General features: G+C 39.9%; 3 protein-coding genes across 7 annotated transcripts; 1 reads left to right on the plus strand and 2 right to left on the minus strand.

Moving 5' to 3' along the window:
* Positions 1-1,120: 1,120 nt before the first annotated feature.
* On the minus strand, positions 1,121-12,298 carry LOC144704725 (PROTEIN TARGETING TO STARCH (PTST)). Of its 2 annotated transcripts, none has more exons than XM_078577248.1 (9): positions 12,176-12,298; positions 10,711-10,747; positions 10,176-10,428; positions 9,378-9,467; positions 8,787-8,855; positions 5,595-5,700; positions 5,428-5,516; positions 3,554-3,666; positions 1,121-1,427 (listed from the first exon to the last, which is right to left on the minus strand). In XM_078577248.1, exons 2-9 carry the CDS (start codon positions 10,740-10,742, stop codon positions 1,325-1,327), a joined length of 855 nt encoding a protein of 284 aa, XP_078433374.1. In that variant the 5' UTR covers positions 10,743-10,747; positions 12,176-12,298; the 3' UTR covers positions 1,121-1,324. The 2 variants fall into 2 exon arrangements, with proteins under 2 accessions (XP_078433374.1, XP_078433373.1); XM_078577247.1 differs by having other exon boundaries at positions 10,711-10,754; positions 12,176-12,290.
* A 3,705-nt stretch (positions 12,299-16,003) lies between these two features.
* Positions 16,004-28,590, plus strand: LOC144704226 (protein EXPORTIN 1A-like). Of its 2 annotated transcripts, none has more exons than XM_078576561.1 (32): positions 16,004-16,373; positions 16,781-16,897; positions 17,597-17,689; positions 17,816-17,887; positions 18,369-18,476; positions 19,206-19,288; positions 19,419-19,557; positions 19,668-19,736; positions 19,826-19,903; positions 20,038-20,100; positions 20,220-20,264; positions 20,414-20,521; positions 20,608-20,706; positions 21,294-21,497; positions 22,141-22,200; positions 22,343-22,453; positions 22,602-22,699; positions 22,774-22,882; positions 22,962-23,027; positions 23,363-23,461; positions 23,550-23,630; positions 23,731-23,820; positions 24,296-24,381; positions 24,467-24,547; positions 24,773-24,955; positions 25,596-25,662; positions 25,762-25,872; positions 25,989-26,096; positions 26,504-26,641; positions 26,729-26,866; positions 26,948-27,052; positions 28,046-28,590. In XM_078576561.1, the coding sequence occupies exons 1-32, from the start codon at positions 16,275-16,277 to the stop codon at positions 28,166-28,168; spliced, it is 3,231 nt and encodes a 1,076-aa protein (XP_078432687.1). In that variant the 5' UTR covers positions 16,004-16,274; the 3' UTR covers positions 28,169-28,590. The 2 variants fall into 2 exon arrangements, with proteins under 2 accessions (XP_078432687.1, XP_078432688.1); XM_078576562.1 differs by having other exon boundaries at positions 21,336-21,497.
* Positions 28,591-29,276: 686 nt separating this feature from the next.
* LOC144704396 (uncharacterized) lies at positions 29,277-34,864 on the minus strand. 3 transcript variants are annotated; one of them, XM_078576813.1, is made up of 5 exons: positions 34,713-34,864; positions 33,286-33,589; positions 30,180-31,794; positions 30,037-30,090; positions 29,277-29,646 (listed from the first exon to the last, which is right to left on the minus strand). In XM_078576813.1, exons 2-4 carry the CDS (start codon positions 33,474-33,476, stop codon positions 30,061-30,063), a joined length of 1,836 nt encoding a protein of 611 aa, XP_078432939.1. In that variant the 5' UTR covers positions 33,477-33,589; positions 34,713-34,864; the 3' UTR covers positions 29,277-29,646; positions 30,037-30,060. The 3 variants fall into 3 exon arrangements, with proteins under 3 accessions (XP_078432939.1, XP_078432937.1, XP_078432938.1); XM_078576811.1 differs by having other exon boundaries at positions 30,180-31,797; XM_078576812.1 differs by having other exon boundaries at positions 30,180-31,797; positions 33,286-33,586; positions 34,713-34,845.
* Between the last annotated feature and the right edge of the window lie 37,225 nt (positions 34,865-72,089).

A 72,089-nucleotide genomic window follows, 5' to 3' on the forward strand; every position in this document is an offset into this window, starting at 1 on the left:
AGTGTTTCGTCTCCATGGATTTGATACTTACTCGTATGCTCGTAAGGAAAACTATAAATTTTATTCCATAAACCAACAGCCCTAAATGATATTTCCAACCCTAATTTCTGGTCAATCAATTCACAAATTTAAAAACCTATTTTATATTACTTTTCACTGCCTTGATATTTATTTTGTAGAGAGCAAAACTTATCAAACGACTTTCAATCTTGATATTAATCACATTGCTATATACTTTTTCCATCCAGTAATTTAAGTCATGTCATTCAAATGCAAATTTAATAATCAACAACATAGATGTGCATAATATTACGACTATTATTCATTGATGAAAGCATATTATAAATATTTTAAGGACATCTAAGTATTAATATAGAACCACACTATCTACTACAAGTGGGATGATGATGATCGATCTTGCATTACCTGTGTGGAGACACTAACTGGGTATAATTGTTGAAAATGGTTAAATACTATTTGGTTTAACATGCTTGCTTGCATACTTCCTTCAGCTAAAGTTTTATTAACACGACTTATGACTAAAGTACATATTAAAATAGAATGATCTATTTATTTTATTTATCATGGCTCAAGTTCACTATTTTCGAGAAAATTTGTTTGTTTGCATTCCATTGGTAAAAATACAAAATTTATCAATACATTGGTTAAGGAACTTTTCAAATTATATCTAAATTTCTATAAGATGGAATCATTTGAACTCAGCAAAATAAAATTAGTCCATGATTAGTGAAGGAAACTACACCAAATCATGAACTATTTTATTTAAAGTACATGTCCAATATAAATAGTGCATTCTAATGTAAATGAAACACAATGATTAAAACATGGAAAAAGACTCGTAATATTTTTTTCACATGTTAAGATGTTTCATTAAACATAGCTTTAAACTTTACTTCAAGTTTTTAATGTTTTCAGGGGGAGAACCACAATGATTGAAATATGGAAAATGACTTGTATCACTCTTTTACATGCAACATGAATCATCAAACATATTAGTAAACTTAACTCAACTTTGTAATATCTTCAAGGGTGGATCCTTATTAGATCTCCCTAATATACATGTATATTTCAAAGGATAAATAAATCGGAAAGTGGGAAATTTAAAGAATCAAAACAATAAATCACTTCTGAAAAGACCAGTAATGGACCCCAAACTTCATGAATCTAAGGTTTTCCTTTATCGATAAATACAGGTTGAAGTTAAACATTAGATAGATGACCAATTATAGCAAATGATATAAAAGAGAGGCTAATTACGGAGCAGGAATTTATGTGATACCTTGTAGAGAAGAGTTGGAGTCCACTATTCAACTGTTAAAATGTTGTTCTTCATTTCACCTTCACCAACTATTGGAAGCTCTGGCGACAGCTGCCATACTCCGTCGACCAGGAATTTAACCTCGTACCTGAAATTTAGACATGCGGGCCTAAATGGGGAGTGGGGGAGAGAGAGAGAGAAGAGAGAGGGAGGGGGAGAGAGAAAAGATAGAGAGGGAGAGGAGAGAAAGAGGATAACAGAGTGAGAGAAGAAGAGAGAAAGAGACAGAGGAAGAGAGAGAAGAGAGAGAGAAAGGAAGAAAGAGAGGGAGAGCAAGAGAGAGAAGAGAGAGGAAGAAAGAGTGGGAGAGCAAGAGAGAGAAGAGAGGGAGGAGAGCAAGAGAGAGAGGAAGAAAGAGTGGGAGAGCAAGAGAGAGAGGAAGAAAGAGAGGAAGAGAGAGAGAGAGAGAAAAGAGGGAGGAGAGCAAGAAATAGAACAGAGAGAGGGAGAGCAAGAGAGAGAAGAGAGAGAGAAGAGATAAGAGAGGAAGAGAGAGAGATATAGAAGAGAGAGAGAGCAAGAGGGAGAAGAAAGAGAAGACAGAGAGAAGGGAGAGAGAGAGAGAGCAAGAGAAAGAGAAGACAGAGAGAAGGGAGAGAGGGAGAGCAAGAGAAAGAGAGACAGAGAGAAGGGAGAGAGGGAGAGCAAGAGAAAGAGAGACAGAGAGAAGGAAGAGAGGGAGAGCAAGAGAGAGAGAGACAGAGGAGATAGAGAGAAGAGAGAGGAAGAGAAAGAGAGACAGAGAGAAGGGAGAGAGGGAGAGCAAGAGAAAGAGAGACAGAGGAGATAGAGAGAAGAGAGAGGAAGAATAAAGAGAGAGATAGAGGAGATAGAGAGGAGAGAGGAAGAATAAAGAGAGAGATAGAGGAGATAGAGAGGAGAGAGAGGAAGAATAAAGAGAGATAGAGATAGGGAGGAGAGAGAGAAGAATAAAGAGAGAGAGGAAACATAAAGAGAGAGAAAGATAGAGGAGATAGAGAGAGAAGAGAGGGGGAGAATAGAGAGAGAAAGGAGAAAAGGAAGAGAAAGAAAAGAGAGAGAGGGGGGGAGAGAGAGAAGAGAGAGAGGAAGCCAGTGAGAGAGGGAGAACGACAAGGGAGGGGAAGCAAGCAAGAGAGGGAGAAAGAGAAGAGAACGAAAACAGAGAGAGAGGAAGCGAGTGAGAGAGGGAGAAAGAGAAGAGAGTGGAAGAGACGCGAGGGAGAGAGAAAAAAAGAGATACATGATAGAGAGGAAGTGGGAGAGAGAAGAGAAGAGAGAGAAAAAGAGAGAGAGATAGCGAGAGACGAGAGGGAGAGAGAAGAAAGAGATATACGATAGAGAGGAAGAGGGAGAGAGAAGAGAAGAGAGAGAGAGAGAGAGAGAGAGATAGCGAGAGACGCGAGGGAGAGAGAAGAAAGAGATACATGATAGAGAGGTAGAGGGAGAGAGAAGAGAATAGAGAGAGAAAGAGAGAGAGATAGTGAGAGACGCGAGGGAGAGAGAAGAAAGAGATACATGATAGAGAGGAAGAGGGAGAGAGAGAGAGAGAGAGAGAGAGAGAGAGAGAGAGAAAGAGAGAGAGATAGTGAGAGACGCGAGGGAGAGAGAAGAAAGAGATACATGATAGAAAGGAAGAGGGAGAGAGAAAGAGAGAGAGAGAGATAGCGAGAGACGCGAGGGAGAGAGAAGAAAGAGATACATGATAGAGAGGTAGAGGGAGAGAGAAGAGAAGAGAGAGAGAACGAGAGAGATAGTGAGAGGACGCGAGGGAGAGAGAAGAAAGAGATACATGATAGAGAGGAAGAGGGAGAGAGAAGAAAGAGATACAGGTGAGAGAGGAAGAGATGGAAGGGAGAGAAAAGAGAGACATAGAGAGAGAGCTGTAAGGGGAGAAGAGAGAGCTAGAGATAGATAGAGACGGAGGGAGAGAGAATAGGGCGGGAGGAAGAGACAGGAGGGAGAGAGAAGAGGGAGATAGGAAGAGACGGGAGAGAGAGAGATGAAGAAACCATAAGGGGGAGAAAACAAGCGACAGAAGAGAGATAAAAAATAGAGAGAGAGGGGAGAGAGATGGAAGGGAGATAGAGAAGATAGATATTGAGGGAGGAAGAGAGAGAGAGAAGAGAGAGATAGAGATAGAGAGGGAGGGAGAGAGAAAATAGATATAGAGGTAGATATAGAGGGAGGAAGAGAGAGAAGAGAAAAAAAAAGGAAAAAAATAGGAGAATTGACCTGCCAGGTCTCAACCGCAAATCAGTTGAGAACTTGACGAAGGCACCGGTGAATTCCTGTGACATCTCTTCTCCTTGGCTCCATCCATCAAATGATCCCATCACCTTCACACTCTAAAACCAAAAATAAAATCATCAATGCTCAAATATCAGTCCTTCCTACCATTAGAGTCCAGTTAAGATATCCAATTCTCGAAAATCAATGGGTTATTTATAAATACCCCCTCGTAAGGTCATTAGAGGGATTTTTTGATGAATGATCATTTTGTGAGTGCAAGAACTCCCAACTCGGAAGTTCTTGAGGGTTTGTTCACCTATTGCTCGCTTTTTTTTCTCGTTCTTTTTTATCTCCCTCATCCTATTTCTTAATTTCGTTAGATCTCCACGGGTTCGTAAGCACCTACAAGCAGAAAACTCATGATATCTTCCATCTATAAAGTCTTGATGATGATCCACTTTCACTCCACTCATAATTGAGGTGGCCGATAATAAAACTTTTGTTTTAAAAAAAAAAATCAAATTGAGCTTGAAGGCAAGATTTGTTTTTTTAATTTTTCCTTTCCGACTATACCAAGGGTCATTTCATAACTGGCAAGAAGACTGATCAGGGTTTCAGACGATATATACTTTATCAGCCTTCTCGGATAAATCTAAGTGACCGAAGTAGCTAAACAAGAAATTCATCAAAACTTCCTCCACAGTGTAAAACTAGGAGACTAATCCAAATAACATTTTTTGTTCTCCATGCTTGATTTATGAGCTGGACCTGGAAAACAGAGATCATTCAAAGGTCCTCTTCAACGGAATGGTATATTCAATGCGATCATAATCCGGATGAGTTGATCAATCGGCTCGGCCAATCTGATCAGCGATTCAGGTGCGATGAGCACATGGGGCGAGTTTTCGCGCGGATTATGAAGTCAATGAAAATGAAAACCAAGCTACTTTTTTAGGCATGGAAACCGGATAAACATTGATCTGTCTTTGTTCTACATCCGGATCAAGGCCATTTGATCGATCAAATTTTTTGGTCTAATTTTCCTCGGCTTGATCCTTCTGAACCTCTGAGCGATAGGACAGAGACTTAGAAGGAGAGGGAGAGAGGAAGATAATGCAACTTCAATTAACTTGACTTCTGTCAGCTCTCTTAAGGAAGGTCCTGATAAAAAATTCTCAAGAATTCATCAAAGAATGAAGAGTAGTGCCAAACATGAATACTGGGGAAGCTCACGTGGATTTGAATAAAAAAGAGAGCACAGGAAGGGCGGCTAAAGATAATGGACCAGCCCTCAAGAAAGAGTCTCTCTCTCTATCCCTCTCTCCATCTGATTGATCCTAAAATCAAAGGTCATGTTCCTCGTTACATCAAGTTAAGGATATATTTCATTAAGATCCCAGTCAGGATCTTATCATTTACATTCTAAGGTATTTGCTCTTGAAATAATGTGGACCTGAGTTCTTGATAGGAGTTCTTCAAGAATTGGTTCCAGTTCTATCGTGGAACAACATATAAGGGATGACAATGTAGGGATAGAAAGGGAGAAAGATATAAGAGAGATAGGTCTAAGCCGGATCGCCACAATGAACATGCAAAAAGGGGAATGTCAAAAATGCTCCTCATGATCACAAATGACAAAAATACCCTTCAAGAAGGGCTGGGGGTCGTATCAGTAAATAACCAAAATATTTCTACTGGGTTGAACCGACGAAGATACCCTTGGGGAGGCTAAGGATCGTGTGATGGAGAAACTGTGAAACATGATCCATGTCTAAGATCATGAAAAAAGAAAATCAGATGTTATGCCTGATTCCATCCAAGTTCCACTTTGAAATCTACCCATACGAAGAGCATTTGGATGCAAGGAGGGATTTTACCTCTGCCATACCGACCCAGTAAAGGGTGATATCTCGGAGCTTGACAGCGTCAACGCCCTTCTTCTGTTCCTTGACTTTTTCATGAACGGCTAGAAAAAAATTCCTCGCATAGTAATCAGGATTTTTTATTTTAACAAATAATATCTTGTTAAAATGCATGAACGTACCTTGAAGCCTGGAGACAAGATGAGATTGGACATATTTCCCATTAATCTTCCGAGAACTGGGTGGGGCGCCATAACTTGCCACCTCTTCTGCCAACTCCACCAATGCCTGCGTTAGAAAGATGAGTTTTAATATGAGAGGAAAAACTAACTTAATTGACCGCAAGGAGTGTGGAACTCCATAGGTAGCAGGACATAGATCTGAAAAAAAGGAGAGGGGGAAGAGGTGCAAGAGAGGAGTCCACTGGCCGAAAAAGCAAAACAGATTCAATAAAGCTAAGGAATTCCTACCCTTGTGTAGCATTTTAAAACATAGATGCTAACCAGGTACGGGGATCTAATCACTGAAAGCCTTGGTCGGTGAGAATTGAGAGTACGTAGGTGAGCCAAACCAGTCAATGAAAATAGGTTATCCGATTAATGGGTTGGTGACTGTTTGGTGATTGCATTACTGATGAGAGATTGGGCCCTTGATCGTCATGCCCTTTCAAGAACAGACTATCTGATCACCAAGTTGATAGGGTGGCATGTCTACAGATTGCAGTCACATCAATCTGATCAATCAATTTTCTTGATCTTGGAACATGCAATCAAGATTTGATTGATTAGATTGAATCCCCATTACACTTCATGTGGATTCATTTTCGTGGAAAAAACATGAATCTCCAAGAACCCAAGTTGTGGTGCATCAATTCTCAATCTAATATCTGGAACAAATGAAATTGGAGTGTTTACATTAGAGGGAGAGAGGGTGGGGATATGTTTCAAATGCCCGCTCATTAATGACCATCCACCTAAAGTCATCCTTCTTTGAGTGCTGCATGAGAGGCCATGCAATTGCGGAGTAATTAGCAACAAATTAGGCCAAGAAACCCTTGCAGTTGGCACATAACGGGGAGTGTGGGCCGACCACAATGTCTACTATTTTCCCTTTATCCGTCACCACCCATTCACTAGAGCTATTCCAGCTGACCTTGTAGGAGCATACACATTATGGTCATCCAAGGTTTGAAACACATCGTAAAGATGCTGCACATGGAAAACACGGGTCGCAACCGTATACCAGGATGCCTCAAAGAACACCAGCACGAATTTCCTCACGACGGGTTGAAATAACTGGTTCATCAATGCGTGAAACCTGGCTGGTACATTCCGGAGACCAAATGACAAAACTAAGAACTGATAGTGGCCTTGTGAGTTTGGTCCGGTGTCTTGGGTATATCATCTGCATGCATCTGAACTGGTGATAACCCCACTCAAGATCCAACTTGGAGAAGACTGTTGTGCCATTAAGCTCTTCCAACAGCTCATCAGCCACTGAAATGGGGAAGTTGTCCAGGACAAAGATGCGGCTGAGCGCCTGGTAGTCTACACAACAGTGTCAGGTGCCATCTTCCTTGGGCACGACCAAGGCTGAACTTGAGTACAGACTGGTCGAATGGCCCTGTGGGGTGTCAAAGGCCCAGGGTTACCGCAACTGTCCACATAAATGGACGGCATCTGTTTAGATATCAACTGGGAAATGCCTGAGACGTAGTGGAATTCTGCGTAAGCTTGCCAGGTTCCCCACTGACTTTGCTCCTACAGAGATGAGGAAGACGAGGTTGGTTCGCCCTAGAGAATATGGGGAACTTAGTCCACCCTGAAATTGAGCATCAATAGCCACTGGACTCCAAGGATTACCTCGAAGCCAATTTGATCCAATTGTAGAAAGTCCTGAATGATAGGGACGCCAAGCACAGTTAACTGCAAGTCACAAAACAGTCTATGTCCCTGAAGGACATGGCTGTTGCCAAGGGTGATGTCATAGGGAGTAACAACAACCAGCTGAATGCCCAAGTCAATAAGTTGACCTCTGCAGATAAAGTTGAGTCGCAACCCTGCCACCGAGGATGGAAATAAGTCGTCCTCAGAGCAGGCCTATCATCTTCAATGTGACTTGAGTTGTGAGGCCCAACAGCGTGACCTGAGCAGTCACCTGAGGCTCGTCTTTCGCGGTTGGAGATAATTCCTCATTAGACAACAGGTTGTAATCGGCATCGCCCTAAACAAAATAAAGTTGTCGCTCACGTTTATAGCTATGGCCCATGGTAAATTTCTCATCACAGTGATAGCAGAGACCCTTCACTTTTGCAGCCATCATTCATCTTTTGTCAGGCCCATGTAGGTGAGTTCCTACTTCCAAACCTGACCCAGCAAAGGTTGGACCATAGTGGCAGTAGCCGGAGAGCATATGAGCTGTGGTTGTCTTGTTCCTTGATCCCGTAGGGACTGGGCTGCGACGATCTTGGTTTGGAACCCGTGCAAAACCTGTGACAGCTAGTGTTCTGCTTCCAATGCATGTTTTTGAAGCATGTCCAAGGATTGAGGCCAGTAGCGCTAGCCTTCGGCTCAGATATCCAGCTGCAAGGCTGAGAGAAATGCCTTCATGAGAATAACTGGTGGTATAGCAAAGGCATATCCCCCTAGCTGCTTGAATACTGGGATGAACTCCTCCACCATTCCCCATTGCTGTAGTTTGAATAAGTATTTGTAAGCTTCCTTTGTCGAGTAACCGAAATGCTTGGACATTTGCCTCCGAAAATCGTCCCAATCGAAAAACCCGAAGTGATCATCCCGATAACAGAACCAGTCCTGCGCCTTTCCTTTGAAATGCAAGGCCACTAATAGCAGTTGCTCAAGCCTCTTTTCACAGGAAGATGTGAAAGAGAAAAAGGACCATGCGGGAGCCCTTTGGCCGATCAGTTGTAGTGCTGCACATGATCAGCAGGTTCCTCTTCAATGGGGTCGCCGAAAGAAGATCAAGAAATGAGGAACATTAGGGCTAGAGGTGGATGGAGGAGGGAGAGGTAGTGAGATTGTGAGAGAGGGAGCTTACAAAGGTTCTTGCCAGCCTTCTTCCCTGAGGTATTTCACCTTTTCATGGCTCACAGCACACTGTGAGTCATGTTTCTGGATAGGTCGGGCTTGGGTTGGATCCCTTTTGGGCTGAAAATATAGGGGTTTGTTTGGGTCCTTTTTCTTCTCGTAAGACCGGATTGGGGTCTTAACATATCCCTACCTTTAATGGTTTAAGGTCAACTTCCGTAAAACATCTGTTTTCGTATTAAATAGTTCAGGCCCCAATTCACTCCAAAAAATTCCCTGGATATATATATAATTTAGATACTCCCTTCTTCTAACAGTAGTGCATACCTGAATCTCAAGTTCTAGTGATGCAAGTTCGCTTCTGATGTTCACCAGGTCATCATCCCTCGCGATTAACTGCAAATAAAATACAGGAATGACACTCAGATATTCTTTTCCATCAATATATGGGCACTATAGTTACAATGAGACATGTTTAAAAAAAGAAAACAGTAAAGTGTAGCAGAAATTAAAAGCTTACTTCGGTGACATATTCATGAATGTTGCATTTTATTAAATATGTCATTGACACCCCAAATTTTTACAAGGACATTAATAGACAATTTCCCCAACAACAAAATATGTGAAAAAATGAAGCAGTAGGAACTGAAAAGCTGTCCAAATACATAACAACCAGGTTTCATCAAGATTTTTATGTGGTTTGAAGTCGATATACGTGAAATGCTGAGGAGAAAATACTTGATCAACAAGAAGCAACTGAAGTTCATCAAAATACAGAACTGCCGACAAGATATAATACTTTCTCTATAAAGCAATAGACCATTTGAGTCGTAGGAGTTAAGAAGAATACAAAAGACGCTCGTCATACTGGGTCTTCCAAAAACATAAAGGTTCGTACGGGAGTTGATCCTTCAAAACCTGTCTTTTAAGGAATCTGCTGTGCTGATTTGCCTCAGAAAGTTTCCGTGCTAGTCGTCTTCTTTGCGAGTCTATGAACAACTCCTTCAGCTGATTAGTAAAATTAAAGATATTTCAATGCCAGGTTGAGGCACAGCAGTAGTACACCATTAAGCGCGGTGGTGAAAATTAAGTGGAAAAGAGGGTAATATGTTACTTTTAGAGTGAGACTAAATAGATCAAAAACCCAATTAATCCTTATGGCACTTTTAGCTGAGTGAATTTAAAAATCAAAAAAAGGAATAGAAATTTCTGATCGGTGAAATGTGGTAAGCACAATTGCCACCAGCACAGATGATGCCATCATGCCCTCTAGGGTTTGGCAACTGCCAACGTCGTCATCAACATCAACGTCATGGACTCTTGTTGACGCTGGCGATGACAATGACATTAATGGTTTTCATGGCCTTTGATGATGACGATGAGGCACCTGAATCGTGGATGAGTTCAGGGTGCCAGATAGACAGATGCAGGAGTCAACCAGCGTTTTCATGTTGACAACGACATTGACATTGGCATTGACAATGACAATGAGAGGCTTCCCTGGATGGTTGGGCTCTACAATGACATCGACATCGTCATCAAGAAATCGTCAACCAGTTGTCAACGTTCCAAATCATGGGACAAGTAAATTGACTCTCATTCCACACCAAATCCACAATGTTCCACATCAAAATCCTTGGGATGTGCTGAACTCAAATGTGCGTTCAGAGGTTGAAGAGGCATATAACAAATCATGGGAAAAGTAAATTGTATGACCTGTTCACTTTGAGGAAGCGAATCTTCAGTTGACTCTTGGGGCTCCCATAACGGGGCCTCCTCATCTAAGCTGACTTGTGCAGCCAAAGATCTCCGATAAGGATTTCTTAAGTTGTATTTGCATGCGGACTTCTTCGACCCTGAAAGTGCACTGCTTCTTGACACAGGAAGAGAGGTGAACGGCAGAAGCGCTGAGCTTGTGGATGCCATATTCGAAGTGCATTTAAAAGCAGATTCCCTTTTAATGCGGCACCTATAAAAAAAATCAAAGTAATAAACTTGATAGCAGAGACAATTAAAGTAAAAGAAAGAGACTCATGCTCACTACTTACTACAGAGGTGAACTCAGGATGTAATTAAAGACCAAATTTTGAGTCAAAATGATATGAGCAAGTGCATTATAGAAATAAAAACATGATATCTCCAAGAATTAAACGGGAAGAATAAATGAGCATGCGTCTTTGTTAAATGTTTCTCTAATTTTGTAAGGATCAATAGAACTTCATAATCATAGCAATGCTGCAACAAACTTTACCTAATAGACCCTGAAATTGTAGAGCACTCCATGTCCACTGTTCACTAGATCAGCAATAAAATTAGCAGACATCAGAAATTTATGGACTTTGCCATGGGAGAAATGTGAAAGTTGGACAGAAAAATGAAAATACTCAGGACGCATGGCTAAAGAGCACTTGAGTGACAAACTCAGACGGAAGTCAAATACACAAAACCAAGTCCTCTAGACGCAATTATTTCTGGAATCCTTTATTGGAAGCTCATACGCCAACAGAGCTTACGTCACAAATAATAACAAGCACGAACATGATTAAATAATTTTAGAACTCGTACTTTGTCCCACTTTCCATTAAAACGGGATGTCCATTGAGCCAGGTCGCTGATATAAAGAACAACAGTGAAATTGATAATGGCATTAAAACCCTGAATGTAATAGAGAGTCGTGGAAGAATTCATTTGGAAGATTTCCCTTTCTTGGAAGACAATAATACGAGAGCAGTATTCAGCTACTTAGATGTGAAGTACCGTATCCAGAGTTCTTGATCTCTCTCTCTCTCTTCTCCTACTTCCATTATACGTATATCTCCCCATAATTCTCTTGACTTGATAGATCTCCTTCAGGGATTCTATCCATCAGAAACAAAACCAGTTTTCCATAACTCGGCCATAATTAGAATTAGCTCTACGATTTTTTACACCCAATATCCTTCAAAAATTAGGGTAAGATGTCCTCTCAGAAAAATAAGCAGTTTTTGCAGGAAAATCGAGCATGTTCTATCTTTTCCAGAAGATAAAACGTGATACTTGATGTACGAGACTCGCAATTTTTTTTGTTTAATTGGTCATATAGTTAAACGTCAAAGTTCGGAATAACTGCTATTGGGTCTTCCCTCTGTTGAAGAACCCTCTGAAAAGAACTAGAACCCCTTTTGCTGCTCTAGAATTATTAATTCGGCAGGAGACGGAGAAAGGATGATGATTCGAAAATGCACTATCAGCACGGCAAAATTTCTACAGAAATTCCACCGACGAATTTAGAAATCCGGGATTCCGGAAGAAAATCGAGGTGATCGATACGATTCGTCTTCGTTAGAATTACCTGAAAAATCACAGTCAGCAAGACATTTATTAAGATTCGTCAATTGCACCATGAAAAACAATTCAGAGCTCCGGAATTCATGAAGTCCACCGACGTGATCCCTAGGGCTCATCTACCCCAGAATTCTCAAACATGAGCAACATAATCAGGGAGTCATTTCTCAAGAAATCTTCTCACAAGTATAAAAATGTTTATTGAACCACGGAAAACAACTTAGAAAACAAGAATTCTTGAAATTGAGCATCGCGCGTCATCTCGAGTATTCGTCTTTCTGTAAATTTCTCACATGAATCCCATCCCTCTTGATCTACTCTATCGCTCCAACAACTCGAAGAATTTCGCAGTAGAAGCCGATCTCTGATCAACATTTCCCTACAAAACTCACCGATTTGTGCTGCTGGGAAACCTCACTGAAACCACTGCCAAGCAAGTCCGAGAATGGTGGAAGGAGATGGTAAATCCATCACGAGACAATATGTATATACATGCTTAGAGAGAGAGATAAATGACATGTCTGAGAGAGAAATATATGAAGATAAATCATGGAAGTTAAATCGCAAATTCTTTGCGAGCCAGGAGATATAGAGAGAGAGATAAATGACATGTATGAGAGATAAATAGATGAAGATATATGTAGTGGAAGGAAATTGCAAATAGATACATGATTAGAGAGAGAGATAAATGACATGTATGAGAGATAAATAGATGAAGATATATGTAGTGGAAGGAAATTGCAAATTCTTTGCGAGCAAGGAGATATAGATACATGTTTAGAGAGAGATGAATGACATGGATGAAAGAGAAATATATGAAAATGTATATATCTCCCTAAATTAATAAGTAAAAAAAGTTTCGATGGTCTTAAAATTTGCTCCCCGATAACCGTCTAAGTAAATTAAAAAATCGCCGGGAGACACGTGTCACAAATTGACTGGTCTCCCATCTTGGGGCATCTAACAATTAAATTTGGAATATACTCGGAATCGTTGTTGGGCCGATACAAGACGAATTTTTGAACTTGGTATAGTCTCAGGCCTAATTTTTAGCCAGTTTTGAATTTTATTTTCTCAATAAGAACCATTAATAATATTAAATACAATATTGGAATTAAAGGTACTTCTTGATCAGGATTTGCCTGTCCGGAAGCCCATATCGAGATGGATATTGAATCCTATAACCATAGAGAGAAATGTCAGGATATCTGATATCGGTTGCTACATTACTGATATATTGTATTGATATCAATCCTGACATCTACCTTTTTATTTGTTCTAGGCTTTGGATGCTAGTATCGGATATCTGACTTAATATTTTCAATATTTTTTAATTGCTAATTTTCTTGTTTCCCCTTTTTTAATATTACTGCATTTTTGTAAATTTTTAATGACTAGACTAAAAAGTAAGAATAGCACATCGGGAATTGTGACAATATCTTCGAGTATCGGAGTCAAATAAGATGAAGCCCGGCCATGACCCAACCCACAGCATTCCGATCGATGTATTGGTCATGTAAGATATCGTTCTAAATTCAATCAGAATCTCACACCAATTACTATATAGAAATTTTATTTAAACTTTATTGATCTGTGACCATGTTACTTTTAGCACAAGGATTTCATCATCTGACGACATCATCAGGCCCTGTCCATGCCCCTTTAGTATCCATCTCAATATCTGATTTGACCGCATTATTGATATCCATTCAATGTATTATGACATCATATCGTGTTGTATTCATTTACTAGAATATCAGATTGGTCGATATTTGACATTGGGATCAATTTTATTGATATTGGAAAGTGTTATTCTGCCAGAGATATTACAACATCCAGTACCGTCATCTGCCACTGTCCATGTTCCTTCAATATCCATTTCAATATCATATATTTGTCACATCGCTAATATATGTATGATATTTGATGCTGTCTTCATAAACCAAATTATAATAATGTGTGAATTAGATGCTAGGATCAATTATAAGCTCTAGACGTTACTTGGAGAGAAAAAAATATGATGTCTCGTACCGTTATCTGCCACTGTTCACATGCATTTAGTATCTGTCTCAATAGCCAATATCGGTCACAATAAAATCATCCATCTGATATGTGATATCTTTTTCATTAACCTGGATATCAGATTGTCTGATATGAGATACTAGGACCAATTTCTGATCATTGGACAAAGTTACCCTAATGGAAAAATAATGATGTCCCATGCCATTATCTGTCACTGTCCACGTCTCTTCGATATCTATCCTAATATCTGATATTAGCCACATTACTGATATCCGTCCAATTTCCAACACCATCATCTCATATTCTCATCATTAGTTTGAATAAATATTGCCGCCTATTTGATATATAAACCAATTTTACTGATATTGGATAACTCTACTTTGGGGATCGGCAAGCATCATCCGTCACGTCACACGTCACCATGAAGGAAATGTGACAGATGATGTGACGTCGACGGTGATGGTTTAGGAGTCTGTGACGGTGACAGATGATGGAGTGTGCATAATGGGGACGTGACGGTGACGGGTGCCCAAGAGGCGTGATGTGACGGAACAGTTGTCATGGATGATGCCCGTGACGAAATTTCTGAAACGTTTTAATGGACAGAAAATACATTTAAAAATCATTATTTTTACGCATTTCAATTTCCTGGCATTTTTCACTGAAGTCCCTGTTTTTTACAGGCGCAAACCAACACCACCTGTAAATAATTGGAGATATATCCCTCAAGTTTTCTGTCCTGTAAATTTTCAATAGTAAAAACATAGGAAATTTTAAAAATTAGTGGAGAGGAGAGAGAAAGAGAACTTTGGCTAGTTACCCAATGAAGCAAGCCGATCGAAGAACGTCAGCAGAGACGACCAGCCCAGCTAGTGGAGAGGGGAGAGAAAGAGTGGATAACTCAAGAGAAAGAAAGAGAGAAGCGCAAGCCAGATAATAAAATGGAGAAGAATACTGAATACTCACAAGGGTCTGTACTCGGTTACACGACGGGGCTCGAATCTGTGCGCTCCATGCGACCATGGCTGGCGGTAGTCACTCGAGTGTTGCGCGTTCAAAAGATGAAATCACATGCAATACTTACGAGTTCGGGGCGATTAAGAGAGGCGACAAGGAGGAAGCTTGCCAGTGATTACAGCCGTTCTTCGTCGGATCATTCGGGAGAGGAACATGATCTGTCTTCTGCTTAGTGTTGCAGGATGGCTGCTGCTTTTGCTCGTGGATTTCTTCACGTGGAAGATGGCTTGGTCGACTTGGTGGACGCCGAGAAGATTAGAAAAGTGTTTACAACATCAAGGAATCAAATGAACCCACTAGAGATAGGTAGAACTCGCCACTAAGGGTTTCATTAACGTCACAGATGACAGTGACGGCGTCAACGTGACATGGACGTGACGGGACGACATATGGAGGGACGAAACGGGAACGTGACGGTTTTTTTGGCATATGCTGGGACGCGTGATGGGTCGAAAAATCCATCACGTCACCATCCATCACGTTCTGTCATCCGTTCCGTCACATCATGGGCGTCATGTCCTGGAAGTGACGTTCCCTACGCTACTTTACTAGATAGACACTGAACATCACTTGATACCATCATCTACCACCATCCACACCTCTTTGATATCCGTCTCAGTATACAATATTGGCCACATTACTGACATCCGTCCGATACCCGACACTGTCTTCGCATTTTACCTGAATATCAGATTGTCCAATATTGGGGGGACATCGAGATGGATAACGAAGGACGAGTTCGTCTGGTCGGAACATAATTCTGTCTGATTAATTAATTATTTAGGACAAAATAAATACTGCAGGGCCCTAACCCATCTTTTGATGGCCTTAAAAACAAATATTTAAGAGGAAAATCCGCACGTGCGAACACGGACGTGTCAGTCCTCTAGAGCAGCCTTCTATAAACGTCCCCGCAAAACCATCTACGAATTAAAGAAAATTAAATAGAGGGCTTTAAATGACGAAAATCAATTAATATGTCCTTTTTTTACGAATATTGAGGGTAGTTTGACCGCCTAGACGGATAACGGGACGGGACGGAACGAGAATTCGGTCGGTTTAAAGGTTTTTCTGCAATTAGACAATCCAACGGGGCTGTATTCACAATCTCGTCCTAAAACCCCCCTGTCTCAGTGACCGCCATCCCTTTATAAGCTCCATCTCCCCTTCCTCTCTCTATTTTCTCTCTCTTTGTTCTCTCTCTACAATCTCTCTTTAGAGTCTCTCTCTCTACAATCTCTCTCTTAAATTTTCGGAGGTCCAGTTACAAACCCACATCACCGTATTTCCTACGCTAAGTTTTGCGAGAGGGGGAAGAGAGGGAAAGTGGAAGAGGAAGGGGGGAAGGGGGGAGGAGCGGCGATTGATTCAAAATCTAGGGTTTGTGGGGAGTGGTGGGTTTTCTTTGATTGCCGGTATAGATAGGTTTGTAGTTGGTGTTTTTGATCTGACATGGCGGCGGAGAAGCTGCGGGATTTGAGCCAGCCGATCGATGTGCCGCTGCTCGACGCCACTGTCTCGGCGTTTTACGGAACGGGTTCGAAAGAGGAGGTGAGTCGGGAGATTTCTGTTGTTTATTTAGTTCTTTTCGGTCGGGAAATGAGTGCGCTGTTGAAGAAGTTTGAGTGTTTTTCTGGGTTTGTTCGTTTTTTTTGTTTCTATGCTCAATTGATTGTTTGTCTTGGCCCAATGCGGTCATCGGGGGTTTCATTGATTTTTTTTTCAGCGAGGAAATTGGACTGTTTTTCTATGTTATTTGGTTTTTTTTCTTCACAAATGTGGTCATCAGCTGAATTTTCTTGTCGTGTTTTTTGATTTAATCGTCTTCTGGGAGAGATTTTCTTATCGTTGTATGTTTTGTCGTGGATTGAAACTGTGTGAATCTGGCTTATCTTAAATGTTTTGTTTATTTTTTGAGGTCATGTTTGTGCCAATAAAATTAAAATTTCCTTTGGCAGAGGAGTGCGGCTGATCAGATACTGAGAGAACTTCAGAACAACCCGGATACATGGTTGCAAGTAGTTCACATTCTGCAAAACTCGCAGAACTTGAATACCAAGTTCTTTGCGCTTCAGGTGATGTAATCTCTAACATATTACACGAATAACAATGCCTCACCTTCTTCGACGAAACAAAAAATAGTGTTCATATCATGTTTTTCGTTGTTTATGGTTCCGTCATTGCTTCATAGTTTTTATTTCCTTAGTTTATTTCAAATTATATGCCTAGCACCGCATTCAGTAATACGAGTTATTGTTTTGAGCGTTACCATCATTAGCGAAGTTCATTTGTATTACTTATCGTTCTATTTTTTATTTGTATAAAAAGCCGGAGAACTACTTTATTTATTTTCTTGTCTGGTTTTCTCTTACTCTGCTGGTGTTGGACTCTTCACCTTGGCTATTGATGGAATAAATTGAAAATTATTGTAGAATCACAACGAGAAATTATTAAGTTTTGATAACGATATTTCTTTGTCTCCGTTTACAAATTTTATTGTCCATGAAACTTGATGATTATTTTTCTCTCGCCCACTAGAGTTTTCTGGCGTCATGAGAACCCTTAAACATGATAGCCATTCTCGTTACTGATCTGTTTGCCACAATTCACGTTTGTTTGAGCTGTATTGGAACCTAAATAATGGATTTTTACATTATGTAGCTTCTGTCTTTTCTCTCTGGGCATTAGGCTATATGTCTAATAATTTAATTTTAATGATCGTTGAATATAACATGACCCAAATCATGACTTCAGATCTGTTTGGTGGTGTCCAGGTTCTTGAAGGTGTTATCAAGTACAGGTGGAACGTATTACCGGTTGAACAGCGTGATGGGATAAAGAATTACATCTCGGATGTTATTGTCCAGGTAACTATAATTTACGCTTTTATTCTCGATTCATACAATTTTTCTTTTTATTTTCAAACTTTGTGACCGTAGACCTAGTTTTGTTTATTGTCCGCATTCTCGTTTGTTTTTTGCTTGTTTGCTCAGCTTTCCAGCAATGAAGTCTCATTCAGGCGGGAGCGGCTCTATGTCAACAAACTGAACATTATACTGGTCCAGGTGAATTTTTTGGATTCACTTTCTCTGATTGTTAGTATTTTACCTGCAAAATTGAACCTTCCTACTTTAATTAGTACATTGAAATCTGGTACGGATTTTAACATTTTTGAAAAATAAAAATGATAACCTTTGGATTTATATTTCTTTCCTCCACGGCGATGTGTCAGTTCATTTTGGTGATACCTTTTATAGTGTAAGCAGTCCTGCTCAATTTGATTTAGTTTATTTTTAAATAAGTTAGACTATTTGGGTTAATTTTACTCTACCCCTTGTCATTTTGCCTGTTCATTTTGGTGATTCTTATTAAATAATGGGCATTCCGTTTGGCCCGCGTTTGGTTTATTGAATTTGATTTATTGAGTTCTGATCCGCGTTTCACAATTTCTGAAAATAAAAAAAGTGAGACTACTTTTGTCCCGTTTTCTCAGGGCTGAGTCTGTCAATTATTTTTTTAAATAAACAATCTTATCTTGAAATGCAGGTTTTGAAGCATGAATGGCCTGCCAGATGGAAGTCCTTCATTCCGGATCTTGTATCTGCTGCGAAGAGTAGTGAGACAATTTGTGAAAACTGCATGGCAATATTGAAGGTTTGTTATCAGGGGTTGAAAAATAAATGTTTCTTTTAGTTCTCGGAGGTCTACCCCTCAATTTTGAGATGCAAGCCATATATTTTGATCGTTAGATAACTTAGTTTCCCTAAAGAAAGTCTGCGTACTTCCTGTGACGGCACTTAATCTCATTTCAAGGTCTATTAACCAAACTTTATCTTGCCTTTTCTTATTCATTTGATAACCTTCCTTTTCTGTCTAATCTGTATGAGAAAGCCTTTTCTCTTAGCTTTCCTTTGTTAACATATATGGTGGTACTTTCTGTCTCGAGCTCAGAAACATCCGATCCTTAGGGGACTGCATAAAGAAGTCAAAATTTTATAACATGAAATCATCTCTAAGAACCATGACATCTGGCCTTGATCGGTGAATTGTTCATTTCCGTCTACCTGTTTCTAGTCTCATTTCGTTTCCTCTCTATCTGATAACTCCAGTTTGCTTTTCAAGAACCAATAGATCAGTTTTAGAATAATGTGTTCGCATTTGCCATGAATCTCAGATAATTTTTCCCCCAATTAGTCTATTCTTCACACCAGAGAGTATAATATTCATTATTCTGCAGCATTATCCACTTAAAGATACTTTTTGGGATATCTCTTTAGCCCTATTTCTTTATCCTTTACTGAACCCTCCGACCTCTAGAAAAATGTTTTTTTAATGATACTTTGATGTCTTAATTCAATTGGTGGTTTTTTTCTGATATTCCAGCTGCTCAGTGAGGAAGTCTTTGATTTTTCAAGAGGAGAAATGACGCAGCAAAAAATCAAGGAGTTGAAGCAGTCATTAAACAGGTTTTTATTTATAGCAGTGTCTAATTCTTGTTCAAAAATCTTCCCTTTGATACGTTTCTATTAGACTGGTAGCATATTATGATTGGACCGAAGTCTGTACTGTTAATAATTTTTTCCCCCTCTCCTGCAGCGAGTTCCAGCTCATACATGAGTTGTGTTTATATGTGTTATCGGCATCACGAAGGGCAGAACTAATTCGGGCTACATTGTCAACCTTGCATGCTTTTCTGTCCTGGATTCCTCTCGGTTACATTTTCGAATCTCCTCTGGTCTGCACACTGGCCATGGAGTTATTAATATTATGATCATTATTTTGGCTTATCCAGGGTATATAATGAGTTTTTTCACTTACTGATGGTACCTTATTTTTTTCCTACAGTTTGAGACCCTTTTGAATATTTTTCCTGTGGCATCATACAGGAACCTTACCCTACAGTGCCTTACTGAGGTATATTGCTCTATTATCTTATATTGTTCTTTCATTCTCTTCCTATTATTTATTAAAGACGGCATCTTAATTTATCTCGTAATATGTAGATTGCGGCTCTTCAGTTTGGCGATTTTTATAATGCCCAGTATGTTAATATGTTTACAATTTTTATGACGCATCTTCAGGTAAGCAGACATTCTTTTTTGAATTCCGCATGTGTCCTTTTTGGAAGTCGTGTAAAATTATAGCATCGTATCATTTATTATTTAGCTTTAGGTTTGTACATTTGTTTCTTAATTCTATAACGATTAAAATTTAGGCTGTGCTGCCCCACCCATCAGCTATTCCTGACGTTTATTCAAATGGGTCAAGTGAAGAGCAGGTGCGTACAGTTTATTTCATGCATGTGTTTTGTTTAATGTTCCAAAGTGTTCTCTATATTTGACGAATACTTTTGTTCTTCTTTTCCATTTTTACTCAGAACTTTTGAACTTCTTGCAGGCATTTATTCAAAATCTGGCGTTATACTTTACATCTTTCTTCAAGGCAAGTTTCTTTACTATTTTCTTGTTTCACTTGTTCCTTTCATCAACAATCATTTTATCTTTTCTTTTGACTATCGTTATTTTCTTCAAACTCTGTGCGACGAAGTTTTTGCAGCCATTGTTGATCTTTATGCTTCCTTATATCTGCAGTCTCACATTAGAGTGCTCGAAACCACCCCTGAAAACAGGGCTGCCCTGCTCCTTGGCCTTGAATACCTCATCGGTATCTCATATGTTGATGATACGGAAGTTTTTAAGGTACACCGACGCTATCATTTGTTATTTTTGCAGAATGATAGAAGAAGCATGCATATTAAACATGTGTTATATTGCTTGGATTTCAGGTTTGTTTGGATTACTGGAATTTGCTAGTCTTGGAGCTATTTGAAGCTCACAATACCATTGATAATCCTGCTGCTTCAGCTGGCATGATGGGAATTAAGGTTGGTGCGCCATATCTTTCTCTTGAGTTTAGTAATACATTATGATTTGCGGAAGGAGGAAGAATCATCATCCATTCCGTCCATTTCCGTCATTATTCATTCGTCTAGACCTTTGGAGATCCAAACATTGACAAATTGTCCGGATGACTGATGGCTTATGATGTTCCGAAAGGATGAAAGGACAGTGAATGGTACTAGGTGATGCCCACGACATATGACAGAATATGCGAAAATATTTTTCTGAAGATAATTTATAAGAATAAAATAGATTGTGGCTTTAAGCTTGAAAAGCGGTTGCTCTGCCGACCTAAAAAAGTGGCCAAAGCAATTGTGAGAGTAAAGATAGGGTTTTCGTGTTATCATGTTTACCTGAGACTTTAATACCCACCCCATCTCACCCTATTTGTTACCTTCATCAGTCCCGTTCAGTCCACATATGATGGATTGTCATGGATGCTGTTCTTCAGGGACCACGAAATGGACGTGATGACTGAACAGCATTCCTTCCGTCTGTTCCTCCTTGCTCTCCTTTCCCAAACTATAGAAACTGTGGTACCTTTGATATACATTATTTTCCTGATTCCCAGGTCCCGTTGGTTCCTGGGATGATTGATGGACTTGGCACACAGATTCTGCAACGGCGGCAGCTTTATGGGGGGCCGATGTCCCAGCTGAGGATGCTTATGATTTGTCGTATGGCGAAACCAGAGGAGGTTCTCATAGTGGAAGATGAGAATGGAAATATCGTTCGTGAAACTATGAAAGATAATGATGTTCTTGTTCAGTACAAGGTATTTGTTCAGTACCCGATCCTGAATTTGGCTGCAAATTTTTTATAATGAACCTCCCGTGTAGTTAGGGATGTTGGCATGATTACCTTGAAACACTTATTACTCGTCCTGTTCGCTGATGAGATATATATTCCTGATTTTCCTGTCCATTTGGGCCCTGATGACTATAACAAAAATAAAAACACTTTCTTTTAAGTCTTAGCGTCTCTTTCCCCAGTTATTGAGCCAAACTTGTTTTGGGGTCTTGGCATATCGCTTGTAAACGTGTTTATTATGTAACCCATAAGAATTTTCTGGCTGATATTATTTCTAGATAATGTGAAATCAATTGAAGCTGCTTGTGTGAAACAGAGCGGCTTCTTTGATTCCTTATTGATGTTTTTTTGGAAGAATTATTCTTTATTGATGTTGTTACAATTATTTGACATTGAAATTTTCAAGTGTGGCAAGATCACTCTTTCATGCGATATTATTAGTTTTTAGTCTTTAAGAATCACTTGATTCGTTCATGAACTTGTCTTTTAGAATTGGAGCTCTTTTTCTCAACCATCGTCTCTGTGATCTCTTTGTTGTCTTGTTTTTTCATCTTTTCTGGGGTAAGACATTTTTTTTTCTGGTTCTTGATCCTGACTCAATATTGCAGATCATGAGAGAGACGTTGATTTACTTGTCGCATTTGGATCACGAAGATACGGAACAGCAGGTAAGAAATGTTTAACTTGAGGTTGTACTTCTTCTTGTGTTAATCAGAAAACGTAGATGTACTCCTTCACAACACCCCAGTGTTTATTGAGTCTACTGTTCTCTTATCCGATGAGTTGATCCGTTGTCAATGCATATCTCAGATGTTGAAGAAACTGAACAAACAGCTCAGTGGAGAGGAGTGGACGTGGAACAACTTGAATACATTGTGTTGGGCTATTGGATCGATTTCCGGTTCTATGGTAGAGGAACAGGTATCCTAACACCAGCCAAATTGTAGATATGTGAAGTTCTACGATCAAATTGTAGATGTATTTCATAATCTTCAAGTCGGCAGTTTCTACCTTTTTTGCATTTCTGGCGGAACGCCTTATGTTTAGTTTTCATTGTGTATTTTGACAGGAAAATAGGTTCTTAGTCATGGTTATCCGTGACTTACTGAACTTATGTGAAATTACGAAAGGGAAGGACAACAAAGCAGTAATTGCCAGCAATATCATGTGTGAAGCTCTCCAATGGTTTTTTTTCATAATTTTAAGTCTACTTCTTAACTTTTTTTTCCCTACCTTTTCAGGTATGTGGTGGGCCAGTACCCGAGATTTCTCCGTGCTCACTGGAAGTTCCTGAAAACAGTTGTTAATAAATTGTTTGAGTTCATGCATGAAACTCATCCTGGAGTTCAGGTAAGATTCCGCTGACTTATGCTTTCTTTTTGAAGTTAGTGCTATCTTTGATGAGTATTGACACGTTAAACATCAACAGGACATGGCATGTGACACGTTCTTGAAAATAGTTCAGAAATGTAAGCGAAAGTTCGTTGTAACACAGGTAAGGTAGCATCCTTATCAGTTATTTTCCGTTTTTTTTCTTCACACATCAGTTCAACCCTAAACCCTAATCTGTAAACCCCTACTGAAAATCTACATGCATTACGCTTCACCCTACGTTATAAACTTATCCTGAAACATTATACCCTAGATTAGAAGCCCTTCACCCTTCACCTGAACCCAGAAGCACTTAACCCTAGTCCCTAGCCGTAAAATGGAAAATTTGAACCTTAGACCCTAATGTTCTTGCCTTTTCCTTACACTTCCAGCTATAATCTTCAAAAGTTGGATGAACTGCTTCTTATATGAATATTATTTTACCTCTCTTTTACCCAGGTGGGAGAGAATGAGCCCTTTGTGTCCGAACTCCTTACTGGCCTTGTTATTACTGTGGCAGATCTAGAACCTCATCAGATCCATTCATTTTATGAATCGGTATGTGGGAAATTGCTCATTTTTATGGTAAACTCAAAATTTCTGTCTAAACGTTTCATTGTTTCCCTCACACTCGATGCTTTGGCAGGTTGGTCATATGATCCAGGCTGAACCAGATCCCGTCAAGAGGGATGAGTACCTCAAAAGGTTAATGGACCTTCCGAACCAGGTGCATTTTTTGGAAATGAATCTTCTTTTGAAATGGCGTCAGTAAAACTCACTCTTCCCCGTGCGAAATGGATTTCTTAGGGTTTTATTTTTTTCTTCAGAAATGGGCTGAAATTATTGGTCAAGCTAGCCAGCGGGTTGATATATTGAAGGACCAAGATGTCATAAGAACCGTTTTGAACATCCTACAGGTAATAATGCATCGGTAATTCTTTATTCTGGTTGATTTGCTTACTTGGATGTGATATGAATGCAAGATTTGCTGATTTGTGTCTTTGTCTTCCCATTTTGTCTTTAAAATTTGTATCCGCCTCTTTATCATGCCTTTAAATAAAACACTCTGGCGTAAGACAATTGAACAGACCCCAGTTTTTTTTCTCCGTCTCAGTTCCCTCTTTAAGTTTACATTCCGTAAATAATGTTTAATGGGCATGATAGATTTTATTTTCTTTGTTCTAATTTTCTCAGTTTCAAGCGTTGTGATGAAAAGTTGTCAGCATGCCTTTTGTTTTAGCTCTTGGTTAGCTAGGTTGCTGGTCGTTGCGCTTTGTGATCCTGTGTTTGTTCGGATGAAACAATGTTTACATCGGGACAAACTTATATACATCATTCTGAATAATATTATCCGATTATCTGGATGGGTTTAATTTTGCTTTATTATTGCAGACAAATACTAGTGTTGCAAGCTGTCTAGGCACATATTTTTTCCCCCAAATATCGATGATTTTCTTGGACATGCTGACGGTATACAGGTAACAGTTCTTTGTAAATACTTTAAAAATCACGTCTCTAAATTTTCTTCTCTGGTCTGACGGTTATTTTAAATTGTTTATGCAGAATGTACAGCGAGCTTGTCTCAAGCAGTATAGCAGAGGGAGGGCCTTATGCTTCGAGAACTTCTTACGTTAAGCTTCTTCGGTGGGTATTTCCTTCTTTTTTTTTATTTAAATTTTACAAGGGGCCCGTTTGAAAATGCCGTACAGTCCGTGACCTCTAAACCTGAACGCTAAACCTAAATCTTCAAATATTAAACGAAAAATCTTAAACCCTAAAACGTAAACACTGTAAGCCGTAAAGTTAAAACCTTAAAACCATTAACTTTTAACCGATAAATTTTGGCTAAGAATTATTATTCTTCTGTAGATCTGTCAAACGTGAAACGCTTAAGCTAATTGAGACGTTCCTGGACAAAGCTGAAGACCAGCCACACATTGGGAAGCAGTTTGTGCCTCCGATGATGGATCCCGTTCTAGGAGATTACGCCAGAAATGTGCCTGATGCTCGAGAGTCTGAGGTCTTGTCCCTCTTTGCCACAATCATTAACAAGTAAGTGTCCTGTGATTCTGTCGCCGTATTGTTTAATTCAAGCTCTTACAAAATAATGACTAACCTCTTGGATTCGCCCAATTACAAAACTTGCTCTTACAAAATTTACTCTTATTGAGTTAGGTTAATGGGTCTGTTCATTCACCCAATTTTTTTTCTACATCAGCTATTTTTACCTTTTTATGGATGGTCCTGTGGAAATGAGGGTCTTTTATCTTCTTACCTCTATCTCAAGTGTCCCGCTATCAGGCACTTTTTTCTTTTCTGATTAAGTTAATGGGTCTGTTTATTAATCTACTTCTTTCCAATCTACTCTCTTTCTCTATTAATATGAATCGATTTTGGCTTTCAAAAACATATTACCCTACCTTTCCTGCATGAGAGTGTGACAATGTTATCTATAACTATGAAATCGTCTGTACCATCTTAATTTGGTTGTACGACCTATCTCTTAGCACAATTTTTCATAAATTTCTCTTCTAGTACTACTGATTAGCACCCCGAGTTTATGTTTGATGAGTAACAGCAGAAAATAATTCTGTCGGGCAGAAGTTTGTTGAAATTGGGGAACGTCTCGAGAAACTAATTTTCGGAGTGTTATGATGATTTTCTTATTGCTTTCATTGCTGAACTTGGGTAGGTACAAAAGCGTAATGACGGAAGATGTCCCTCGAATTTTCGAGGCTGTTTTTGAGTGCACCCTCGAGGTACTTTACTGATTTAATTTCTATGCAAATTAATTACAATTAATTCTCTTGAAATATTTTTACGTCTAACCTGCAATACGTTGAATATTATTTTTGTAGATGATCACCAAGAATTTTGAGGATTATCCCGAGCATCGTCTAAAATTTTTCTCTCTACTGAGGGCTATTGCAACTTACTGTTTCCCTGCCTTGATCCAGCTGTCCAGTCAGGTTAATCTAAGTGATATATTCTCCAGTATCTTCTTTTATTTTGATGAAGTCTTTCTCAATGTCTGTCTTTCTCTAATTTTACCCGATTCAGTTCTTACATATTTGTTAAATCGCAGCAATTAAAGCTTGTCATGGATTCCATCAACTGGGCATTCCGCCACACGGAAAGAAACATTGCAGAGACCGGCCTCAACCTTTTGCTGGAGATGCTGAAGAACTTTCAGGTTCTTTAGTGGAAAAAATACCGATTGGACCGTTAATATGGGTTCTAATAAGAAATTTTCTTCTAATAGGCTAAAATATTAGACGAAAACAAGTTTTATCTCTTTTCTCTGCAGACATCAGGCTTTCGTATAAATAACCATCGAGCTGTTTATCAGGGTTTTCTTTGCTATTCTTTGAAAGTCTATTTCATTTATTTGTCCATTTATCTTATATATTCTGCAGATGTCCGACTTCTGATGCGAAAAATATCATTCAGGCTGTTTTCCACTAACCACTTCTAAAGGGTTTCATTTATCAGAAGATTTTCATCCACTGGGCAGCAATATTATACTACTTTTGTTAGAACTATTACATTAGTTGGTTAAATAATTCCTTACAAAATTAATTGGTTCAATATCCTCTGCAGATATCGGACTTTTGCAATCAGTTCCACAGAACCTATTTTTTAACTATAATCCAAGAGATTTTTGCTGTTCTTACGGACACCTTCCACAAGCCGGGGTTCAAGCTCCATGTTCTTATACTCCAACATTTATTTAGCCTGGTAATATTCTCTAAATCCATTTTTAATACAAAAAATTATTTTCCTGATTATTCTTATGGAAAAAAATTCTAAATTCTTCATGTGCAGCTGGATTCGAAATCTCTCTCCGAGCCTCTTTACGATGCTGCCACCGTTACTTTTCCATACGCCAGCAACGCTGTGTTCGTGAGGGAATACACCATAAAACTCTTGAGCTCATCTTTCCCAAATATGACTACTGCTGAGGCGAGTATTGCTTCCTTTTTTTTTATTTTGATGTATTATTTTTGTTTTTTAGTTTTAATTATCTTGTTGATCATTGGGCAGGTTACCCAGTTTGTTAATGGGCTGTTCGAGTCGAGAAACGATCTCCCGACGTTTAAAAATCACATCCGCGACTTTCTTGTGCAGTCTAAGGAGTTCTCCGCCCAGGTACATTTGGCTGGATTAACTCTAATTTCTTAAATGGCTCTCTCTCTTTTCTTCCCTTATCTCTCTAAAATTTTCAACTTGCTGTCTCTCTCCCCACCTGAAATGCATCCTCTCTCTCTAAAATAATCTTACAGTCTCTAAAATAGGTCACCTTTTGCAATGTCTTTGCAACTTTAAAATGGGTCAACTCTCACCATTTCTGTCGTTGTCTCTAGGAAAAGATGCCAATTCTCAGTATTTGTATCTCTCTTAAATGATCCTACAGTCTCAAAAATAGGTCCCCTTTATCAATGTCATAGAACTGTATACTGCGACAACTCTTTCTCTCTCTGCCATTATCTCTAGAAAAGTGTGAGAGCTGTCTGTATCTGTCTCTCTCTAAAATATCTCTTTAAAACTGGTCAATTTTAAAGAGATATTTTAGATCAACTTTCCCTAAACTGAGTCAACTCTGGTCGTGTGTAGCTGTGTACACGGGTCAACTCTCTTTCTCTTTCCAAGTTATGCGAACTTTCTTTTCTGCATCTCCTAGTATCGGTTAACTTTCTGAACGTGAGTCAACTCGTTAGCTCTCTCTATCTCTCTAAAAGAGTCAATTCTCTCTCTCTAAAATATTTCAAATCTCATATTGTGTCAACTCTCTCTCTCTCTCTCTCTACTGTATGTAAACTCTGTTTTCTGCTTCCCTACATTGTTAAACTTTCTCAACGTGGTCATTTCTTTAGCTCTCTCTATCTCTCTCAAAGAGTCTACTCTCTCTCTAAAGTATTTCAATTCTCTTATTTGGATCAACTCCCTCTACCAGCCTCAATCTCTAAAATCAATCTACTATCACCATCTCTCTCTAAACAGGTCAACTATCTATTTCTCTGTCTCTTGTCTTCATATTTTCTCTTGATGGGTTTCTCTCTCTCTCTCTCTAAACAGGTCAACTATCTCTTTCTCTCTCTTATCTTCATATTTTCTCTTAATGGGTTTCTCTCTCTCTAAAAGGACAACAAGGAGCTTTATGCGGAGGAGGCTGCAGCCCAGAGAGAGAGAGAACGCCAACGGATGCTCAGCATCCCCGGACTCATCGCCCCTAGCGAGCTCCAAGACGAGATGGTCGACACTTAGTCTCTCTCTCTCTCTACTTTCCCTCTCTACTCCCTGATTTAAACTCGGCGGCGCTCTGGATGACGTACCCCTCAGCGGCATCGGCGGCGGCAGTTGTAATTAGCGGCGGTGCCGAGCTCGCCACGAAGAGTCTTCTCTCTGTGTTTTTTGGTCAACGGGGTTGGTCAGCAGGAGAGCCGCTGATGGTGCTAATTTTAGGGTTCTTTTTTCCTTCTCTCTTCTTATACGGCTTACAGTTTGGAGTTTCCATCATTTTGGGTGTATCCCTTAGAATTTGATCCTTCACTTTCTCTCTCTAGAAAAGAAGATTATTGTCCAGTGCTGGCTTTCTCTTTTCAACATCTAGATTCAACTGGATTATCATGTAAAGTATCTCCCCTTGTGTTCTATCTTTTAAGATTTGGAAATTATTTCTAGATTCACTACCCTTCGCAAGAATTTGATTATTTAAGTTCTCTAAGCTTTCATGTCAGATTAAAAATCAAAGATTGAAGAAAACTAAATGATGTTCTTTTTACTTAAGGCCTGAATTTACAGCTGAATTTACACATTTAACTTTAATGTGTATCATTGATTGTGAGTCTATCTCACTTTTATAGATACATCTCTATGATTCTCACACATTTAACTTTAATGTGTATCACAGTATGTCATTATAAGATAACAAGAAATCGATTATGAGTCTATCGCACTTTTATAGATACATCTCTATGATTCTTACACTTTCAACTTTAATGTGTATCACAGTATGACATTATAAGATGACAAGAATGCGATTATGAGTTTATCTCACTTTTATAGATATATCTCTACGATTCTTACACATTTAACTTTAATGCGTATCACAGTATGACATTATAAGATAACAAGAAACCGATTATGAGTCTATCTCGCTTTTATAGATACATCTCTTCCCAAGGCAAGTAAAGAGAACCCGAAGATCAGGTATGATATCTTTGCATACCTTTATACTGAAATTAATCACTATTTCTAATTGAGAGGTTACAAGAACCTGGCATACAAAGATCAAATTAGACACAACTTGTCTTGTTCTGTTATGTGGCTTTCTATCTTTATCTCTCTCTCCTCAAGAAGATGACAAAGAGACTTTGGAAATCTAACCAAGAAGAACGTGATTTCACAGGATCTGGTCAACCCACCAGAATATTTATCATCAAAAGTGGGAATGAAATGGCAAACACCATTGCAAGCCCAGTTACATCCTTTGCTTCCATCCCTTCCACTAAGATGCCAACGACGATCTACAGAGATGTAGACACAGGAAGAGAGAGAGAGATGGGATTCTATGCCTTGACATTTACTCTATCTCATCTATTTTGTTCATAACTCAACATTTTTCTCTCATGGGCAGAAGGGCCCCCACCATTCATTTCATACTTGTTATCATCTTCTTTCCCGCAGAGATATATTTTTTTTCCATGGCCATGTGATGATCATAACTGGTCACCAGGAGTCACCTACACAGCCAAATGAACAACATATCAGACATATTTAGGTCATATCTCTCTATCTTCCATATATATATATATATCTCCAGGTTATTAGCATCCAGTGATTGACACCATCATTGCATACGATTATAAGGTGGATAGTACAATCTGCGCCTTTCTAAAAAATAATAAACGAGGAACGATAATGAAAAGCTAAGGTGCCAGGTCATAAATAGGTCATTTTAATAAAAATAGGTCATTTCTAGATACCTGAAACTAAAATGAAATGAGAAAAACTCGGTGAAGAAAAAGAAAAGCCAGTACAATTAGAAAGTGATGAAAATTTCAATCCTGTTATAGAACACAGTATTGATAATATTAGACACTGAAGAAAAAGATAAAGAAAAGCCAGCGCACCAGGTCGCAGGTGAAGATGTAAGATCAGGTCTTCATATACTTCTCCAGATACGCCTGAATGAGAAATACCACATCAAAAACAACATAAAAATAAAAATTAATCCATTGATTTCCCAAAGTCAACGAAGATTGAACTCTCTCACCTGCACAAGCTTCGTTAGCTTGTCCTTGGAATAAGACATGTACAAATCGATCCTCTCCTTAGTGTGGGGGACGTTCCCTTCCAGAGTAGTGATGACCTTCTCCACCGTCTTCTTCACAATCGTCTTATGCGCCTCTTTACTCATCTGTCCTTCCTTCCAAGTCGGCCGCAGAACTTCCTTCACAAACTCCACCAGCGTGCACTTGAACACCTTCAATCCTTTTGTCTCCTTCGTCTCCTCTGTAACCTTCGTCTCCTTCGTCTCCTCTGTAACCTTTGTCTCCTTCGTCTCCTCTGTAACCTTCGTCTCCTTCGTCTCCTTTGTCTTCTTTGCTTCCCGTCCTCCGTTTACTCCTGCTTTTGTCTCCTTCGGAGTTTCCCGGACGGGTGCGGGTTTCTGCTCACTTGGTTTCGACGGGAGCCCCAGAGACATGCGAGAGACGTCTCGCTTGCTGTGGTCAGTGATACTTGGTGGCGTGGTCGACTGCGGTGGCTGTTGCGAAACCAACCCGTCGACTAGTTTGGAACCAGGTTGACGATTCAGAGCTGCGTACAATTGGTGCAGTTGATGCCCGTCGCCTTTCCCGTGGTCTGCAGCATTTGACGGTGCTGTTGACTGCGGCAGCTGCCGAGAAAACGACTCGCCAACTAGCCCCGAGCCATGTTGAGGATTCAGAGCTGCGTATAATTGCGGCAGCTGATGCCCGTTTCCGAATATCTGTGAGAGGGAAGCCGAGAGGCTCGACAACCGATCGTCAGCGGGCTTTAAAGCTTCCATCTTTGGGGTCTCGGGTCTAGGGATTAGTCCTTGAAGAATTGGGGTTTGCGGGTGCCCCTTGAAAATGGAATCCGAAGAGTTGACTGTTTGCGGAGTTAGGGGCCGGGCAAGTTGACTCTGACCCTGAAGGAAGGGAATCTGCAGAGGTTGTCTATTGTAGAGAGAGGGAGCATTCTGATAAGGAAGCTGAATTTGGGTCTCAAGCTTTGGGGATTCAGCCATGTGAAACCCTTGCAAGGATGGCGCTCTCGGAGGGATGATGAATTGGGCTGGCCCATTTACGGGAACCGGGCCAGCCACACCTTGCTCACCTGGCCTGAGGAAAGGCATCACAAACTTGGTCTGGCTCTGACCTATTTGCTGATTTGAGAAACTGGCCATGCCAGGGATTCTTTCTCTCTCTTCTGCTGTTGATCCCAACGTGTCGATGACGATGCAGTCGCTTCCCCGAATCGACCTGCCATTTCTGTCTACACCAGGATCATGATGAACAGGGGCTGGAGCACTATCTTGCGAAAACCCTAGATATTTTTTCTCCATCAGATACTGCGGAGGTTGACCAAGGATACCATCAGAGGATTCATGACCCATCGCTGAATAGGGGCGCGTTGGCTTTGACTTTGAACTGATGCCATCTGGGGTACCTGTTTCCCCTTGTCTTTCTTCTGTCTGACTCTTAGAATCATTTCTGTGAGAGGGTTTTGGACCAGGTCTTTTGTCATCTCCTTCATTTCTCTTAGAGCTAAGAGTAGGGCTTCGACTGCGGCTTCGTTTCCTTCCATAGCCATCGTTCCTGTCCCTTTCCCTACTCCTGCTTCTGCTCCTGCTTCTCGGGTTACTTCTGGTTGTGGATCATGAAAATCAAGAATGAATTTAAAAAGTTAATCAATTTCATCGTTTGCATAAAAGGTTGCAAGGAAATATAAGCGGTAAATTAAGATCGAGAGAACAGATTTCAATAAAATGCCTGTAAGATTTTCATCTAGACGCAGGGGAAGATAACTGAACGGATGCCTTGTGATATGCGTGCCTGACAATGACGAATTTTGACTGAAAACCGGATCATGATAGTGAGATGAGGAGTATGGATGGGGTGTGGAAAAATTATTGAGAGGGAGAGAGAGGGAATGATATAAAAGAATATAATGACGAGTATGGATGGGGTGTGGAAAAATTATTGAGAGGGAGAGAGAGGGAATGATATAAAAGAATATTGGAATCTCCCATCTACCACTTAAGGATGATAGAACGAAATGAAAGTAATATATTCTTCGCCCAAAAATTGTTTTTTTTTTGGAGACCCTTTGCCAAAAGTTATGTTTCAAATGTTGTCACAATCATCATATTTCTCTCCAGCGGGCTAGGTTCAGAAGAAGTTCAGACCCTTTTTCCCAAAAAAAGTTCAGACCTGCTACGAACAAATATTACAAGTCCGGGCACATAAAACAAACAGCCGAGATGTAAGGAGCAGAAAAAAACTAGGCCATCATTAGATGCTCAACCATCTTCGATCCAATTTTTATAGAACTCCGTGAAAAAATGCAGTACCACAGAATTTAACAAAAAAATGATCAGCAGGAGTAAGAGGGGCGATTACTCCCAGAAAAACAGGCAAAAGGATTAAAATTTCGAGAAAACCCAAGAAAACAAAGGAATCCTCGAATAGCTCAAAATTAATTGAACACATGATAAGCAGTAGAAAGAGGAACAGGAAGGGACATGAAGGATTTCCAGAAAACCCAACGAAATGATTAAATTCTTTCGAAAACTCCAAAAAAAAGAAAACCTCGAACATCTTGATGATATAAAACGAAGTCCCAAAATGAATTCAACTAAACAATGATAACAAAAGAAAAAGAGGAGGACAATACTGCTTGAAAACCCAACAAAATTTTCAATTCTCCAATGAATCCAACAAAAACAAAAAGCGACCAGAGCCAAGTCACTGGAAAATTTATAAATGTTGGTCGCAGAACAAGAAAACGGCCTGAATTATAATTCAAGAAAGAAGGTTGACCCTTTTATAGGATCCTACAGAGTGGAGCCCTAATGATGATCTGTTGCTCATCGGATTTCAACAGGGCCTTTAAATAATAACGCCTATATGGAAAGCATTTTTTGCAGAAATGCATAAAAAAACAAGTGTAAAACGCATCTCCCACTGTAAAGCAACCAACAATCAGTTTCTAATCGCATCACGTTGAGAGCATTTAAACATCCTGGCAAGTACTAAAAGCATTTTATAACAGAAAGAAATAAAGAGCTCCGAATATTAAACAAATTTACCAAAGAGAAAATACCAATGAATTTCTTTTTAAAGAAAAAATACCTATGACTTCTGTCCTTGATATTCTGTTCATCAACGTCACGGGATGAGTTGGAACTATTTTTTGAAGTCTCTGTAACATTTTCTGCATGCGTGGCGGCTTGCCAATCATTTTCCACAAGTATGGTAGGTTGGGCCTGCTCTTCCGGTAGCAAGTCCCATTTCGAAGAGCGTTTTCTAATATTTTCCGGCATTTGGATTGACTCAAAAGAAATTATCTGCCACGTTCAATGAGGGCCATAACCATCTGAATCCATAAATCAGCTTGTTCGAAGGATCTCTTAAGGATCAGTCAGTAGTCTGCCTTCTGCAGGAGAGGGTTGAGATTAAAATCCGACTATCCAGTGTATGTAAACCACTTTGATAAATCATTCAAGAAAAAAATATGATATTTTCAAAGAACTGTTTTTAAGTCACCAAGATATCATAACAAAGATAAAAAGAAATGGAGAGAGAGGGAGCGAGAGACGGAGATGAACAAGAAGAACACGAAATGACCGATCAACTGAAAATTGACGGATAATATGACATGTCTTTTAGCCACAACGAACTTACCCTGAGAAACGAATACGATTTTCTCGTCCCAATATCTTGTCAATATAAAAAATACAGCACTCATCGGATCTGAATATTGGAAGCAGTTAAAAAAACAAATGAATCGGTTTTATCTTAAATTTTAATTTTCTCTCGGTTGAACAAAAGAGCGTGGTTTGGTAGTACAGCAATGTGACCGATATTAGTAGATCAATAACCTTTTTTCACTTCTGAATCCCAATAAATATATTCGGCGAAATTATACAAATATCTAACTCCGTTTATTCAACCTTTTCTCCACTTCTAAGTTTATAGCATTCACATAAGCTTCATCGATGCTAGAGACCAACTAAAATGAATTTCTGCGGAATCTGTATACTGCTTTTCTTTTTCTTCCAAATACTTTAAAAAGCAATTTTCTTTGGGATGCGGAAAAGCTGCCTTTATCATTAGATGCAAAAAGTATGTTTCAAAGAATAGACTAAATTTTACAAAAAAGTCTAAACTTAAATTAGCTGAAATTATATAACTGAAGCAAACGAAGTTCAAACTCAATCCCGCACTTTAATTTTTTTTCTTATAAGAACTAACCAGGAAAAAAATCAAAGGTTCACTGATCAACCAGTACAAAGACTATTGAGAAAAAGAACCGAAAATCGAACTTCTAACCCATTTACTGATAGAGCTGAGAATGCATTTCTAAATGAAGAAAAGACCGACCCAGCTCCAAAAAGAAAAACGAATAGCCCACTTCATCATTTATCAAGACATAGAAAACCCAGTCGTGAGCAGAACACCAGGATTCACAGCCTCTTGACACGAGATTAAACCCTAGAGGCAAAAAAAAAAAATAGAAATAATCAAGAAATGAAATTTCTTCAAACCCAGAAACCAACCTCTATGTTAACAAGACATTGGCTCTCTCGTCTTGCTGATTCTCTTCTCGTGAGGTCATACCCTCGTCTTCTTCCTTGCCGCAGGAGAAGTGCTGCGAATACGGCTTCGAAGGCGAGTACCGGAAGTGACTCAAGACAAATTTTAATGGGCTTAACTTTAGTGGCTCATTAACGTTTTAACCCATTAGCCGGTATGCTTTATTGACCTGGAGAGAGAGAGAGTGAGAGAGAGAATAAGAGACCGAGAGAGGTGAGAGAGAGAGAGAGATAATAAGAGACTTAGGAGAGAAAGAGAGAGAGATAGAGAGAGAGAGAGAGAATAAGAGACCGAGAGAGGACAGGAGAGATAGAATAAGAGACTGAGGTGAGAAAGAGAGAGAGACAGAGAGATAGAGAGAGAGACAGAGAGACAGAGAGATAGAGAGAGACAATGAGAGACCGAGAGAGGGGAGAGAGAGAGAGAGTAGGCATCAGGGATCGGATCGGATTGTTCGAATCTTGATCGAAAGATTCGAACAAAAAAATGCTGATTCGAACTGATATGTTCGAATCTTTCGATCTAACAGACCCTTGATTCGTGTTCGATAGAAAGTTTCGAACGAACAATTTGGTTTGTTCGTGTTCGATCAGCCATTTGTTCAAACTGTTCGAACAAGTTCGAGCAAATGGCCAGCGAGCGCCGCTGGGTGGTGCTGGCGGCCGCTGTGCGGCGCTGGGTTTGAATATTCAAGTTGGATCGAATTTGAGCGCGTTCGAATCGGATCGACTTCGAACATTCGATCTGAACATCCATCTTGTTAGAACAATCTGATCCGAACCCGACATGCAGACCGGGTTTGGACCGGATCTGAGCTGGAAAGATCGGTGTTCGGATTCGATCATTCAAATGCCTGATCAGATCGAACATTCAAACGATCTTTTCGAATCCCCGATCCCTAAGAGAGAGAGAATAAGAGACTGAGGAGATAAAGCGGGAGAGAGATAGAGAGATAGAGAGAGAGAGACAAAGAGATAGATAGATAGAGAGAGACAGAGAGATATATATATAGAAAGAATGAGAGACTAAGAGAGGAGAGAAAGAGAGAGAGAAAGAGAATAAGAGAGATAGATAGAGAGAATAAAAGAGATAGAGATAGAGAATAAGTCAGATAGTGAGAGAGAAGAAGAGAGATAGAGAGAGAATAAGAAACAGAGAGAGGAGAGAAATAGAGAGTGAGTGAGCCAAAGACAGAGAGATACATCTGGAGAGAAACCCAACAAGGGAGAGAGACCTGGAGACCCTTAAAATTGTTTACATAACCTTAAGTCTTGTATGATGGGGATGCTGTCTGGTAAGGGGATGAGGACAGGATGGTGATCTTTGAAACTATTGTGATGGATTTTTTTTTAGAACTTGGGATGTGTGACGTGACCAGAGAGGTGATGAAATATACGTCGATGTTTCCTCCATCACCATTGTCATCCCTCCTCTCTTGGAAGTGCCGTTCCTTATAGTAGACTACCCTTTCTCTTATGATCCTAGAAGCCATCTACTTGAAAGATATTGCAATTTGTTTTTTGCAATTATACCTATTCAAGATGAGGTCTATATAATCAAGTGTATCCTTATGATGTTATAGACATTTGGCAATGATGGGAGTGTTAGGTGAGGTATGGTCATTTGTCTGCATCATGTTGTACTGACGACACTGTGATGGGGTATTTATGTGTAGACTGACACAAATATTTAAAAAATATTAGAGATATTTTTTATATTGGGAATTCAGAATGGGTACTTTAGGTATTATGTCAATAGAACCTCCCTATTGCTAGCATGCATAGTCATTAATATTATAAAATATGTTAAGTAAATTTTTATGTCGGGAATTCACGGTCAACAATTGGGATATGTATAAACTATGAATTTTGGTTAATGCAATGATATGAATTAGTCCCTTACATCTTCAATATTATGAAGATAGTTGAACTAACAACCAAAGGAGCCACTAGACGCTCATATTCGGGGTTCGAAAATCATCATGAAACTAGACATGGAGAAGGCCTTAGATCAAGTTGAGTGGAATTTCCTTACTAAAGTGTTACGTCGCTTTGGGCCTACCGATGCATTCATCGCTCTAGTGGATGAATGCATTATAGAGAATCATTTCTCTCTCTTGGTGGACAGAAACTCCACTGGCTTCTTCACGGCCACGAGAGGTCTACAACAAGGTGATCCCATCTCACCCACCCTTTTCATATTGATGGAGGAGGTCTTTAGCCAATTGCTCACACGAGCGATCGCCCACGGCCTCATCTGACCATATTTCACGAAAAGGGGATGCCCAATCCTCTCGCACTCTCTATTTGCAGATGATGCCATCCTTTTTCTCAATGGATCAAAAAAATATATTACGGAATTTATGAGTGTCCTCACTACGTACGAGAGGGCTTCTGGCCAGCTCGTCAATGCCTCGAAGAGCAACTTTATGGTCGGTCTATCCACCACCGCAAAGCACTCTCAGATTATCCAATAATATATCAGATACTCGCGAGGATGCCTCCCTTTTGATTATCTGGGATGCCCTATCTTTCTTGGACCCTCTAGACATCATTATTTTGATGCATTTATGACCAAGCTGAGAAAGAAACTATACGGATAGAAACTTCATTTTTTATCCTCTGGCAACCACATCCAACTTATTCAACATGTCCTCATGAGCATCCCGCTGCACATGGTAGCGGTCCACTCATTATCACTCATAGTCCTCCACTCTGTGGAGAGACTGTTCACACGTTTCTTATGGTCTGGTCACCTTGAGGGAGAGCGTCGCCACCACTAGGTTTCGTGGGAGAAAGCTTATCGACTAACGAACGAGGGTGGTCTAGGGATTAGATGCCTTCAGAATGTCCAAGGCATACTTCAGAAGAAGCTTGTGTGGGGTATGCGTACCATGAACTCCCCGTTGGGAAGTTTCATCTCGGCTAAGTACAACGAGTGAGCTCGTAGAGAGTTGGACATTTGAGGTCCTCGTAGATGGCAGGCTTGGTAGTGCCACTGGCTAGAGATAGCTAATGTCACCCATTGGCATGTCGGTCAAGGTGTGATTAGCGCCTGGTATGTTACATGGCTTGCCGACGAGACTTTAGGCCGCCAGCTCCACTTTGCACCCCATCGTCTGCCATTGACCGTGGCACAGCTGCTCACGAGCAACACGAGCCTCTTTTGGGGACAACTTGGTTTCCCCTTAGACATGTTATCCCAAGCCCAGAGTACTCTCATCGGGACCACTCACAACTGTCCTATTTGGATGCTTACCCTCGATGGGTCCTTCTCATGCTGATCCTCTTGGGAGTATTTTTGCGAGAAATCCCCCATCCAGCACTGGGGTTGCCGGATCTGGCATCCGACGATCATCACTTGAGTCTCCTTCTTCCTTTGGAGACTCATGCATCGTGGGTGACTCGTATCAGTCGCTCCCTCAATTTGTGTTGCCAGTGTTGTCCCGCATCTCCACATGCTGAGACTATGGAGCACCTTTTCTTCTATAGTGAGGTAGCCCTAGACTGTTGGTGCCAAATTACACATCATTTGCACCCACTACTGCGTACCCCTTCTATTCTAACACTATATGAGTATTTTGGCAAGATTTTTCTCTCGCTACCACGCTCTAAGTGGAGCCCATTCCTTCATGTCACCATAGCTTACTTACTATGGGAGATCTGGAAAGGGCGAAATTCTTCTCATTTTTGGGGGACCCCCATGTGAGTACTAGATATCATGCGACGAGTCCAACAATGGATGCACTCACCATCTTATACCACCCCTCGCCCGTAGCTCAGCCCTCACATACAATCTTCTTCACACTTGGGGCATATCAGTGACCCTCGCCCCCATCACCATACAGCTACAACTTGTCCGTTTTCACCCATCGCCAATTGGCATCTACAAGTTGAATGTGGATGGTGCGGCCAAAGGGAACCTGGGACTAGCAGAAGGGGGCGTTATCCTTCGCGACCATACAGAGAATATTCTCTTTGCCTTTTCATCTTTTTATGGTATCCAAACTAACACAACAGTCGAGGCTATGGTGATTTATGATGGTTTACTCCTCTGCGAGGCGCGAAACCTACACAATGTCGTAATAGAATCAGACTCAAAGGTGTTCATAAACATGCTCCGTGCATGTACTTTCTCCCAGTGGCGGCTACAACAAGTATGGCAGGACATCATACGGTACTGTCCCCGCTTGATTAGCATCCGACACCAATTGCGCGAAGGCAACCAGACTACGGATGCCCTTGCCAACTATGTGGTATGCACTCAAGGCCCTTCTACTCTTTACTCCTCTTGGCAAGAACTCCCTGGGGCAGCTCGTCGTTGCCATCGTGTTGAGCTCCTTGGCTCGCCGGCTCTTCGCACTTATTGCACTCTACCAAAGGATAGACCCCGCGACTAGCGTATTGCATGGAGCATTGGAGGCGAGAGCGCTCACCCTCTAGCCTGGCTGATGTCTTGCCACGCGCCTCAACGATGCCGACTGTTGATGGGGGGGAGAGCTCCACACACTCCATGCATCATCACTACTGCGGGGGGACATGGTGAGACGTCGACACGAGCGCCCTTCTCTGAGCACTTGCCTGTTTATCACTCATGTACCTTTTTCTTTTCTTGCACATGGTGTGAACGAGTTGGATCTGAGTGTAATTGGGATAAACGCTGATAAAGAGGAATGGGAGACACAATTATTATTATTAGACATTTTAGGCTAATCCTTAATGTTGTTCGGGGGTATCTGTCCCAAGGTGATGATGTGCCCTAACTGTGTTTTTGTGAATGTCCCCCAAGAAAATCACATGAAAATAGGGCTGAAAGAGGATGCGAGAGAAAGAAAAAGTTGTTGAAGCTTTGTCGCCCTTGACCCCCAAAGTCTTCCACTGAACTACGTTGCTTGACCTACTTCAACATGGCACCTAAAGCCTTCTCTACTTAGGCCCCCAAATCCTCCTTATGGCCTCCAAAGCCTTCTTCTTATGGCCCCTAAAGCCATAACCTGGTTGACCACAAAGATCTAACAAGAACGACATATTTTGGAACAATATTTATTTCTCCTCAGCAACATGTAGTATAAAATCACTTAAGTAATTTTCAAGACAAGACCTAATTTCATGTATCTCAGCAGGAATATTTTTAGATCAGAAATTTATTACCTCAAATATAAACATTTGAAAATATAATTATGACTTCCCTGCAACATTATCTCCTTATGTGACAAAGTCATTAAACAAATCAAATGAGGTCAATTACACATAAGTAGTCGAATTTTTTTAGAGAATATGTTTATCTTCATGTCATAGAATATCCAATTTTAGAGAATATAGTTTGATCACCATATGATCAAACTAAGTACCTTTTGAATATAACTAAGGGTGTTATTTGGTCTTCACTTAAAATCAGTCAACTAGTTGATGGAGGACCTATTGTGCTTGATCACAACTCCTATCAAGGCATGCATTACTTAATTTGAACATTCATCAAAACACATTAAAATCCTTTTACTAAAATGCCCTTAAAGCTTAATCTTTAGAGTCATACATTGGATTTCGGACTTGAAAATTTGAAACATGAATATTAGTATGATCACTCAAATTTACCAGATATTTTGGTAAACTTGCCTAGATCTAACTATTCATATGGCCTTTAGGTTTGACATCCCTAGTACCACTAGCCTTTCTTATCAAAAATTTAGGGTCAATTATAAGTTTTTTGACAGCTAAATTGGATATTAACAAAAAGAATCATAAATCATAAATCATAATCAAGATTATAAAAAGTATATTATGAAGTACCTAAATAATGAAAATACGAACCTTAAAAAGCAATATTCGAAGAAAATATCCCACTATGCGGAAATTTAGGAAGCTATTTTGATGCATCTTCTTGAGGGTCATAGTATTATGGGGTCAAAAATCATGCATTCATTTTAATAAAGAAGTTTTATGTTCTGAATCAATCACCATGGCAGAGGTACAATAAATTGAACTCATCCATGCTACGTACATGCAATACTGGTGTAAAATGTTTCTTTTCTTTATGCAAAAATTTGAATAATTTGAGTTATTTAATACATTATTTTAAGCACACCAAAATTTTTATTAATAATTTAAATTTTATTGAAGGCACTAATGATTACAGAATTTTAAATAAATAATATTTTTTACATAAATTAACATCATATTTTCTTATGTATTTATTGATTGTGCTTTACATCCCTCTCTAAGTCCACTTTGGACCTTGTCCCCACTTATGTCATAAGATAAAAATATGTGAAAATGGAAGGTATAAGCATATAGATGCTCAAAATCATGGCCTCGATCGACTTGATCCATAATTGAGTGCATAGATGAACATCAAACTAAAGACATATATAAAAACCAAAAGCATAGATAAAACTGGAAAACATCACGTCCGCAGAGATCCAACCCATAATTTATTGGTTCTTTGAATGAGTACCTTTTAATCATTGAGGTTTATGGCCTCTAGGCATATCCAAAAAATATTCAGAGGGCTATATCTCCTCTTCTTTCTCTCAAACTTCGGTTCTAGAAATTTAATCTCCTCATGATGAAGTCTCATTAGAAAAAAAAACCTCTTAATAAATAGGAGCACTCAAGAATGATTCACATGTGTATAAACAAGGATTTCCCATAGTTATTCTCACCAAGAAATGTTCATAAACATTCCATGGACAATTTTCTTAAAAGTCACAATCTTTGAGAAAATTACATTGAAGTCCCAAAAATTAGGCTATATGTGCCAACATCTAAAAATATTTTGTGTTCATCCCTAGTTAATAAATTCAATGACGCAATAACCTTAATTTTCAAACATTAAATTAGCTATATGTACATATAAATAAATTAATCATGGATTGATTTAATCCAATTGATTGGCTGAATTGCCATTTTGCGGTGTGCCAATCATATTCGTTGTCCTTTTGCTGATTCTAAGTTATGATGTTTTGGTGTGTCACATCTTGATGTGACAGGCCATGACTTGTGCTCTAGAAGATAAAAAAGAGTATTCAATCTCTTATGGAACGTTAATCACCATCGGTTACCATGCATGTATAATCCATAATCTACACAAGATTCTTGAATGACTTGGGCTATTGTTAACTATCAAATCCTAATCGGTCATTCTAGTTAGTAGTAATGCATGAAGAAATCATTGGATAACTCTTTATCTAATATTTCTTCTTATGTGGCCAGCGATTTAATTTCACCTCCTTACTAGATAATCTCCGTCTATTATTGATACTTATGGTATATGATCTGATATTGATTCCAAACTATCCTAGTTTTAAATTTGTGCAGGTGCCCATAGGTCATCTCTCCTTACATAGGAAGACTACAACCATATTTCTTTCAACAGAAACCTTCTCGTGTCATTTCTTGTTTGCTGCCTCCTGATATTTCTCATAACTTTCAACAAGTGCATTGTGTATGTTGTTGTGGACCGACTTGATGTAGTTAGCCATTTTGCTTGCTGCAAAGCTTTTTCCTTTCTATAAAGGTAATTGCAGGAGGTCCAATAGTATCTTTGGAATAAAAAGATACACAACAGAAAATAGGGACTGCATGGTTGAGCAATTCAACACAGAGTTGTAAGCAAACTCAACTTGTGCTATTGTCAGATTCCATTGTTTTGGCTTGTCTTAAAAAAACACCGAATCAAATTTCTTAGCATTCTATTGATGTCTTCCTTTTGCCCATCTGTCTAAGGGTGACATGTGGAGCTAAACTTCAAAATAGTGTTAAACCTTTGCCAAAGGGTCACCCAGAAGTGCGAGAGAAACTTGGAATCCCAATCAAAGGTAATAATTATTGGCACACTGTAAAGGCGTACAATCTCTTTGAAGAAAATGTTTGTCCCTTGAACTGCATCATTCATCTTCTTGCATGGTTTGAAATGTGCCATCTTGGAAAACCTAACAACCACAATAAAAATAGAGTCTGCACCTTATTGTGTCCGGGGTAATCCCAACACAAAATTCATGGATATATCCGTCCATGGATGTTCAATAATCGGCGGAGGAGTGCATTGGTTCGTGTTATGAGCTTATCCCTTTTTTCTTTGGTAAATGATACAAAATCAGACAAGTTTTCCTCATCCTTATTCGTCTGGGTCCAATAGAGTTGTGCCTCAAGTAACTAAAGAGTCTTGTCACATCCAAAATGTCCACCAAGACCACTCTAATGTATCCTCTCATTAATTTCTCCTGCAAGGAAGTGTGGATATGCACAACTGATCTCTTAAAAATAAGTAATCATCTTGAAAGTGGAAACCCTTATTTGCATTTTCTTCCATGCAACTATATTTCATGCATAGACTAATTAATCTCGATCAATTTAACCAAGTAGGTAGGTTGGATGAAAATTTTTGGATGCATGCTTGCATACACATGCTTTATTAAAATATATGTAATGCTTGGGTGAGAAATTGTAAGATACTACAAACTGCATGTATACTTGGGCTTGGCAACTTCACAGGTTTGCAATCAGCCAAATGAGTCATACATAGCAATTTTATGGTATATTGAGTGATGGCGCAGCCACGGACGCGCCGTCGGAATCATCGCCATCGTCCCCGACAGCACCTGCTCCAGCCCTGGACACGTCTTCGGAGACGTCATCACCACCCTCGACAGCACCGGCCGCCCGCGTTCAGCTCGCCCGCCGAGCCAAGGCGTCGGTACGCACGCCCGGATTCAAATATTCCGGGTAATGAACACCGTATCGTATCGTATCTTTGTTTTAGTTTTCATCCTGCGTCGTTTTCTCGACTCGTCACGCGTTGTTTTCCCGATTCGTCATAGTCCCGGTGCAAGGATCGTCCTATGAGGAGTTCCCCTTCCCTCGTCCAGTTCGTCCTCACCCCTTTATTTTAACCCAGGTTCCGTCTTCGTTTCTTTGTCCTATGTCCTAGGAGTCTTGTTATTTTGTACTACGTCCTAGGTCATCTTGATGTTTTGGTTTAAATGTTGGGATCTTTTGGTCATTGGGCCCCCACACCCCCCTCTATATAAGGAGAGGTGGGAGCCCTAAAAACAACGGTCGTTGAATTTTTGAAGAAGAAATTATCTCTCCCCCCCCGTTGGGTTCAGAAAGCGCTGGCCTTTTCTTGTTCTTGGAAGCTAGGGTTCGAGGAGGACTGAAGGAGACACTGAACTTGGAAGAGAAGAAGACGCCATTGAAGGGAGGAGACGGGAGATCATGGGCCCCTGTGGGTCGTCGTGAGCCATCACCGTCAACCCCTACGCCCGCAACTTCGCACGCCCACGCGCTGCACGGCTGCGCGCCAGCGCGTCACTGCGCCGGTTGCTCTGGCTGCGGATCCGCGGAGTCGGGTCCTCCCCGCTTCCTGTTGTGGTTCAAGTGGGTCATAACCCCTCTCCTGCGACTGTAGCCATTCCCCTGGGTCTTCCCGCCGCCCATCTTCTCTCGGCACCGGCTTCGAACTGCCGCTAGTTCTCTTGCAGTGCTGACAGTCGACCTGCGGACGCCGTGCTTGCGTGTACCTGCCAAACGCGTGCCTCCCTGGCAGTCAACCGGTGGACGTGGACGCCCGACCGACCCCGACGCCCCTCTGCTCTTCTAGTCTCTAGCGGGGACGTGGTCGATTCGTTAACGGCCCGGATTCCTTACCCACTGCGACGCCTTCCTACGCAGGCGACAGTGGCCTTCCTCGACTGCACACTGGTGACCATCCACGGCGGGAAGTCACCTGGGTGTGGTGTGTTCGCTTCGAGCCCAACCGGTTGCCGCCCTCCTCGACCTCGCACGACCGACTGCCCTGCCTCGGCTGCTGCCGATCTCTTGGTTACACCTGTGGCACCCTCGAGCGCGGGACGTGATCCTGTCGGGTCTAGGGCATCTGACGGTTGACCTGTCGATACCTTGAGATACGCCCTGCGCGACGTCCATGCTACACCGCACGCCCGCCGGCGGCCCTGATCGCTCCGTCGGCTCGGCGCCCGTCAAGCCACGTAACCGATGCGGACATCAACCTCCCTGTACCAGACCTGCCCGGCGACATCGTAGGTGCCAGAGCTAGTCCACAGGGCGACTACTGGGTACACCGCCCCTTTCCCCCTCGTCTTTTATTTCTTTCAGTGCCCTTTCGGTTGCCTCCACCGCGCTCGGGGTAGATCTAGGTGAGCGGGATAGGACGAGTGAAGACATCGATCGTTGGGAGCGTCCCTCCCGGTTCTGGTATGAGCTGGTTCGCCCGACGCGCGCGGGCAAACCCCGGCGGGAAGTTCCCGTTCGGCGGCCTATCACCCTCGTCCACCCGGACAAGGGTCGGGAGGTCCTCTCCTGTCTCTGGGCGACCCCGTCGACCCCGGTCGCCGGCTCCCCATTGCTCGTTGGTAGCTGTGATTACTACACTCCCCTCCTCGGTGCATCCTCATCGTAGCCGCATTCGTAGGGCCCCCGTACCCGACGAACCCCATTTCGTCGTGCACCTTCGCGTCTTCGCCACCGAGTACGAACCCTCGGTGATGGCCGGATGACGTCACGGACATGGTCCTGCATCATTGAGTCTGGGTGCTACAATACCTGATTGTTGATGATGCAAGTCAATGCCTAAAAAATGGTGAAGGGTGAAGGTGGTGGAAAACATGCCAATGCAAACATGTGATGATTGTTTTCATGCCTATACAGAACCAAGGGCTGAAATGATTGTTTTCACGCTTGGAGGATATGAGTGGAGAAACAAGAATGACATTGAGATACAAATGAAAATAAACATGTCAGTGGATGCGAGCGTAAAAAATGGGAGGAATTAAATTTAGAGCCAAGAAACTGAAGGGAGAAATTAAAAATGAGCATACTTTATTAAACCAAGCACAAGGGGCTTGTTTTAACCCGCACAAAGATTTAAGAAGATACAAACATAAAAAATGTTGTAGCTGAGAGAAAACGAGGGGTTTATGCATATAAAGAACTTTATGGAGAGCACCGTGCATCTGGACTTTGGAGATGTGAAGATGGTTAAGATCCCACTAATGGGAGGAGGCAGTACTAAGAAGAATGCATGAAGTAGTCATATTTAAAACATGACTAAACTTGGGGTATGAATGAAGCCTTGCACAATGAGAAACTCTTTGCAACAGTCAAGGATCTCATCATTATGGTGTTTAATGTGGTAGAACCATTTGTAGCCTATAATTTTATAGTGATGAGGAGTGGGAACAAGGTCACAGGGAGAGGATTATATTCATATGTCATGGTGTGGTGCCACTGAGGATAAGAGAGACCTCGAGAGACTGAGGTAGTTCTAGGGGAACATTGGAGAACAAAAATACATGAGGGAGTGGGAGGGTGTGAGGTGGATACCGAATTCATTTAGGCATGGATATTTGACAGAGCGCAAAAGTGCACAAGAGGGGTGTAGACTGGTATGATGAGGAAGATGGGTGCAGAAGAGTGGTGCAGGAGAAATTAGGGACAGAAACACGATGTTAAGGCTTCTGGTTTATAAAAAAATATTTACAATTTTCCTTACAAGATCAGGGCAAGCAAGGGTTGAATCCACAAGGAGAAAGTATTGAATGAGTGAATTTTATCTTTAATTTCTATTCTCTTGGATTTTTTATATTTATATTAGGAATTAAATCTAATTTGAATAAATAAAAATAGTCATGTTAATTCAAAATAACTCTAGGAAGGTCATAAATTATTAGTCCTGTTTAATTTAATTTATTCTAAAATCTTAAAATCATTTTGGAAATCAATAGAAATTTACGATTCAAAACACTAATTAATTCTAATTAAAATACCTTAGCCAATAGTTTTGGAGCATCGAGTGATGGTTTAGTGATGGACGTGAGTGGAGTGGAGCATATGAAAGAGATAGCACGCTGGTTGTGACAGACATGATCACATACACATGCCAACGAGTGATAGAAAGGGGAGCGAGTGATTATGATTATGATTGACTAGTGGTGGAGTTAGAGGTGGTATGCATGACAGAGGGAACCTAGGCTATCAGTGAAAATAAACTTGGGAAAAGGTCAAAGGCGTGAGTTGGAAAAAGACAAAGATCACACTAACCTCATTGTTACATGCCTAACTGGACGAGTGGTGCTTTTTCTTCACATGTCTTCATCTGACCATCACACCTTCAATCCTTTTCTCTTGGAGTACAAGAATAGACTCAAAAGAGATTTCAAATGCACAAACCATTCCGGTTTTCGTAAATATGAACAAAATCCAAGGGTGCTTTTTTACAAGGATGGGGGGGTTCCATTTATAGGTCCAAGATGATGGATGGATAGTAGAGAAAAAGGTGGAACTACCACCAAAATTTCAGCCTAAAACTCATTTGGATCATTAGATATCATTGTTTCAATTTGGAGAAATCTGAGCCATCAAATTTTGTCTCTCCTATGATTTGTGTGGTGGACTGCCAGCTTGGCAAACAATTCTAGGAGGTTAAAAAGTCAAAAAAATCATAAAAAATAGTTAAATAAATTCAAATTAAAAATTTCTAACTTATATAATTATCTAGTCAATTTAATGTCAGAAAAATCCATAAAATAACAGAAAATCCATAAAAATAAGACTATCATTTGAAAAGATATAAGAAACTATTATAAAATTTATGAAAATTTAAATTTATATTTTTGTACTTATAAACTTTTTTATTTATGATATTTATGCTAGAAAACTATGTTGAATACCATAAAATATAAAAAATTTGAACTTCACTCTAAAAATGTAATAAATCATTTGAATCCCCAATAACATGGGATTTATGATTATTTGAATGGGAATAACCACATAAGATGCATAAAATTAGTATGAAAACTAGCATGCTATTTGTGATTATCAAGGAGCTATGAATGACCATGGGGGGGAGGGGAGATGTGATTTGAAGAAGATAACAATGGAGATAAAAATGTTCTTAGAATAGCAGATGATCAGAATGAGGGAGATGGCATTGTGGCGTAGTAATTTGAGAAAGGGAAGTAAAGGAGGTTTCATCTTTTTTAGGGTTTCTTATAGATACTCAGTTTTTCTTGGAACTTTTACACTTGATTTGGTGGTAATACATCGTGTGGTCTATCTTTTTTTAACCTTGTTTGGCCTGTTGGAGTATAAATATATCATGTGATCTATCTTTTTTCAAAATTCTTTGGCCTGGTGGAGTATTTTGATAAACTTGTTGCATGGTTACCCATCCCAAATTTCTCCTCCCAGCATGCCTAACTTTAGAGTTCTTAACTTGTGGTATATGCTCTGGCAAGACAAGTATATAAAGGAGGTTTCACTTAAATAACATCATGAGAGGTAAAATATGATTTGAAATGAGAGAGTAGCACCGGTACCCATGGTGAAGGGCGTTGTACCCCATCATAACATACCACTGATTGTTGACTTATTTTGGTGGCAGCACATGATTTAAGATTGGGGAACCAAAGACACCCAATTTTTTTTAAAATCATAATCAGGTGTAGCAGAGTGAAGTACCTCAAAGGGTGATTTATTCAATATAAACTGTGGGAAGATGATAAATGAGGTAGACGGAAGTTGCTATGGCCTCATTATGCATTTTCAACAATATGACATAATTTCTATTATCTGTCCCATTCTGTTGAGGCATGTGAGGACATGAGATTTGATGAGAAATCACTTGAGAGAGGTGTGGATGTAGAAAGTGGTATTCACCACCAATCTGATTATAGAGCTTGAACTTTAAGCTTGAATTGGCATTTCACCAACTCTTGAAATTAACTAATGTTGTTAGAAGATTAGTTTTCTTCTTTAGCAGGTAGATCCATGTATACCCGTTGAAAGCATCACTGAAGGAGACATAGTAAGGGAAACAAAAATGAGAAAGAATAGGTGTGAACCCTGATAACACCCTAAATTCGGTCTTTATTTCATGCTATTAGCACAATTTTATGCATTTAAAGAGCTTAAAATGAGGTTGTTATCATATATTTAAATAAATTTAATGTTTCCAAGTGATTTCCGATTTTTCTCTAATTTTTGGTTAATTTTATGAATTTCTGAGATTTATTTCAGCTTGAAATAATTATTTTTAAATGAAAATGGCAGGTTTAAAATTTAATTTCGAGCTTAATTATTATGGGGATGAAATACTGAAATTTATAGAACTTTATGGAATTTTCTAGAATTTATTTAGGATTTAATTGGACTTTTCGAGATTTATTTAAGTGAGAAATGAACTTTTTAAGAGGAAAAGGATATATTTATAATGAGAAAATGAGTTTTAAAGCAATTTCTACTCTTCTAGGGGCTTTTCATAAATTTCAGTTGCAATGATGCCCTCAAAAACAGCCCTCGGTCGTGGTTGCAGGTGTAAAGATATGATTTAAAATGTTATGGGGTTTTATTGCAATTATTTAATATTTTTTTTAATGTTTTTAGGAGAAAACAGAGGAGAGAGAGTGCGCAAGAAGCATATACACAATTACTTTTGGGCCGGCGTCCAGCAGCAATTCCAGGCTTTTTAAGGACTTTTCTGCAAAAAGGAGAATTCAAAATGCGCCAACCAATGCGAGAGCGACATGTCATGGCGTGTTAAAAAAAGAAATGAATAAATAAATCAATTTAAATCCAATGGATTAAATTGATTTATAAATAACTTTTGATCCTGAAGTCCGATTGAGATGATTTTTTTAAGGATCTGTTCGTCTTGATCCCCTCTTTCTATCTTATGGTTGGATCATTCATATCCAGCCCAAAGTGATAGATAAACATTAATTACTAAACGGGGGTAAAATGGTGATTTTTATCATGTAACCCAAGTATAAAAGCTAAATTTCGAGAGGGGGAGCTCATTCTTGATGGTGCTCTATCACAGCTGCAAGAAAGAGAGGAGCTCCAGCTTGGATCAACCTATTTGGTACTTTTTCGTTCATTGTATTTGAACTTTTTGGTGTATTTTGAATGTTGTTAGTTGAATCTCGTAATCGTTCTTCTTAATTTTTTTCTGAACTTCTAAATCGCTTGGCTTGAGCGGCATGTACAAGCCCTGACTAGGATTGAGAGGAGAAATTGAAAGATTTACCTGGCTATTCAAGTGCATTTCAAGAAAACTATAAAAAAACATAAAAAGGGTTAACTTTCTAGGAGATTGAATTTCCCATTCCATTATTGAATAGAGTAGTTGTTCCTGAATTATCAAATCTACAGAATCAACCAAAACACATCTAAATATTCTTCTTAATCTCTCTAATTGACTTCTTTGATCCTTTCAATTGGATCAATTAATTCAATTTAGAGCCCCTTATTTCTTCTACTTCTCTCATCTACTCTACCCCCCTTTCCAAATTTCTCATCTAATTAGGGTGATTTAATCTCTATTGAAGATTAAACTAACCCCACTTAGGTTCAAATTATTCAAGAAGAATATCAATTGGATTCCTTACTAGCTTCCCTTGGACGACACTCGTACTTATCACTACACATCTTAAGTAGAGTTTTTATAAATTTTATTGTATAAGCTAAAATTGACAACGACAAGGATCTAAAATTGCATAAAATTTACCCCTATTTTTGGCTTATCAAACCCCAAGATATCAGAGTGAACAAGTTCAAGTAGATTTGAAACACATGTTCTGAAAGAGAAAAATGAGAGGTGTTTGGCCTTAGAATCATAACATGATTCAAAAAAATTCTGGCTAGGAAATTTATTTGAGGGGATTCTTAAACCTGAAATACCTGTATTCAAAATATTGATGGAAATATATGTGGCCGACAAGCCAACCACACATTTCATATCTCGTTCATGTTCATTAATATTGCATGATTGATTCTCGTGATGAGATCTATGAATACAATATCAGACTTTATGAATTACGATTATATCATGATAAAAAGATTACTAGTCTTTAATCATGTGGTCTATGTATTCCTATTTGATGGATACTTGAGAAGGACATCAAAGTATTACAATGGAATAACACTATCTAATCTTAGTTAGATGACGAGTATGACTAGTTTTGTAGCCATAGTGAGGAGACATTAAGGATAGATAGTGGGTGCTCTTTTTTTGGCAAAAAATATTGAGCCAGGTACCACTAACTCGAGGGTCATGCTCGTAGACCAATCTAGTCGTTCCTTAGGTTCCACCTAGGGGGGTTGTATGTATGTGAAGTTGAGTATTTTCAAGAGTTTTGAGGCAGGGGGTGAGCATAAAGATCCCAATTACATCTGGACTGCACTCGCCCATACCCACAAAACAATGTAAAGAGATAACATTGAGGTATTGCAACAAGTTATTGAGGAGTCCTCGGATGCGTGGAGCTAGTGCTTGTCCCCCTAGAGTCAATGATTAGTGGAGGGCTTGTAATCATCGAACACGTCAAGTGTTTTTGTGTTGGCGGCGAGATATAGTCCATGCCTAGGCGAGATGTTGAGCAAGCCCTCCTCCAATGCTCCCTGTGATACAAAACTCACAAAGTCCATCAAGGGCAAGGATTTGGCTTGTGAGATGAGCCGATGTCTCGAGTTGCTTGACATGATGGTTGCATCATGCGGTTCAGGGAAGGTCCTACCTAGTGGTGAAGAAGTAGTGGGTATGAGAATGTAACCCATAATTGGAGATTGTATCCACTATTAGGTTTCCCTTTAATAATAGGTGTTGGACTCTAGTAAGGCACTTCCAACACCTCCTGATGTCTTGCGATATATTTTGGAGATGCCACTTGGAGTAAGATCTTGTAAGTAGCATGTGAACTAACAACTATGGATCCAATTGTATGATGATATTTTGGAGGTTCCTCTCCTCTTAAAGGAGCAAGCCATCATGTATTGGCATAACTTCGCTACTAGATTAGTTTAGTTGCCATAACAGTGGGAAAATGCAAAAATGATGTTCCCTGTACGATCTCGTAGGATGCTCGCTCCACATGTGGGACTGGGCCTTTCCTTGACCACACTATCCATGTTGAGCTTAAGATTGCATGTTGGTGGTGGATGCAAACAAACAATACGTAACTGAGAGGTGGCATGAGTGATAGAGGTCAGGATGACCTAGAAACATATTGCTTCAAATGTAGGGAATAATAAATGCACAATAGGGTGACTAGGTGATGGGTTTAATGTTGCCATTGCTGGACTCATCACATGATATAATATGCACTCATGGGAGTACTTACAAATTGAGAAAAAAGTTGCTCGTTCGCATCTCCCATAGAAAGTGGCAATGCTGATGGTTAGGTAGGGGCTAAGCTTATAACACGTTGGTGAGGAAAATATCCTACCAAAATGGTCAATCAATGTCAAAGTAGTATGTGTATGAAGAATTTGACGCCAATGATGAATAAATTGGCCGCAATAATCCATAATTATCTCATTATAGAAAAATAGGTATTCCAATATGGAAAAAGAGGTATTCCATGTTCTCACCTTAGGAGAATGGGACAATACAGGTCACCCAATCATTAGAAGGGAGGCCATAATGCATGAATCTCAAAACAAAAAATGAGACAAAACAAATTTTGTGATAATCAATTGGTGCTAGATGCGATGACCCCATATTTGCATAGAGCATCTCTCGCAAAATTTGTCTAAAAAAGAACAAGAGTAATTTCCATCAAGCGTGAGTCTCCATATAAGGCGATTGGGCGAGGACCCCAACCAAGTGGCCGTAGCCTCTTGTACGGAGTCTAACATGAGTCCATGTTTCTCCCATTATAGTCTCATGTTCCCTGTTATCAATTGATCCACTACCAATTGGAGTTGATGATAGATAAAGATAGGGCGTCTAGCTAAGGGGGAGATTTCAAGCTAATAATCATACCAAGCACTAATTATTCTGTGGCTGACTTGCACACAGATCACAGAGGACATCTCTAGAAAGTGTCATTTCCAAGTACACCTCTATTTGAGATCTTTGATATCAGACTCACTATGATCTTTGATATCATTTCTAAGTACACTCATTATTATGCACAGTTCTTCACTCTGTGGAGTGACTATGCGCACGTTTCCTTTGGTCGGGTCACCTTGAGGGAGGGCATAGACACCATTGGGTTTCATGGCAGAAAGTATGTCAGCCAACAGACGAGGGGGGTCTAGGGATCAAATGCCCTCAAGGTATCTAAGACATGCTTCAAAAGAAGCTCGTGTGGTGTATGCTTACCATGAGTTCCCTGATGGAGAGGTTCATCTCACCCAAGTACGGCGAGTGGACTCGTAGAGAGTTTGATATCAAGGGCCCTAAAAGGTGGCAGATTTGGTAGCGACATTGTCTAGGGATATCCAATGTGATCCATTGGCACATCGGATAAGGCATGATTAGTGCATGGTATGCTACGTGGCTCGACGACACACCCTTAGCCCTCCACCCCCACTTTACCCACAATGAGCGCAGTTGACAATGGCACCATTGCTAATAGGGAACACACACCTCTTATGGGAGCAGCATAATCTCCCGTTACATGCCTTTCCGTAGGCTATGGTTTCTGCCATATGGACCTCTCTCAATTGACCTATTTGAATGCTCACGCTCAATGGAAATTTCTCTTGTCGGTCCTCTTGGGATCATTATTGAGAGAGATTTCCTACATAATCCTGGGGTCACCGCATCTGGCATTAGGAAAATCTTACCCGCATCTCATTCTTCCTTAGGAGAGTCATGCACCACGGCCTCCCTATTGATGTTCAGGTGACCCGTATTGATATTTCACTCAGTTTGCGTTGCCATTTCTGTCCCGTCTCTCCTCATGTTAAGACTACATAACACCTTTTCTTCCATAGTGAAATTTCTAGAGTGTTGGAGCCAATTTACTCATCATTGGTGCCCGCTCTTATGCATCCAAACTCCTCTACCACTGTTAGAGTGGTTTGAAAAGATATTTATCTCGTCAACATGATCTAAGCAGAACCCTATCTAACATCACCATAACATCACCATAACTACATCACCTTGTGTAGGAACTCCCATTGGGGCACTAGAGATTATGCGATGCATCAAGCTATGGCTACAATGAAAACATCACCTTGTATCGCCCCTTGTCCATAGCTACAATCTTACCTATGACCTTTTTTGCACCTGGGGCATTCTAGTGAGTATGGCCCCCATCATCACTCGACTGTAGATTGTCCATTGACACTAATCACCAATAGGCATTCTCAAGATGAATGTGGATGGTGCGGCCAAAGGGAACCCAGGCCCGACCGGAGGATGCGGTATTCTCCGAGATCACACATGGAGTATTCTTTTTGCTTTTCATATTTTTATGGAGTACATACTAACACAACAGCCAAGGCTATGGCAATATGTGATGGCTTGCTCCTCTATGAGAAGTGAAACCTCCACAATATTATCATAGAATCAGACTCACAATTATTCGTCACCACGCTCCATAAAGGTTCTTGCTCCTAGTGGCATCTCTAGAGCATATGGAATGACATCATGTGATGTCACCCTCTTGACCCACATCCATCATCAGTTTCACGGGGGAAACCAGACGATCGATGCCCTTGCCAACTATGCGTATGCTCCTGTACCCCAACCTCCATATACTTCACTTGGCAGGATTTCCCTCGGGCGGCTCATGGCTGCGATCACATTGAGAACCTCAGCTTATCGACTCTTTGCACGCATCTTACCCTATCAAATGATGGCCCCCGCGAGTGGAGTATTACATTAAGAACTAGAGACGAGAGCGCTCTACCTCTCGCCTAACGATGCCATCTGATGAAGGCAGGTGGACTGCTCCTACTCCATGAATCACCATTGCCATGGGGTACAGGCACACTACGGGCGCTGAGCGGCCTTCTCCTAACACTAACCAGGTATCACTCTTATATTTCTTTTTTCACTGCATTATTGGCAGGGGCGAGTAGGGTTCATGTGTAATTGGGACATTTACGCTCGCTCCATGCCTATAAACACTTATGAACACTTCACTTCAATGTATATAACCCAACTAGGTGGCATGTAGGGTGCGGCTGGAACGCTCTATAGGCAGAACCCTTGGGTTGGCCTTACCCGGATCAGTCTATTGCCAAAAAAAAAAATGATGAACCCATCTATCATTCTTTGGAGATATAAAGATTCCCAATGGGGAGCTCATGATGTGCAAATACCACATTAATTTCTTCTTAAGCATGTATTGGACGTCATGGGGGTGTCTTATCCCTAGACTCCTTGTTTGTTGGTCGACGTTCATTTTGCCCAAAGAGACTAGTGATGGTAGGCTCCATAGAGCTGGCCTGACCACATGAAGAATGCACATAGGCACTCCATGGCTTGAAAAACTGTGCTAGATACTAAGTGCACTACAAGGGTATGCACTAGGATGCTCATGAAAACCTCACGTATTGGTTGGATGTGCTGCCTGGGGATAAAAAATGAAGTTTACATCCTTTGAATTTCTTTATTAACTTGTCCAAATTAGGCCATCAAAATAATGATGTCGTCTGGGCCCGAGAAAGATGGGACATTCAAGATAGTCAAAAGGTAGGCATCCTCGTGAATACTAGGTGCAATGCTAGATAATATGTGAGCATTTTACAATAGCAGATGGACCTACCATAAAGCTGCTCTTTGAGAAATTAACAAGCTGACCCTCTCATACATAGTTAGTACACTCATATGCCCTTTAATGAATTTTTTAGATCCATGAACTAAAATGATTGTATCATGTGTTGTCACACGGTCAATCCCAAGTTAGGTCTCTTGCTTGAATATGACGTGAGCCGGCCTTAGTGCTCGGAGCAAAACACTGAGCATCCTTGATCTCTTGCAGCAAAAGTCTTTGTAATTGCTTAAGATTTGCATAGAAGGGGTTCGAGGAGATGGTGGGGATGCAGCCTCATCAAGGAATAGGGTCATTACATTCATATCATGAAATGTTACATCGTAGTTGGGACAATTACATGGGGAAAGATGAGGGGTGATACAACGAACGAGATGAGGCACCTCGTGCAAAGGTAGTGTCGCCTCTCCACCTCGAGGTAGTCGCTCTACGCGCGTGCCCGCTCTGCCGCTACACATGTGCCCCCATGCTAGGTGTCGCGAGCCTGCGGGCATGGCGATCACACACACCTTCCCTGCCTTAACGATCACACATGCCACCAGCACCTGCGCAGACACCTTCGCGCGCAGTCTGCACGACGCCACCCCATTTGACGCCTCAAGCTGCGCGCCCAGGACTTCCTGCCGGAGCGCTATGCGCCCTCTTATGCCGCCTCGGCGCTCTCAGTGCATGACATGCCTTAGTCTCCTGGCAGGATGTCTCCCTACCCCGCGCCCCACACACGCAATGTGCGCGCTGCTTGCGTGGTCTCTGCGCGGCACCCCGCACAACTCCCTGCTGCACTAATGGCACGTCGCCCGGCTTGCGTGTCTCGTGCCCATGCGCGACACTTCCCACTGTCGCGCGGTGCTTGGTGCTCGCGCGTAGCGTTGGCATCCGCGCGCTGCGCTTGGTGCGTGCGCGCTCACACCTGTCGGCCCACATGCCAAGCACGCACGGACTTCACCTGATCCGTCCTGCCTTGGGCGTGAACGGGCACATGCACTGTCTGTAGTGTATCACCACATATTGGGGCGATGGCCTGAATGATCAGGTTTGGGCATCGCTACCCATAATGATAGTCCTTTAATATCGTGAGTCTTAAACACGAACACACCCTCCAAATAATCACCCATGCCTCTGGGCAGGGAATGTCGCCTAGTTAGGGGCCTAACATCCGTGAATAGGGAATCCACAATAATCAGTCAATCACTTTTGAATAATATGGTTGGATGAGACCTTTAGTTATTACTCATGTGAGTAATTTATTGAGGACCTCTTCTACTAATATGAAGAGAGTGGGTGAGATAGGGCCACCCTACCATAGACCTTGCATGACAATGAAGAAGCGAGTGGAGTTTCTATACACCAAGAGAGAGAAATGAGTCTCTCTAACACAAGCATCAACAAGTGTGATGAATGCATTGGTGAATCCAAAGCATCTCAACACTCTAGTAAGTAAAGCCCATATCTATCAAAGGCCTTCTCCATATCATGTTTGATTGTGACGTGCGATCTAAGAATGTGGTAATCTAGTCACTAGGCTAGCTTATGAATGCTCATGGTACTATCATGGATTTACAAACCTTTGAAAAAACCACATTGCTCAAGAGAGATTAGTCTATCAAGGAAAGTCTCTAGGAAATTTCTAATGATTTGTGATACAAATTTTGTAACATAAACTGATGGGTTGAAAGTCACAAAAATAAGCACGGTTATCCACTTTTGGCATAAATGCAAGGAATATGGATTTACATTCATAGAAGTAATAGGTGAATGCATACCTCCTTGATAGATTGTACTAAGGGGATATAGAATCTATGAAGAATCCATCAATCCTTGGGTTCTTGTTCCTACTATGCAAGAATACCACATCCTTGATCTCTGCTTGCGTAGGAATGACTGTGTGGATTGTATTTTCCAAGTAAGATACCAGGTGTGGAATGGAAGATAGTGAATTCCTCTATCATCACTATGACTGGGAGTAAGTAGTGTATGTAAATAATTAATGCCAGCCTATGCCAACCAATCATGATCCTGGTTATACTAGTAGGGATGTATTATTTGGTCTAGACCTATGATGGATTTCTAGTGAAAATAAATCTCTTGATGTCTCATGACCACATCAAGCTGCTCACTTCCTCTCCCAAGGCGTGTCAATCTAGTCATCTTGAAGTTACACTCCCAAGGCGCTCAACTGCAACAAGCTTCATCTTTAGCATCTCAACCTTTGTGTGCATGTCCCTGAACACATGCTTATTCCGCCATTTTAGGTGGTGTTAGAGATTCCTCATTATAAAACTGAATTTCTCCACAGGTAACGTAGAAATCTCTCCATTCCAATGGTGTTGCACAAAGATATAAAAAGCTTCATATAGAGGCCACATGGTCTAAAACCAAGAAGGGGTTCTAGGAACTGTGGAGCTCATGTTTGCAAGGAAGATGTTTGATGAGTCATCATAATAAGTCTACGTTAGGGACATAATGATAATAAAACATTGTATCAGGGTAGTGCTTTTAATAAAATATTGATCGAGCCACTTGTACATACGAGCATCTACTTGATGATCTTTGCACTATGTCTAAATCTCACCACTAGTAGGTGGCTCAACTAGTGATGTCTGGTAGATGAAGTCATTGAATGCCTATAGGAACCTAGATCTAAGAGGGTGTCCACCCTGGCATTCACTTGCACGTAATGAGTTAAGATCCCCAGCTAGAAACCAAGAGAGCTCAATTAACCGAGGACAATCTTGAATACGCTATGTGAGTTCCTCCCATACAACTTCTACACTAGGTGTTGATGAGATGTGTAGACTACCGTGAGAGTGAATGTGTGTGGGGGGCATGTCATAGTGAAGGTAGCGTCCTATGTCCCCTAGGCAAGTAACTCCAATGAATAATCTCTAATCCAGAGATTATTCAAGGAGTGACAATAAGCATGTTCCATTGTGAGTTTCTACGTGGGGAAGTGTATGGTATTTAATGTAATCGTAGGTTCAATAAGTTGAGTTATTCCTAGTTTGTTCCCATTGATATGTGAAATGATGTGCAACTAAGTGAGGGAATTTTCAATTATTCACAAAATCCAAATAACACTTGGAATCCTAAAAAAATTATCAGCTCGAGCATCATACCCACAATTGGGTGTTGTAGATGCGACGTATGGGGCAGTCGTCAAAGTGATGTCCATTACGAGGGGTTGTGTCAATACCTGAATTATGAGATAGAGATTTTTACTCATCATCATGGCTTGTAGATGCTAGTCCACAAGTGGCCTTTGATGTGTGCACAACATGTGACAGGTCGGGTGAGTGAGGCGAAAATGGGGTGTTACGCTAACAAATGGAGAAGGGGGGTGAATTGGGAGGGTTGGGGAGGGAGGAATGCAAGGAAGTAGCTGAGGTGGACCTAATAGTTAAGTAGGGATTGCGATCAAGAGTGGGAGAGGAGGGGAAGTGGGAGAGGAGGGAAGGGGTGGGGTTGCGAAAGGGGGGACTAAGGGTAGGAGATGATGGGGTACTAGAAGGTCTAGGGAGGGACGACGGGTGGTTTGAAAAGTGTAAAGGTAAGTGTAACTTGTCCTAACTATCTTGGTCTTGGTATGATCCAATGTTAGCTTCATGTAATGCATTCAAGAGTGGAAATGCATTCTGCATTGGTGTAAGTGCAAAGCCTCTTCTTTCCTATGACTTTGGCCTTAGTGGGTGTGGTCATATTGACAATGGTCGCAAAAGTGGTGCTCAACAGATATGCCGTGGATTGTCTTACAAATAGAATAACATGCTCAATAGGGTGAATGCTATAGAGAATCATCATGCCACTGTGAGGTGGGATTATAATGGTCTCTCTAGAGATGGCCAAGTCAACATTGACTAGGGGACCCATGGTCAGGTCACGGATGACCTGTTGAGTACTTGAGTCCTCCAAGTTGACTAGTGCATGACCAATCAATGTACCAACCTTTCTAGGGGCCCTAGAACAATAATATTCATTGGTGATGTCACTTTGATTATCATTGATCAGGCCAAACATCTATTTCCAATTAGATTACATTAGACCAAAGAGAATAATCTGATCGGATCCTATTAGCTCAGTGCTCTTGATTTGATCAGGTCGAGTTGGTTTCAATAGGTGTAAATGGGTTTTCCCAAGCAGTTCATTTTACTCAACACGATAAAAATTATATCAGGATAGTCAAAATTGATCCGATTCAAGAGGTCAATTCAACCCAATCAAAATTGATCGGGACAGAGGGATCGAATCTAATTTGATTGGTTTAGTGCAATTGTCCTGATTGAATCTAATTTGGTCAGTTTGGTTATTTTGATCAGGTTTTATCAGGTCAATCTAAATGACTTGATTGTGTTTCATGGGAATAGTTCATATGTCTGTATCATGTTCCATAGAGTTGGTTTGATCATCTTGATCAGGATTGATCGGGCCAGTTCAGCCTAATCAAATAAGGTCAATCCGACCAGGTCAATTAGATTCCACTTGATCAAAGTCGATATGATTGATGGTTGACATAGAGTGGATTCTTAAGATTCCTATTCAAATGATACTCGAGAAGGATACCAATTTATCTAGATAAATTAACACAATATAGTCTCACTCATAAAATGAGTATTGTCGGTCCTAGAGCCATTAGTGTGGAGACACTAATAGATAACATATGCTCTTTAGTAGAAAGAGTTCACTGAATTGATTGATGTGAATCTTAGAAGGGTATTATATCAAACTGCTAATCAAGTTTATTCACATTACCTTTTGGTGAGCGGACCTTGGACTTGAGACACCAAAGACGTCTTGTGGGCGGATGATTGTACATAGGAAATGACACATCCCATACCTGATGGCTCGATCGTGATGAGAGAGATGACAAGTGGTGAAAAATGAGAGAATGGAGTTTGCCATCTCTTCCATCCCATCACAGATCCCCAGATTTTGCTAAAATCCATCATGTTATTATCACCCATCACTAGAGTGCTTGTCCCATTCTCTTTTTGTCACCAGACGACGTCCCCATCACAAGGGATGGAAGGACAAAAAAAAATCAAAATTTTACACGTTTGATTTTAAAACTTTCCATTCCCTCTCTCCCATTCTCTCTCTCTCTGACTCCCTCTCTCTTCATCTCCCTCTCTCTCTCTCTCTCAATTTGAGTCCCTCTATTTTTTTTAGCATTTTCTCCCTTTTTTCATCATTTAAATCCCATCACCATTGTCATCCATGATGGGATTCCCATCATGTCACCCATCTGAGAGCCTTCATCAACAATCATGGGTATCATATCACATCATCCATTCGTATCACAAGGCTAAAAACTTCATTCATCACTATCACGTGGCTACAAAATCATCCATCATGCGTTCATCACCATAATGAATGATGTGACAAATGATGTGACAAATGATGTTTGTCATTCCCCAGTTGTACTTCAAGTAGGATCTAAGAGTTACTGAGAATGGAGTTCTAAACAGTTTTAGTTTTGGTGCTGCAAGAAGTGTAAGACGACAACTCAAGATGGGATTGTTTGATCTTGGTATAAGAAGAGACAATTCAAGGAAGATGATGCAATTAAATCCTGGGTGAAGGCATCTTTCCAAATGGATGATGATTTCCAAATAATTTTGATTTCCAAATGCATCTTAAATACTTTATATGACTGATTAGGGTTTGTAGAGTTGTTGGACATATGACAGACGATGGTGTTGGATGGATGGAACGGGACTGAACAGACTTCCATTGAGTCATCCGTCTAGAACACTTGATCTTTTCAATTTTGTCATCCGTCTGGGCTTCGTCATCATCACAACTCTATCATCAGTTCCGTTCCGTCATTCATCTTTTACAGAAAACAGAATGGATAACAGACAAATGGATGATGGAATGGTATTTTTCTAAAAATCTAAGTAATATAAGTTAAAATATATAGGAGAAACGAGAGATCTCTCTTTTCCTTTCCTGCTGTTCTAATTTTTAAATCCTCTCTTCCAGTCTTCTTAAATCCATCGCCCACTGTCTGCGGCGTGCCAAGGTCATTACCTGCCACAGTCGCCATCACCTTCCAAGCACCATTGCGGTGTCACCCGCCACGACCATCGTCAACTGCCACAGCCACCGTTGCTTGCCACAGGCGCTATCGCCCGCCATTGATCCATAGTATAACCTTGGTTTGCATGCCATCTAGATCATCGTATGTGTAACCACTTTACTTTCAACAATCCTTTTGTAGAATTTTTCAAAGATCATCTTAAAGAGTTTGAAATCGCCAAACTTTATCATTGATATAAAAGCATGGTTTATATAAAAACATATTTCATTCCAATTTTTTCATTGAAGATAGAACACTTACATTTGCTTTATTGTTTTCTTAATGAATGAAGACAATCAACATATGCAATTTCTCTTGAAGAGAGAATCAGAGATGGGTATCTTAGCAAACCATGGTGTAAAAAAAACATGTACTTTCCATTTTGATATTGCTGTAGAACTCTTGTGTTGGAATAATTAGTCTGAGACGCGTGAGCAAGAAAAAAACTGGCTAAAGCTCATTTTCTAGCAGATTCCATGATTCCCATAACACGTAGCATGTTGCCTTTCTTTGTGAAACCCAAAGTAGTCTTCTGACAACTCTTCCCTTCGAAGGGTGTACAAAATATTCTTTAAGTACCAGTCCAAAATTTCAATGCAAGAGTGGATTTTTTAATATCATGGTTAAGCTGACATAAAATGACATTTTTTACGTGGAGTATGTTTGCAGGAGAATCCGATATGGGTATCTTTGCAAACCATGGTGTTAAAAAAATGTGCTTTCATTTTGATATTGATGTGGAACTCTTGAGTTAGAATAATTCATATGCTTGTTTCCTTTTTCTCTTCATCTCTGTTTTTTATTGCAATCTCTGCCATTGTTTTAAGGTTAAATTGTGGCATTTGACAGTTACAAGGGAAAAAAGATATGAATTTCTAGAAGAAATCTGAGAAAATTAGAGCTATAATAATATGATTTGGAAGAGGATCTCACTTCAATTAGTCATTTTTATACAACTATCAGGTATATTCTTTTCGCCATTTTCATTCTTTTGAGCATTCTTTAGAGGTATAGGTATATCTTTCCAAGGAAAAAGTTGTCAAATTTTGTGGATGTTATTATGCTTCATTTTGAACCATTTGGCACACAGGGTAATGTTCTGCATACAGGTCGATGTTTAATTTAAAATTTGCGGATTTGATACATGCATTTTATCATGGATGAATTATGTTTCATTAGCTGTTCATCAAGTTTTATATTTGAATTCCCCCATTGGACGGATCTAGAAATGTGTTACTCTTGAGTTTTTTTTTAAAGTGTTACTATTTGGTGTTTTTTGACTTTTTATCTGATCAAGCTTCCATTTCTACTCAAAAACATGCATTGAAATCTATATGTATGCATAAACTTAGAGTAAGCTGGCTAGTGTTTCCAGGAAAAAAATATTTCCCAAGTAATTTAAGATTATTATGGAGTCTAGTTCTGGGAATGTGTCACCCCATCACAATGACAGTGAGCAAGCGTTGGGGAAAGGTAATGATTGTAGGAACTGCCCTCGAGGTCAAAGTCAAAATTTGAGGAAGCCACCTAGAGCAAAAATCTTTGAGTACTTCACGGTAGTGGATGACTTGAAGTACAAATGTGAACTGTGCTGTGGTATTTACTTCGGAAAAAAACTCTACTTACAACGACCTAAAGATGGGAGCACAAATGTTTTTTGGCAACATTTACAAGGAGTCCATGGAAAGGTACATGATGAACTCAAAGGTACATCAACTTTGCAACGTTCTGTTGTAGAAGTGTTTTCCAACTTGTCCTCGACAAAACAATACTTCACTGGTGTCACTTCAGAGGTGGAGAAGCAAGAAATTTTATGGCTTATCGTCTATAGTGCATTTCCATGGTCATTTGCTGATGCAGAGCAATTCAACGAGCATGGCAATTCAGAGCACAGTCCAACATAAAGATGTATGAACGGTGGGCAATTAAGGAGACTGGTAGGGTAGTCTACAATAAGCTAAAGGCAGATATTGCAAACAAGTTCAATGATGTACACCGTGTGTCCCTCACGGTGGACGCTTGGACTACAAACAGTTATGCCCTCTTAGGCATAACCAGCCATTGGATCAACGTAGAATGGAAGCATCAGGAGCAGATGTGTGGCCTATGTCATATCTAAGACAAGCATGATGGGAAGACAATGAGCAGTCTCATTGCTGAGGTCATAAAAGATTTCAACCTTTAGTCGAAGGTGTGAGCAACATTTTCATTCCCATAGAAACTTGTCGCCACCAATCTTTTTTTTACCATCAATATCTAAACTTCCACTAACATGCATGCCTCTATTGTCACAACCGACAATTCCTCAAACAACTCGACAATGATGCACTTTCTGGCGGCGAGAAGATTACAACATAGGAATACACCATTTGATAATGATCGACATTATCCATGTGTAGCGCTTGTCTTGAGCTTGATTGTGTAGGCGGGTCTAAAAAGCCTTTGCGTGACATATGAAAAAGTCAATATAGTAGGACCTCCCTTGGGGAGGCAGTGGCTCGAGGTTGCGAACTTGTAAAGACTATCTCTCGTTCACCTCAAAAGAGGAAAAACTACAAGCAGATATGCAAGCTTTTTGCAAAGACAAACAACAACAAACTACTTCTAGATTGCCCAACAAGGTGGAACTCGATGTACACTATGCTGCACGGTGCCATAGATAAGCGAGATATTCTTGATCAAATGGCGCGTGCACTCATCTCGATGAGCATGAAGAATTACAGCTTAGAGGTTGAGGAGTGGACGATGTTGGAGGATTTTTGAAATATATAATCAGTATTTCTTGTGGAAACTAACTTCAAAAGTTGTTCAAAGGTTGTCACTGCAACTATGGTTCTTGTTGTGATCAAGACTATATCAGCTCACCTCAACGATGTCCTAGATTGATTCAACAATGATGGTATTTTTGCCATTATGGGGATGTTACCAAGCTCATAGAGGGAATCCGTTTGGGATGCATGCGAGGCCATAAAGCTTAAGTTTGACAAATATGAGAGTACCATATGCCACAATGAATGCGTCGCAGCAACAACGCTTCTGGATGCAACAACGAAGATATATTTGATCGATCCTCAAAGCCTTGACAATTCAATTGCGTAGCTGTGATCTTGTCTCCATAGTGTAAACGAGTCACCAAACTTGGCATTCTCATCAGATGCCAAAACAAACCAACTAGGTTCACACTTACTCTCACAAATCCCGACTGAACACGTACCCCTACGGCCTTATAACGCTTCTCCGCCATGATTTCATCTATTATGGGAAATACCCGATGGCCAGGATCATTCCCCTAATCTAGCCCTTGCAAAGACTATATTGTGTTTGTATTAACTGCGCACCTATAAATAGCTGTGATCCTTGTAAATGAATTAAGTGATAACACAATAAAATCACTCTCATTTTCCTCTCTTTATTTTCTTCTACACCTGATCTCAAGCAGGATCAAGGGAATGGCCAGGATCATTCCCTTTAAGTAGTTCATTTACTCAAAATGACCATCCCACTCCAATTGAAATGCATGAGTCTCGAGGGAGTCACCAGCATACGCCTGTACTTGCGAAGACAATAAAGGAGGCCAAAACTAGCATGAAATCCAAGCCCAAAGCAGGACCCAAATAGGAGCTGGATGCGTACCTAAATGAGCTCCTCATTGGAAATAGTGAAAACCCTCTGAAATTGTGGATGGTCACTAGTGTGCGAGCTTATCCATATCTCACAAAGTTGGCCATGGAGTACCTCTTTGTGCTAGCGACAAGTACACCGGTGGAGCAGCTATTTTTAGTGGGTGGTAATATCGTGCCGCCAGAATGATCAAGCGTAGATGTAGAGAATATTGAGGTTCTATGTGTGTTACACTATTCGGTGTGCCCGATAACTTCATCCGGCGATGAGAACGATGTCTCTATATCTGAAAATATGAACAAGGCAATTAGTCTTTTAATGGTTTCTTCACATTTTAATTTAAATCTAACTCTACTTACTTTGGTTATCCCATCATCCTTCCACGAGCGTTTGCGAGAAGTCATATAAGCAGTGGATCCTTCACATTTTGACCTTTCTTTTTTGTTTCATTGGGTGTAAGACATGATTTCAGTTATAAAACTTTGATAACTTTACGGCAATTGTTTAAGTTCTATGAAATTTATCACTCGTCGTTTATTGCCCTTGGTCATCCTGTTTTCCATCCTCACTCATCGTCATCTCTGTCCTTGTCCTCAATGATTATGCGTTGTCCTTGGGCCCTTCCTCGACATTTTCCGTCCATACCCTCGACGGTATTCGTCCCTGCCCTTGGTGCTGTCATCATTCCCCTCCTCATTGTCATCATCCCCGTTCGTGTCCTTGGTAGTTGTCCACTCGAAATTTGCAAGAGTCCACCCCGTCCTCGGTCATCCCTGTCCCGATCCTTGCTTTTCGCTGTCCTCATCCTCTGCAGTCCTGTGGCATTCCTCCGCATTTGTCGTCCATGCCCTGGATGATATTCATCCCTGCCGTTGATGGTGGTCGTCATTCCCCTCCTCATTGTCGTCCTCCCGATCCGCATCCTCTACCCCTAGCTTTTTAAATGAATAAATAGATTTTATATTTTTTATTAATATTTATTATAATTTTTTCATCCAAAAAAGTCATCCGTCATCCTCAGTGACCCATTAGTCATTTATGTCATCTATCATATGTCACAAATGACAAATGACTGATGATGGAAGACTAAAAGCTCTCCTTAGTCATCCTTCCGTCACTCTGAATGATGACGGAGGACATTTTTCACACAGACGGATGATGATCCATCATCCGTCTTACGGCGCTGAGTGTTTGACAATTGACCATACCCTAAATTGTGCTAAGAGCATCAATCAAATGAGGGATTATACATATATTATAACATACATGTTCCATGAACTCAGTACACTCCTTCATATCTCCTAGAGCATGAGGTGTAACTTGGCCCCCCATTGGCTGTAGACTCGACCTATCGATTTTATTGAATCAATCAGTCATTAATTGATCTATATAGTGATATAATTAATTAGTTTGGAAGGGAAATAAAGGTTATTAGGCCATTGGATTTGTTAACTAGGCTGATACCTGGCCCTAGAGGGTCACACACAATTGGTCTTTTGAACGTCGAGAGAAATACAAACAATTTGGGGTTGTTATGAAAAATACCCACTCAGTATAAATAGACCAAGGCCCTGAATGAAATGGACACATGATAGAATTGTTCACGGCCCTTCCCCTTCTTTTTATGTTCCCTTTGGCTCCTCTCCATTCCTGATCGGATGGGTACATCATAATGATGATGGTAGAGCGTGGACATAGGTAGTCAATATGGACTCGATTAAACATGCTAGTGATTATGTGGATATGTATAGAGGCTACTTACTTGAGAAACTCAACACATCTCACTCGAGGATCTAAGAAATCACTGATTAAATTCATGCTGAGGTGATTTCGTCAATGGTTTTATAAATATCATTTTGATTCTGTTTTATATCTTCAACTAGAGCCCAAAAAATATAAAGAGAGGGTTTCCATAGTGTGTAATGCCAGGCGAGGCTTGTGTGTTGACATGAATTGGTGGTTGAGGTGGTTGGATGAAGTAGAGTCCATTTTATGTACCACCTTGAGTAGCATGTTTCAATTCATGCAACCCTTAACAAAGCATATACGGGGATGAAATTTAACACATGCATTGTTCTCGAGTGTTAGTTTGTTGACTAATAAGTTTTTTTTCTAATTTTTGGGACATTTAATATTTTATTAAGTGTGAGATTATTTCATGTAGTAGGTAATATAGTTGAAGAAATTTAAATGCTTGTGCCATTAGCAACATATAGCTTATATGCTCCGTTGTATGCATTTGGTAAGTATAACACTTGCGCATCTGATGCTAATTGATGCGTTGCTGCCTTGTCTTAGTACCAGTGAAGGGCGATTGGGAAATATGAAATTGTAGGAGAAGACAATGCTACTAGAGTGGAGAATACAAATGTAATGCTGGTGGACAAGCCAGTAATGGTGGGGACTCGAAAGTTTGGATCGGTTCCCTATTGTCCTTATTGGGGTTTAAAATGGTCATAACACACATCAGCCCTATGATTGATTATTGAACAGATTTGGGAGTTTGGGCCAATTTTTCCTTATTTCTAGAAGCACGATTATGACGTCCCCTTCCATTGGAGTCTCTGCCTTATCCACGATCTTGTGAATGAGAGTTATCTGCTCCAACTTGCATTTGATTGGCTCTAGTTGAAGTTATTTATCTTTGATTTCTCTAAACATGATCATGTTTTCTTTAAAGCTTAACATAAAAATTATTTAATCAATTGAAATTAGACTTTGTGAGTGTTCACTGTTGTCCAAAAGTCCTGGTTTTTTGGCTTGAGTTATGTAAGGAGGAAAACATTTAATGTGTGCTTATGAGTGAGCATTTAATAACATTTAAACATGCAGAAACACTCCCAATGTCTTGAATAAATTCATAATTGATTTGCATTACCTCTTTGTAGATTATGGAGTCTTCGTGTGACCCACATGAATCTTGCCTATGAGGTAGAGGAGACTTAAAGATTGAGCACAAGCCATGTTTCTTGAGCAGTGACACAATCTTGGATGATGGGTAAACCAGGTTGGTCATTGATGACCTAATGTTGGCCATATCCCTATTTCACCGTAGGTGTTTTGAATTTGAAAACATTGGCGCCAATGATGGGTTTTGATTAATATAAAAATTAGAGTTTCAATTCATCTATTTTGCTTTTGAGTTTAATTAGTTAAATTCTAAACCTTTACTCAAGTAAATTTTGCTTTTGATGAGTACAGATCGCCTCAGTATGGAACAATAATCAGGGATTTAATATTCTTTAAATAGAGATTAGTGAGATGCGATGAGATAGGTACAACCTACAGGGTCAAGAGATGAAAAATTTAAGGCGAGAGGGTTATAAATTTAAGATTATTATAGTAAAATGAAATAGATAATTATAGTAATGATTGAGAGCGTGAATGGAGTGACGATATCAAGACATGGGAGGGACATGATGAAAAGAGCGAGTCATATAAGGGGGATGATGAGTGAGATGATGATGAGATGCTGACATGTGAGATGCCATAGAAAGTTCCAAGGCATAATGGGATGGTGGAATGAGATGGTGAATAGTTGTGACATAATGATAATGTCGAGAGAAGCCAACACAAGGCAAGAGTACTTATCGTAGATCCTTACGTTCTTCCAGGAACACAATGATTGGTAAGTGCAGGTAAGCTTTCCGTCTTCTTTGTTGCCTCTTCTCACACACCCAAGACACCAGAATCCTAGAAACTCACTAGCTTTCAATCAACCCACAAGTGTAAGAATAAAATTTGAGAATTAATTTGACAAGGAGCAGGCCTGTCTTTATTGATTGGAGGGCATCGATAAAAAGAGGGTGCGAAGATGATATAACTGTTAAAATTTCAACGCAATTGGTTGTCTTGATCATCAGATATCAAGCCTTGAATTTGGAGCAATCTTGGTCGTTGATAACATTAAATTAGATCAATAAAAATATGATTTATAATAAGATTTTAACTCTTATTCTTAGATTTGCAGTTGCATTATTCATGAAGGATAAAATTGGGTATTTATGAATTATTTTCCTAATCTGGATTTTTATTTATTTGACTGAATTTTGAGACTAACCCCATTTGACTCGTTAGAGTCAAGTGGATTTCTCACATCTTCTTTTAGTTTTATTTCAGATACAGGAATTAGGTAAATAAAATAGTGAATTTGGGACACAAATGGGAGGAAACGAGAAACCCAAGCTATCTCCTAGATAATAAGCATCGGCCTAGTACATAAATATCTTCTTACATGATTTTCAATTTCCAAAAAGGAGGGAATGTGGATCAAGGCTGTAATCAAGTAATCCTAACCCTCCAAATCCTTGGAATTAAATCCAATTGATGGGACAGAGATGGAACTTCTATTTAATATCTTCTCCCTTTCTTTGTATCTCATCTAGGATTTATGCTCCCAACCTTTTGTTGGAAGCCTAGTGCATCTTATTTATTTGATCCATTATTCTTATACACGATTGTGGAAGAGAGAGTTCAAGTGTGATCAAGATTCTCATAAGAAAACCACCATTGGCCCTCGGCAGAAGTAACAACAAGGTTTGTGTGAGCCCTCCAATGTTTGATTTAAAGTTTTTCAATTTTTCTGGATGTAAACATTATTATGGATATCCTTTAATTCAAGATTTCTAAAAAATTCATTAAAAAAAATTTCTAGCATTTTTTGTCCATTATAAGTTCACGCCCGATTATATCGCCCATCAGCGTGCCAATGCAGCTGCTTGCTAATTTCGCCAAGAGAAGGGCGGCCAAAGGTTCTAGTTTTCCACAAATTTATTTCTTTACCTAAAAATTTGAAAAATTCTTAAAAACCATGATAAAATATTAAAATAGATCAAAAAGTAAATAAATATTTATTTAAATTTATTTACAATAGTGTTTACAATTTTTCATTCATTTCATTCATTTTTTTCTCTTTAGAAATTGTTAAAAATCCCAAAAAAACAAGATTACCTAAAAATATTATTTGAAAGTATATTTGAATTTGAATTTATCCTCTCATTACCTGGTTCTCATGGATTCAACCATTACCTATCTTGCACTTATTTAACCCAAATTCGAGTTTATTAGCCATTCTTTTTCTCACTCGTCATTATCGGCGTTGTTGGTTCCTCATTTTTTGTTGATGGGTAGAATATTCAATAGTCATTCATCTAATGGTTGTCGCAGTCCCCTTGTCCCCCCAGGATTGACCACTCGAAGAGCGCCGCATAACCCTACAGGAAGAAAGAAGACAAAATACCCTTTCATCACTTAAATAACCATTGTGACGTGGTGGCACACCGCCATGCGCCAAACTGCCACATCTTATTTCTTTTTATCTTTTTATATTGAATGACACTCAGAAACATCAGGTGCATAAAAAAGGGTGAAATTTCCAATGATTATGTGAAGTGGAGACACGTTTCTGTGCCACATCAGCATCATTCTAGTTTTTAATCAATTATGGAGGTATACATGCACCTTCATGTACTTGTCACAACTTTGGACTTTTCAAATGATTTATTTAATATTGTTTTCTCGATTTTGCATCAAATTTGTTGAGATTCAATTTCCAGTCTTTTTTTCTATTTGTCCACATCAAGCATGCGAATAAAAATATATGAAAAGTGTCAATAATGATTGGCCATTATGGCATCACCATTCGTGATGCCATTATCACACCTTTTGCAATCATTCACTGCGCTGATAATTGACAAAACTCTTGATTGGTTGCCATTTGATTGTATCAAATGACAACATGTGATAGGTGCAGTTTTATTACTTCAAATATATAATTAATATTTATAAAATAAATCCTCAGCCATAAAAACACAACAAATATATATTCTGACTTACCAAACCAATATCTTCATGAATATAATGTCAGAAATTTCATAATAAATATATTATGAATCAGAAAATTAATTTAGTTAAGAATATAATGTAGGAAAGATTATTAAAATACTGTTAAATCCATAAAAGTAAGAATATCAGTCCAAAAATAGTTTTAATCTATTTTAACCTACTAACATGCATGCATTATTGTTTTCACGTATACAATATGTCAATTTCATAGTAATAACCTTATAATTGGCATGTTATCAGATTTTCATCTCTATGATGCTTACCTATATTTTGCACAAAGATAATTTATTGAACACAATGTTGCCACAAGAGATGATTAAGTATTGGAAGATTTATTCCCACAACAAGGATATGGCTTCTTGTGCTACGGCAATTTTTTTCTTCTCATTTGTGGATGATGCATAGTAGATTCCTCCAACTTTGAGTGTTCATGAGGATCCAGGAGTATAGCTGATAAGTTCAAAAATAGGTGTTTATATGTCGTTATTTAAGTGTTTCTGAACTTAATCAATAAAATTTAATTATCCCTTAGTGTTTAAGTAAGGGGTAGAACCCTAGGGAGGCGATAGGGAAATTCAGTTTTCCTCAAATTAGGGGTTAGCACTATAGGTTTTAACAGATATAATTTTTTTAGATTTTAACAGATTTTATGATGAGTTAGCAATTCTTGAAAAGAATTGCTAACTAATCCCCTACTAGACTGTTTAAGTATCAATTGATCTTAGATTTTTTAGAATTTTCTACCAATTGTTTTACCTAAGAGCTAGTCACTGTTCTTGATTACTTTACCCAAAACATAATTCAGATGAGTTAAGTTTTAGGGTTAACTAGTGAATTGGGGGTGGTTAAGGCAATTTTAGTAAATCCAGTTGCTTGATTGAAATTAGTTTGCAAAATCAAGCTAATATTGTCACAAATTAAGAATCCTTAACTTTGATTTAGGCATTTTGCCATTTAATCCCAGTTATTTTGTATTTGTATAAATGCCGCCCCTAGCTCACAGCTCATGGCGACGATTAGTTGACTCGGAGTGGGCTAAAGCTCGCACTGCGTTGAAATCTAGCTTTACTCATTTTTAGAATGCTATGTTACGAATTTTCTAATGAGGTGGTTCCTAACCAACAGATTAAACTCAGAGTCCCTTTTTTTTGTTTGGAATTGAAAGCTATCTTAGATTGGAAAATCGTGAACACGATTTGCCAATTGAGGTAATTGGGATCAAATTCCGTTGAATCAAAGTAAGAATTCACTTAAGAACCATCTAAATAACTC

The sequence above is a fragment of the Wolffia australiana genome, chromosome 6 (assembly GCF_029677425.1).
Source record: "Wolffia australiana isolate 7733 chromosome 6, ASM2967742v1".
In the NCBI taxonomy this organism is placed as follows: domain Eukaryota; kingdom Viridiplantae; phylum Streptophyta; class Magnoliopsida; order Alismatales; family Araceae; genus Wolffia; species Wolffia australiana.

Coding starts and splice junctions, on each gene's coding strand:
- LOC144704396 (XM_078576811.1), bottom strand. CDS start 33,476: ATGCCGGAAAATATTAGAAAACGCTCTTCGAAATGGGACTTGCTACCG. Junction 31,798..33,285: donor ATCAAGGACAGAAGTCATAG/GTATTTTTTCTT, acceptor ATCCACAACCAG/AAGTAACCCGAGAAGCAGGA. Junction 30,091..30,179: donor AGCTAACGAAGCTTGTGCAG/GTGAGAGAGTTC, acceptor TTTCTCATTCAG/GCGTATCTGGAGAAGTATAT.
- LOC144704226 (XM_078576561.1), top strand. CDS start 16,275: ATGGCGGCGGAGAAGCTGCGGGATTTGAGCCAGCCGATCGATGTGCCG. Junction 22,454..22,601: donor GTTCTATGGTAGAGGAACAG/GTATCCTAACAC, acceptor GTATTTTGACAG/GAAAATAGGTTCTTAGTCAT. Junction 22,700..22,773: donor GTAATTGCCAGCAATATCAT/GTGTGAAGCTCT, acceptor CTACCTTTTCAG/GTATGTGGTGGGCCAGTACC.
- LOC144704725 (XM_078577248.1), bottom strand. CDS start 10,742: ATGGAGTGCTCTACAATTTCAGGGTCTATTAG. Junction 10,429..10,710: donor ACAATTTCAGGGTCTATTAG/GTAAAGTTTGTT, acceptor TTTTTTTTATAG/GTGCCGCATTAAAAGGGAAT. Junction 1,428..3,553: donor TTGCGGTTGAGACCTGGCAG/GTCAATTCTCCT, acceptor TCTAAATTTCAG/GTACGAGGTTAAATTCCTGG.